This window comes from Triticum aestivum, chromosome 2A (genome assembly GCF_018294505.1).
Source record: "Triticum aestivum cultivar Chinese Spring chromosome 2A, IWGSC CS RefSeq v2.1, whole genome shotgun sequence".
Lineage (NCBI taxonomy): Eukaryota > Viridiplantae > Streptophyta > Magnoliopsida > Poales > Poaceae > Triticum > Triticum aestivum.
This window is the reverse complement of record NC_057797.1, coordinates 75923317-75995405: the sequence shown is the minus strand read 5'-3', so window position 1 is coordinate 75995405 and position 72089 is coordinate 75923317. Positions and strand designations below refer to the sequence as shown.

Sequence of the window (72089 nt, the reverse complement as noted above, 5' to 3'; positions counted from 1 at the left end):
AACCGAGCTACCTCTTCACCGATAGCCTTACGCATTTCTTCATTGAAGCGGCGGAGAAACTGCTGGACCGGTTTAAACTTAGGATCAATGTTAAGTGTGTGCTCAGCAAGTTCCCTCGGTACACCTGGCATGTCAGAAGGTTTCCATGCAAAGATGTCCCGGTTCTCATGGATGAACTCGATGAGCGCGCTTTCCTATTTGGGATCCAGCTTAGCGCTGATGCTGAACTGCTTGGATGAATCACCAGGAACGAAATCAACCATCTTCGTATCTGTGGCCGATTTAAACTTCAACACCGGACCGTGTTCCGTAGTTGGCTTTTTCAAAGAAGTCATATCTGCTGGATCAACTTGGTCCTTATAAAACTTCAATTCCTCCGTGGCACAAACCGACTCAGCATAAGCCGCATCACCTTCCTCACATTTCAAACCGATCTTCCTGCTTCCGTGCACTGTGATGGTCCCCTTATGACCTGGCATTTTAAGCTGTAGATAAACATAACATGGCCTCGCCATGAACTTAGGATAAGCCGGTCGTCCGAACAAAGCGTGATACGGACTTTTGATTTTCACCACCTCAAAAGTCAATGTTTCTGACCTTGAATCATAGTCATCTCCAAAAGCCACCTCTAAGGCTATCTTGCCTACTGGATGCAGACTTGCCAGGCACCACACCGTGAAAAACAGTGTTTGACAGTTTAAGACTCTTATCTGTCAACCCCATACGACGGAAGGTATCATAGTATAGAATGTTGATACTGCTTCCCCCATCCATGAGTACCTTCGTGAACTTATATCCCCCAACTTGAGGTGCCACCACTAGGACCAAGTGACCCGGATTGTCAACCCAGGGTGGGTGATCCTCTCTACTCCATAAAATGGGTTGCTCAGACCAGCGCAAATATTGAGGCACTGCCGGTTCAACAGAGTTTACTGCCCTCTTGTGAAGCTTCTGATCACGCTTACACAAGCTAGTGGTGAAGACATGATATTGCCCACTATTTAGCTGATTAGGATTGCTCTGATAACCCGACTGCTGCTGCTGCTGGTTCCCCTGATGCTTGTACCCTAGTTGCCTTGGTGCCCTTGATTGATGTGTCCGGTTTGATTGCCTTGAAATCCTGAACCGGAACTGCCACCTCCGTAACCCGACCCATGGAAACCACCTCCTAAACGGCCGGGCAGGCCATTATCATACTGGAACATATTGGAGTTCTTGAAATCTCGCACGATATAACAGTCCTTCCAAAGATGCGATGGTGGCTCCTCCTTTGATCCATGCTTTGGACAGGCCATTATCAATGCTTTGCACAGGGTTGATTTAACAGGCGCTCCAAATTGGGGCCTGAACCTCCGCCCCTCTAGGGTTGCTTGCCCTTACGGTGCTGGCCATTCTCCTGAGCATTGGTGTTAGCAACAAAGTCCAAGTTGTTGTTGGCCTTGCGCTTATGACTGTTCCCGTGGCCTGCCGGGTTATGCTGCTGACCCTTGGCGTTGCCGTTCTTTTTCCCTTTCCCCGGTTTGTCGTCCTCTAAGTCAGGGTCTTTGGTATTATCTGAATCGGCGTACTTAACCAAAGCGGCCATAAGCGTTGACATATCATTGCAGTGACGTTTGAGCCTTCCTAACTTCTGTTTGAGCGGCAGAAAATGGCAATTGCCCTCCAACGTTAGCACTGCGGTATCTGCATTGATACGATCCGATGAATGCAAAATCGCTGAGACCCGCTTGACCCAATGGGTCGTGGACTCCACCTCCTCTTGGACACAGGCGGCCAGATCCACAATTGACATGGGCTGCTTACAAGTATCTTTGAAGTTCTGGATAAACCGGTGCTTCAATTCAGCCCATGATCCAACAGAGTTAGTTGGTAAGCTTTTCAACCAAGTACGAGTTGTTCCTTCCAACATCATGGTGAAGTACTTAGCACATACCGCTTCATCCACATCGAGCATGTAACGCCCTCGATGCGGCTATATCTCCCACGTGTCGAAGCCCGACTTAGAGGCATAACCGCATTGAAAGCAATGTCGCAAGTGAGGTAATCTTCACACAACCCATGTAATACATAAGGGAAAGGGATACATAGTTGGCTTACAATAGCCACTTCACACAATACATGAATAAAGCATTACATCATCCAGATGTTGGGAAACATAGTAATTTCAAAATTTTCCTACGCACATGCAAGATCATGGTGATGCATAGCAACGAGAGAGGAGAGTGTTGTCTACGTACCCTCGTAGACCGAAAGCGGAAGCGATAGCACAACGCGGTTGATGTAGTCGTACGTCTTCATGATCCGACCGATCCAAGTACCGAACGCACGACACCTCCGAGTTCAACACACTTTCAACTCGATGACGTCCCTCGAACTCCGATTCAGCTGAGTGTTGAGGGAGAGTTTTGTCAGCACGACGGCGTGGTGACGATGATGATGTTATACCGACGCAGGGCTTCGCCTAAGCATCGCTACGGTATGATCGAGGTGGATTATGGTGGAGGGGGCACCGCACACGGCTAAGAGATCAAGATATCAATTGTTGTGTCTTTGGGGTGCCCCCTGCCCCCGTATATAAAGGAGTGGAGGAGGGGAGGGGGAGGTCCGGCCTTCTCTATGACGCGCCCTAGGGGAGTCCTACTCCCACCGGGAGTAGGATTCCTCCTTTCCTAGTAGAACTAGGAGCCCTTCCAAGTAGTAGGAGTAGGAGGGAAGGAAAGGGAAGGGAAAAGGAGAAGAAGGAAGGGGGCGCCCCCCCTCCCTAGTCCAATTCGGACCAGCCCATGGGGAGGGGTGCGGCCACCCTTTGAGGCCTTTCTCTCCTTTCCCGTATGGCCCATTAAGGCCCAATACGAATTCCCATAACTCCCCGGTACTCCCGAAAATACCCGAATCACTCGGAACCTTTCCGATGTCCGAATATAGTCGTCCAATATATCGATCTTTACGTCTCGACCATTTCGAGACTCCTCGTCATGTCCCCGATCTCATCCGGGACTTCGAACTCCTTCGGTACATCAAAACATATAAACTCATAATATAACTGTCGTCGTAGCGTTAAGCGTGCGGACCCTAAGGGTTCGAGAATAATGTAGACATGACCGAGACACGTCTCCGGTCAATAACCAATAGCGGAACCTGGATGCTCATATTGGCTCCCACATATTCTACGAAGATCTTTATCGGTCAGACCGCATAACAACGTACGTTGTTCCCTTTGTCATCGGTATGTTACTTGCCCGAGATTTGATCGTCGGTATCTCAATACCTAGTTCAATCTCGTTACCGGCAAGTCTCTTTACTTGTTCCGTAATACATCATCCCGCAACTAACTCATTAGTTGCAATGCCTGCAAGGCTTAAGTGATGTGCATTACCGAGAGGGCCCAGAGATACCTCTCCGACAGTCGGAGTGACAAATCCTAATCTCGAAATACGCCAACCCAACAAGTACCTTCGGAGACACCTGTAGAGCACCTTTATAATCACCCAGTTACGTTGTGACGTTCGGTAGCACACAAAGTGTTCCTCCGATAAACGGGAGTTGCATAATCTCATAGTCATAGGAACATGTATAAGTTATGAAGAAAGCAATAGCAACAAACTAAACGATCAAGTGCTATGCTCACGGAATGGGTCAAGTCAATCACATCATTCTCCTAATGATGTGATCCCATTAATCAAATGACAACTCATGTTTATGGTTAGGAAACATAACCATCTTCGATCAACGAGCTAGTCAAGTAGAGGCATACTAGTGACACTCTATTTGTCTATGTATTCACACATGTATTATATTTCCGGTTAATACAATTCTAGCATGAATAATAAACATTTATCATGATATAAGGAAATAAATAATAACTTTATTATTGCCTCTAGGGCATATTTCCTTCAGTCTCCCACTTGCACTAGAGTCAATAATCTAGTTCACATCGCCATGTGATTTAATACCAATAGTTCACATCAGCATGTGATTAACACCCATAGTTCACATCGACATGTGACCAACACCCAAAGGGTTTACTAGAGTCAATAATCTAGTTCACATCGCTATGTGATTAACACCCAAAGAGTACTAAGGTGTGATCATGTTTTGCTTGTGAGAGAAGTTTAGTCAACGGGTCTGCCACATTCAGATCCGTAAGTATTTTGCAAATTTCTATGTCAACAATGCTCTGCATGGAGCTACTCTAGCTAATTGCTCCCACTTCCAATATGTATCTAGATTGAGATTTAGAGTCATCTGGATCAGTGTCAAAATTTGCATCGACGTAACCCTTTACGACGAACCTTTTTGTCACCTCCATAATCGAGAAACATATCCTTATTCCACTAAGGATAATTTTGACCGTTGTCCAGTGATCTACTCCTAGATCACTATTGTACCCCTTGCCAAAAACAGTGTAGGGTATATAATAGATCTGGTACACAGCATGGCATACTTTATAGAACTTATGGCTGAGGCATAGGGAATGAATCTCATTCTCTCTCTATCTTTTTCCGTGATCGGGCTTTGAGTCTTACTCAATTTCACACCTTGTAACACAGGCAAGAACTCTTTCTTTGATTGTTCCATTTTGAACTACTTCAAAAACTTGTCAAGGTATGTACTCATTGAAAACTTATCAAGCGTCTTGATCTATCTCTATAGATCTTGATGCTCAATATATAAGCAGCTTCACCGAGGTCTTTCTTTGAAAAACTCCTTTCAAACACTCCTTTATGCTTTGCAGAATAATTCTACATTATTTCTGATCAACAATATGTCATACACATATACTTATGAGAAATGTTGTAGTGCTCCCACTCACTTTCTTATAAATACAGGCTTCACCGCAAGTCTGTATAAAACTATATGCTTTGATTAACTTATCAAAGCGTATATTCCAACTCCGAGATGCTTGCACCAGTCCATAGATGGATCGCTGGAGCTTGCATATTTTGTTAGTACCTTTAGGATTGACAAAACCTTCTGGTTGCATCATATACAACTATTCTTTAATAAATCCATTAAGGAATGTAGTTTTGTTTATCCATTTGCAAGTCTATATAAAACTATATGCTTTGATTAACTTATCAAAGCGTATATTCCAACTCCGAGATGCTTGCACCAGTCCATAGATGGATCGCTGGAGCTTGCATATTTTGTTAGTACCTTTAGGATTGACAAAACCTTCTGGTTGCATCATATACAACTCTTCTTTAATAAATCCATTAAGGAATGCAGTTTTGTTTATCTATTTGCCAGATTTCATAAAATGCGGCAATTGCTAACATGATTCGGACAGACTTAAGCATAGATACGAGTGAGAAACTCTCATCGTAGTCAACACCTTGAACTTGTCGAAAACCTTTTGTGACAATTCTATCTTTGTAGATAGTAACACTACTATCAACGTCCGTCTTCCTCTTGAAGATCCATTTAATCTCAATGACTCGCTGATTATTGGGCAAGTCAATCAAAGTCCATACTTTGTTCTCATACATGGATCTCATCTCAGATTTCATGGCCTCAAACCATTTCGCGGAATCTGGGCTCATCATCGCTTCCTCATAGTTCGCAAGTTCGTCATGGTCTAGTAACATGACTTCCAGAACAGGATTACCGTACCACTCTGGTTTACATATGAGGTTCGGTAGTAACTTGATCTGAAGTTACATGATCATCATCATTAGCTTCCTCACTAATTGGTGTAGTAGTCACAGGAACAGATTTCTGTGATGAACTACTTTCTAATAAGGGAGCAGGTACAGTTACATCATCAAGTTCTACTTTCCTCCCACCCACTTCTTTCGAGAGAAACTCCTTCTCTAGGAAGGATCCATTCTCAGCAATGAATATCTTGCCTTCGGATCTGTGATAGAAGGTGTACCCAACATTTTCTTTTGGGTAACCTATGAAGATTTTACTTCTCCGATTTGGGTTCGAGCTTATCAAGTTGAAACTTTTTCACATAAGCATCGCAGTCCCAAACTTTAAGAAACGACAGCTTAGCTTTCTCGCCAAACCACAGTTCATACGGCGTCATCTCAACGGATTTAGATGGTGCCCTATTTAACGTGAATGTAGCTGTCTCTAATGCATAACCCCAAAACGATAGTGGTAATCGGTAAGAGACATCATAGGTCGCACCATATCTAATAAAGCACGGTTACGATGTTCGGACACACCATTACACTGTGGTGTTCCAGGTGGCGTGAGTAGTGAAACTATTTCACATTGTTTTAACTGAAGGCCAAACTCGTAACTCAAATATTTTACTTCTGCAATCATATCGTAGAAATTTTTATTTTTGTTACGATGATTCTCCACTTCACTCTGAAATTCTTTGAACTTTTCAAATATTTCAGACTTGTGTTTCATCAAGTAGATATACTCATATCTGCTCAAATCATCTGTGAAGATCAGAAAATAATGATACCTGCCGCGAGCCTCAATATTCATCGGACCACATACACCAGTATGTATGATTTCCAACAAATCTATTGCTCGCTCCATTGTTCCGGAGAACGGAGTCTTAGTCATCTTGCCCATGAGGCATGGTTCGCAAGCATCAACTGATTCATAATCAAGTGATTCCAAAAGCCCATCAGCATGGATTTTCTTCATGCGCTTTACACCAATATGACCTAAATGGCAGTGCCACAAATAAGTTGCACTATCATTATTAACTTTGCATCTTTTGGCTTCAATATTGTGAAAATGTGTATTACCACGATCGAGATCCAACAAACCATTTTCATTGGGTGTATGACCATAGAAGGTTTTATTCATGTAAACAGAACAACAATTATTCTCTAACTTACATGAGTAACCGTATTGCAATAAACATGATCAAATCATATTCATGCTCAACGCAAACACCAAATAACACTTATTTAGGTTCAACACTAATCCCGAAAGTATAGGGAGTGTGTGATGATGATCATATCAATCTTGGAACCACTTCCAACACACATCGTCACTTCACCCTTAACTAGTCTCTGTTCATTTTGCAACTCCTGTTTCAAGTTACTACTCTTAGCAACTGAACCAGTATCAAATACCGAGGGGTTGCTACGAACACTAGTAAAATACACATCAATAATCTGTATATCAAATATACCTTTGTTCACTTTGCCATCCTTCTTATCCACCAAATACTTGGGGTAGTTCTGCTTCTAGTGACCAGTCCCTTTGTAGTAGAAGCACTTAGTCTCAGGCTTAGGACTAGACTTGGGCTTTTTCACTTGAGCAGCAACTTGTTTGCCGTTCTTCTTGAAGTTCCCTTTCTTTCCCTTTGCCCTTTTTCTTGAAACTAGTGGTCTTGTTAATCATCAACACTTGATGCTCTTTCTTGATTTCTACCTTCATCGATTTCATCATCATGAAAAGCTCGGGAATCGTTTTCATCATCCCTTGCATACTATAGTTCATCACGAAGTTATACTAACTTGGTGATGGTGACTAGAGAATTCTGTCAATCACTATTTTATCTGGAAGATTAACTCCCACTTGATTCAATCGATTGTAGTACGCAGACAATCTGAATACATGCTCACTGCTTGAGCTATTGTCATCCATCTTTTAGCTATAGAACTTGTTGGAGACTTCATATCTCTCAACTCGGGTATTTGCTTGAAATATTAACTTCAACTCCTGGAACATCCATATGATCCATGACGTTCAAAACGTCTTTGAAGTCCCGATTCTAAGTTGTTAAGCATGTTGCACTAAACTATCAAGTAGTCATCATATTGAGCTAGCCAAACGTTCATGACGTCTGCATCTGCTCCTGCAATAGGTCTGTCACCTAGCGGTGCATTAAGGACATAATTCTTCTGTGCCGCAATGAGGATAAATCTCAGATCATGGATCCAATCCGCATCATTGCTACTAACATCTTTCAACTTGGTTTTCTCTAGGAACATATCAAAATAAAACAGGGGAGCTAAACGCGAGCTATTGATCTACAACATAGATATGCTAATACTACCAGGACTAAGTTCATCATAAATTTAAGTTCAATTAATCATATTACTTAAGAACTCCCACTTAGAAAGACATCCCTCTAATCTTCTAAGTGATCACGTGATCCAAATCAACTAAACCATAACCGATCATCACGCGAAATGGAGTAGTTTTCAATGGTGAACATCACCATGTTGATCATATCTACTATATGATTCACGCTCGACCTTTCAGTCTCAGTGTTCCGAGGCCATATCTGCATATGCTAGGCTCGTCAAATTTAACCTGAGTATTCTGTGTGTGCAAAACTGGCTTGCACCCGTTGTAGATGGACGTAGAGCTTATCACACCTGATCATCACGTGGTGTCTGGGCACGACGAACTTTGGCAACGGTGCATACTCAGGGAGAAGACTTTTATCTTGAAATTTAGTGAGAGATCATCTTATAATGGCACCGTCAATCAAAGCAAGATAAGATGCATAAAAGATAAACATCACATGCAATCAATATAAGTGATATGATATGGCCATCATTATCTTGTGCTTGTGATCTCCATCTCTAAAGCACCGTCATGATCACCATTGTCACCGGCGCGACACCTTGATCACCATCGTAGCATCGTTGTCGTCTCGCCAATCTTATGCTTCGACGACTTTCGCTACCGCTTAGTGATAAAGTAAAGCATTACAACGCGATTGCATTGCATACAATAAAGCGACAACCATATGGCTCCTGCCAGTTGCCGATAACTCGGTTACAAAACATGATCATCTCATACAATAAAATTTAGCATCATGTCTTGACCATATCACATCACAACATGCCCTGCAAAAACAAGTTAGACGTCCTCTACTTTGTTGTTGCAAGTTTTACGTGGCTGCTATGGGCTTAAGTAAGAACCGTTCTTACCTACGCATCAAAACCACAATGATAGTTTGTCAAGTTGGTGCTGTTTTAACCTTCGCAAGGACCGGGCGTAGCCACACTCAGTTCAACTAAAGTTGGAGAAACTGACACCCACCAGCCACCTGTGTGCAAAGCACGTCGGTAGAACCAGTCTCGTGTAAGCGTACGCGTAATGTCGGTCCGGACCGCTTCATCCAACAATACCGCCGAACCAAAGTATGACATGCTGGTAAGTAGTATAACTTATATCGCCCACAACTCACTTGTGTTCTAATCGTGCATATAACATCAACGCATAAAACCTTGCTTGGATGCCACTGTTGGGAAACGTAGTAATTTCAAAATTTTCCTACGCACACGCAAGATCATGGTGATGCATAGCAACAAGAGAGGAGAGTGTTGTCTACGTACCCTCGTAGACCGAAAGCGGAAGCGTTAGCACAACGCGGTTGATGTAGTCGTACGGCTTCACGATCCGACCGATCCAAGTACCGAACGCACGGCACCTCCGAGTTCAGCACACGTTCAACTCGATGACGTCCCTCGAACTCCGATCCAGTCGAGTGTTGAGGGAGAGTTTTGTCAGCACGACAGCGTGGTGACGATGATGATGTTCTACCGACGCAGGGCTTCGCCTAAGCACCGCTACGATATGATCGAGGTGGATTATGGTGGAGGGGGCACCGCACACGGCTAAGAGATCAAGAGATCAATTGTTGTGTCTTTGGGGTGCCCCCTGCCCCCGTATATAAAGGAGTGGACGAGGGGGAGGGCCGACCCTCTCTATGGCGCACCCTAGGGGAGTCCTACTCCCACCGGGAGTAGGATTCCCCCTTTCCTAGTAGAACTAGGAGCCCTTCCAAGTAGTAGGAGTAGGAGGGAAGGAAAGGGAAGGGAAAAGGAGAAGGAAGGAAGGGGGCGCCCCCTCGCTAGTCCAATTCGGACCAGCCCATGGGGAGGGGTGCGGCCACCCTTTGAGGCCTTTCTCTCCTTTCCCGTATGGCCCATTAAGGCCCAATACGAATTCCCGTAACTCCCCGGTACTCCCGAAAATACCTGAATCACTCGGACCCTTTCCGATGTCCGAATATAGTCGTCCAATATATCGATCTTTACATCTCGACCATTTCGAGACTCCTCGTCATGTCCCCGATCTCATCCAGGACTCCGAACTGCTTTGGTACATCAAAACATATAAACTCATAATATAACTGTCATTGTAGCGTTAAGCGTGCGGACCCTATGGGTTCGAGAACAATGTAGACATGACCGAGACACGTCTCCGGTCAATAACCAATAGCGGAACCTGGATGCTCATATTGGCTCCCACATATTCTACGAAGATCTTTATCGGTCAGACCGCATAACAAGGTACATTGTTCCCTTTGTCATCGGTATGTTACTTGCCCGAGATTTGATCGTCGGTATCTCAATACCTAGTTCAATCTAGTTACCAGCAAGTCTCTTTACTTGTTCCGTAATACACCATCCCGCAACTAACTCATTAGTTGCAATGCTTGCAAGGCTTAAGTGATGTGCATTACCGAGAGGGCCCAGAGATACCTCTCCGACAGTCGGAGTGACAAATCCTAATCTCAAAATACGCCAACCCAACAAGTACCTTCGGAGACACCTGTAGAGCACCTTTATAATCACCCAGTTACGTTGTGACGTTTGGTAGCACACAAAGTGTTCCTCCGGTAAACGGGAGTTGCATAATCTCATAGTCATAGGAACATGTATAAGTTATGAAGAAAGCAATAGCAACAAACTAAACGATCAAGTGCTATGCTCACGGAATGGGTCAAGTCAATCACATCATTCTCCTAATGATGTGATCACGTTAATCAAATGACAACTCATGTCTATGGTTAGGAAACATAACCATCTTTGATCAACGAGCTAGTCAAGTAGAGGCATACTAGTGACACTCTGTTTGTCTATGTATTCACACATGTATTATGTTTCCGGTTAATACAATTCTAGCATGAATAATAAACATTTATCATGATATAAGGAAATAAATAATAACTTTATTATTGCCTCTAGGGCATATTTCCTTCACCAGATACACACAAGGTCTGACTACGGAACCAAAATAAAAGAAGACTACCCCAAATGCTACACAGATCCCCGATCGACCCCAACTAGGCTCCACTACTGATCAACTGGAAACGGAACAACATAACGAACACGAATCTCATCGAGCTCCTCCTTGAGCTCAGTTGCTTCACCTGCATGGTTTCATCGGCACCTGCAAACTGGTCTTGGAAGTATCTGTGAGTCACGGGGACTCAGCAATCTCACACACTCGCGATCAAGACTATTTAAGCTTATAGGTAGGGAAAAGGTATGAGGTGGAGCTGCAGCAAGCACTGGCATATATGGTGGCTAACATACGCAAATGAGAGCGAGAAGAGAAGGCAAAGCACGTTCGAGAAACTATGATCAAGAAGTGATCCTAGAACAACCTACGTCAAGCATAACTCCAACACCGTTTTCACTTCCCGGACTCCGCCGGAAAGAGACCATCACGGTTACACACGCGGTTGATGCATTTTAATTAAGTTAAGTGTCAAGGTTTTCTACAACCGGACATTAACATATTCCCATCTGCCCATAACCGCGGGCACGGCTTTCAAAAGTTCAATCCCTGCAGGGATGTCCCAACTTAGTCCATCACAAGCTCTCACGGTCAATGAAGGATATTCCTTCTCCCAAGACAATCCGATCAGACTCGGCATCCCGGTTACAAGACATCCTCGACAATGGTAAAACAAGTCCAGCAACACAGCCCGAATGTGCCGACAAATCCCGATAGGAGCAGCACATATCTCGTTCTCAGGGCACACTCAGATGAGACATACTACGAGTAAAACCAATCCTTAAGTTGCCCCGAGGTGGCCCCGCAGTCTACTCAATCGGACCAACACTCAGAGGAGCACTGGCCCAGGGGGTTTAAATAAAGATGACCCTTGAGTCTGCAGAACCCAAGGGAAAGAAAAGGCTAGGTGACGAATGGTAAAACTAATGTTGGGCATTGCTGGAGGAGTTTTATTCAAGGCGAACTGTCAAGGGGTTTCCATTATAACCCAACCGTGTAAGGAACACAAAATCCGGGAACATAACACCGATATGACGGAAACTAGGGCGGCAAGTGTGGAACAAAACACCAGGCATAAGGCCGAGCCTTCCACCCTTTACCAAGTATGTAGATGCATTAATTAAATAAGAGATATTATGATATCCCAACAAATATCCATGTTCCAACAAGGAACAAACTTCAATCTTCACCTGCAACTAACAATGCTATAAGAGGGGCTGAGCAAAGCGGTAACATAGCCAAACAACGGTTTGCTAGGACAAGGTGGGTTAGAGGCTTGGCTCAACTATATAGGAGGCATGGTAAGCAAGTGGTAGGTATCGCGACATAGGCATAGCAAAAGAGCGAGCAACTAGCAAGCAAAGATAGAAGTGATTTCGAGGGTATGGTCATCTTGCATGAGATCCCGCAAGGAAGAAGAACGAGTCCATGAAGAAGACAAAGCGGACGTAGTTGAACGGATCCTCACAAACACGACGTTACCGGAACTAACCCAAAGGAGCAACACCGGAAAGAAGCAAACAACAAAGTAAACAACCACCACATAAACATAGCATGATGCACAACCAAGTATGACTCATGTCGGGTTTAAATATGCATGGCATGGCAAAAGGCACAAACAAAACTACAAGTTAAGTGGAGCTCAATATGCAACGAGTTGCATATTGACGGAACACCACATCAATTATTTAGTTCTCTCTCGTTTAGGTACCCAACAATATTAAATGTTGTTAAACAAGGCAAGAGGTGAGGCATAACAAAACTACACCATCTAAACAATTTAAATGGGACCGGATATAACAAATAACGAATCCGGTAAATCCCCATATGCCTTAGTAATTTATTGCAACAACAATGTAAACATTTTTAATTGTTTTTATCATGATGCGGATGTCGTGGACAAGTTTATGCAATTTTTATTAAAAGTTGACAAGAGCATTATGAAGCATATGTCACCGTGGTGGAAAGAAAGGGGTTCCACGGCAACGAATCCGAAAATGATGCCACGGCAACATATCGGTTCCGGTAGCTCATGGAGATACCGGTGCAAAAGGAAAAGTGACATGAGCGTGTCATGCAAGATGGTGGGGTGATCTCGGTAACCGGGTTTCCATGGGTTAGCGGCAAACGAGGAGGACCGAGCAAGCAGCGATTCGACCATGGTGCAAACATGGGTATCTCATACAATACATCACATGCATAGGGTTCACGGGCATCGCTCCGGTGGTTATACCTTCCCAAAAGTTCAATTACGATGTGGTTCGAGTTCGGTAAAGGAAGTAGGCATTCTCGCGACGGTAGTGGTACACGATCGTCGTGGAAGTAGTTGTTCACAGGTCGTTGGGGGAAGTTGTCCTTCTCGTGGCAACGGTAGTTGTTCACCCGACGGTCTTTGGCAACGGTCGCGACGTACAGGGTTCGTAGATGTTCGGGTCGAGGGTAGCGGTACTTAATATCTTGTGGAACTTGACGGTCCGTCATGGTACTTGGCGGTCTTGATCGGAGCAGCAACACATAGCCGAACTTGGGGTCTCGGTCCTGGCGATCAAAAGGGTACTTGCGGTCTTGACGAACCCGTAGTGGTACTGGGCGAGATCATGGCCATGGTAGTCTTCGGACTTGGAGTTTTGTGTAGTCGAACTTGAGGGGTCCTGGACCGGCTGGACTTGGCGCATCCGACAGCAAAAGATACACAAATCGGGGTCGGTGGTGACTATGAGGAATCCAACGACGAGGCACTCGGCATCGAGGTCCTGTAGTGCATCAGCGGCAGGAGGCAGGCCCTAACAGAGATGGAACATGGCGGACGCATGCGGAGGGGAACACGACGAAGTGGACGGCAGCGGCTTGCTCGCCGGCAACGGCTGGAGACGGAGGTCGCCGGCGCAGGGACTTGACCGGAGTCAACGACGCGCTCGTCGCTGGCCCACGCGACGGGTCAGCGAGGCAAGGATGTTAGCAATGCAAACGTCCGGGCGGTACTGCGGTGGCGCCGCACTGCAGCAGAAGAAGAAGACGGAGGCGCGACAGAGGCGATGTCACGCGGGTCCGGCGAGCTCCGACCCGTGGCGGCGCACGCGCAGAGATAGGTCGCGGTGCGCGCGAGGTGGCCAGGTGGCGGCGACGGGCGACGCCGGGAAGAGCAGCTGCAGCAGGGCGTGGAAGGAGGAGTAGCAGAGGAAGGGGGCCGCGCGGAGGGGCGACGTGCTCACTGGCGTGAGGTGCGCATAGGCGAGGAAGAGTCAGGGAGGAGACGTGCGCGTCGGGGTCCTGTGGGTGGCGGCGCGAGGGAGATGGGGATCGAGGAGATGTGGATCGAGGGATGCAGGCAAGGGTTTAGGTGGGCCTTGGGAGAGGGAGGGTGCTTGGGGGGCCCAGGGTTAGAAGGGGGGCGCCTGGGCCTTGGGCCACTGGACGCTGGGCCTCGGAAGTGGATGGGCCGGATGGAAAGGAGAGGCCCAGCGAGTAGCTGAGTAAGTAAGGGGTCTTTCCTTTCTTTTAATTTTTCAGTTTATATAAATAAACAATCAACAAAGGGGAAAATCCAGGGTTTTTTGGTTAAGGATATGAGATATATAAAAATATATCTGGAACCCTGGATTTATGTAGGGTTTGAATAATTTGCTCTGGCATTTTTAGAAGGTAGAAAAATAATTAGAGTTTGGATTATTCTCAAACTCCAATCTTTTTTGAGCCTGACCAAAACAAATTCGAATGGGATGAAATCTGGCAGAGAGGGTGTAGGAAAGAGGCAAGATTTATAGGGAAAATATGAACATTAATGGAGGAGGAATAAAGTCACTTGCCAAAGACATGAAAGAAGAAGGAAGTGAGAGGTGATGATGCATGGGTATGGCTTGAGTGAGAGATGACAAGGAAGTATATGAAGTTGAGTCGGATAAAAGAAGAGTTGAAGAGTAGTGCAATTGTGTTATGGGTTATTCCAAGCTAATGGAATATTTTATAATAGCTCCCTAAATATTAGGAGGATATGTTATAAAGAGAACTCACCATGTGAATTCCCTCGATTTAAATGGACCGAAGATCCATGCAATTTATATAGTTGAGTTGGAAAGATTAAAGACATGATGTCATGATGACATGATGCAATGCACATGATGCAAAAAAAAGAATGCAACGAACCAAACAAACCACCCGACGAAACTCGAAAAACATGGAAGGCATCTGGAGGTCCGGTCTTGGGGCATTACAACACTCCACCACTACGAGCGGATCTCGTCCCGAGATCTAGGATGGCACCTGAGGGGAAACATAAGAGGAAGAGAAGAGGTAAAACTAAGTTGCTTCTTTGACAAAGGAGTGAGACCAAAGAACCTTGAAAGGTTACACAAATTGAAAGAAAGAAAAACGATGAAGATGTTCAAAGTTGAAAACACTCCGTTGGAAAAGAGGAACAAGGAACATTACGGAAACCTTGTAGGTTGAAAGACATAAAAAAAGGTTGCAATGGACAATAAGTACATGCAAGCACTCCGGTTGAAACAAGATGTACAAGGAACGATAAAGATCAATTACGACAACACTCCGGTTGAAAAGAGATGCAAGACTTTATAAGGAGAAAAGAAGTTGAGCAGAGGACACAACACTCTGGTTAAATTGATAAGCATGAAAAGAAAACAATCCTCGCAATTCAAGATGATGATTGAAAAGTGCAACATCACAAAGCCCCTGGGAGAAAGAATAGAAGCTAGATCGTTGGAAATGAAAGAATTGAGAAGAAAATGTTAACTTGTACCACAATTGAGCTTGGAAAACACCCTTCCAAGAAAATTATAACGGAGTTGTTGGAAAACCAACAACGAAACGAATAAGCTTGTAGTGGGCTTATGGAAAACATCCCAAAATTATGAGGTGAAATTCTGCCACTAACTGAAACAATAGATTGGATAGATATGAACAAGGAGATGAGAAACTTATTTCACCGGGAGGATAAATGAAGAACTTAGGTCATTTATAAGCACCATAAATAGCAATAATCCTTAGGGAAGGCTTTAGGTGAAACATGACACAAGATACCTCCAATGACGAGATTGATGGATTTAAAATAACTCATTATTGATAACTTGTGAGACATGAAACACGAAGGAAAATCATCAAGAATGACATAACACCATCTCAAAAGATAAGATAGAACGAATTGTACTCCGGAATGCAAGATGAAGAATACTTGAGCTCCTTAGAAAAGAATCTCGATGAAAAACTTCGAGAAGGAATTAAATCCTTTATGACCCATCATGTAGAGTCTCCATGAAGAACTCCGGTAAGAAAAGATAAAGCATCTCGAACCGAGAATGTGATATGATGAACCACTCCGGAAAGCATGAATTGAATTTACTCGATGAAACAAGAATAAGAATTATGTTATGCATATCCTTCACCAATTAACTTGATGAGAAGCAATGGATTGAATACAACTTATGCTCGTAGAAAGGATTAAGATAGAAATAGCGCAAACTTGAGAAAGTCTCCAATGATCCACCTGTAGGATTGAAACAACGAATGAATTGATATGATAACGAATGAAGAGAACTCTTGACCGAACCACCGTAAGAATTGAAAATGAACAAATAAAATATAAGGAAAACACTGGGAAGAATTAGCAAATGAAACGAAGATGCTTGAGAGAATTTAGATACAAGTGAACGAAGAGATCACGAGCTCATAAGAGAATACTTGAATGATGCACCGGCAAGATTTGGAGAATGATAGCTGAAAGCTGGAATGAATAATTCTGAGATGATGGGCTTCGGGGAATCAAACTGAAAAGAATCCTAAATTTCTTCGTATAGGTGAAAATTATTCTCACAATCCAAAAACAACTATGAGAGGATTGCATCGAACTAGAACCATGAATCTCTGAGAGAACGGATAAGATCAGAGAGGAACTCTTCCTCGGTCTTACAATCTGAGAATGATGACGAGAAACAACACCATTAATTATTGAGGCACTCCGGAATGAAGAATTTGAAAGATCTTGGAGAAATACATATGACCGATGATAAATCCTTCTTACATCAAATTTGAAAGAATTTAGAATAGCTCTAGGAAAATTATAAGAGTCAGATAAGATCCTGGAAAAAGACATGTGGGTTAGGGCTCACTCAAAAGAAACACCGTTGAACGATTTAAAAGAGAGAGTGTGCCAGTTGAAATAAATGGCTTGAATGAGGTAACTTCCTCGCAAAAAGCTTGAACGAATTGAGAATGGAAACTTGAATCTTCTGAGATATTCTCGGCACTCCGGAACAATTGAATAGCGAGTAAGTGAATTATTATGAGGTGCACCGGTATGGGAAAGCATTTGAAATGAGGAAAAAGGATATGATCAACACAAAATCTTGAGTTCAGTCCACCGGAGAAGACAAGAGCAAATAATGATGAACTTGAGGCTCCGTTAGGATCATCATGAGAATCACCGGGTAAGAATATTGACGGAAAAGAATGGAGAGACTTCACAAGGATAAAAGGATACTTGATTAAGAAATTTGAGTCCTCGATGAAAAAGGGTGGGAGGGTGGGAAAAACACCGTTGAGAATTCTTGAGTTGATCTTGCGAATGTTGAAATTATCGGATCCACTTGAAGAGAAGCACATCGGTTGACAAGAACTTGAAAAGACAAACTCTATGACAGAGAAGGATTAGTATTCACATAGAAATATGAGAACACCGCTTATGCAAGGTATGGAATCAACATTTGACTTCGAAGCAACTCAAATACCACAACTCAAAACAAAACAAAGGATTGGCTTGCAAAATAAGCCGGAACAAACATATGATAGAGATTTCGTCCGAAGTTTTCGTGGTGGGGCCTACACGGGCTCGATCGTATAGCACCATCATGTACAAGGCAGTGCACATGACATACGAAGCATCCCCAAGTCGGCATAGCCAAGGACTTTGTAAGACACAACGAGACCACTGTAAAACCAACCATGGATAGGCGGACCACTAGACATCGAACCCCAATTTCATATCATACATCTGTCGGAAAGATATCCTAAGAGCTACTTGAATTCCCACTTATAAACTCCCGAAACTTTCCGGTTATGCAATCAGGTGTTGGGGATACAGGGGAAGCATAATATCTCACCCAATTCTAGCAAATCCTACATCCAGTTGTATCCATCTTTCAACACAAAACCAAGAAACCTTCGGAAATCATTTACCTCAACCTTCGAAAGGCATCCATTATACAAGTTATGGCAATACTCCCGAACTCCCGCCCCAGTACTGGGTGGCATCGAGGTTATCTCACCAACAATTGCATAAAAGAGATTTTCAATGTCAGCGAATAAAAATCAGGTATTCCAGAATTGCAACGATAAAATTGTGACGACAACACCTCGGAGCTCAACTCCTCGGGACACTGCCACAACCCCTAAATGTCAGGAGGAACCAAGAACAATGTTCTCGTCACAAAACCATCGGAACGATTCCAAGATACCCGCGTGATCCTAAATTTTTTTAGTGAAATTTGATAAGAGAAGAGTCAAAACTCCACGTCAGGATGTCTCACCAGAGCGACGAAGGGACTGAGGAGTAAAAAGAATCCTACTCTCCGATATATATAAACCTAAAAGACTCAAAAACATTTTTCTAGACTCAACAACGCCAGCGATTCGATCAAGCAGGGGGCTCCTAAGTCGGGAAGGCTCTGATTACCAACTTGTAACGCCCTCGATGCGGCTATATCTCCCACGTGTCGAAGCACGACTTAGAGGCATAACCGCATTGAAAGCAATGTCGCAAGTGAGGTAATCTTCACACAACCCATGTAATACATAAGGGAAAGAGATACATAGTTGGCTTACAATCACCACTTCACACAATACATGAATAAAGCATTACATCATCCAGATACACACAAGGTCCGACTACGGAATCAAAATAAAAGAAGACTACCCCAAATGCTACACAGATCCCCGATCGACCCCAACTGGGCTCCACTACTGATCAACTGGAAACGGAACAACATAACGAACGCGAATCTCATCGAGCTCCTCCTTGAGCTCAGTTGCTTCACCTGCACGGTTTCATGGGCATCTGCAAACTGGTTTTGGAAGTATCTGGTGAGTCACGGGGACTCAACAATCTCACACACTCGCGATCAATACTATTTAAGCTTATAGGTAGGGAAAAGGTATGAGGTGGAGCTGCAGCAAGCACTAGCATATATGGTGGCTAACATACGCAAATGAGAGCGAGAAGAGAAGGCAAAGCACGTTTGAGAAACTATGATCAAGAATTGATCCTAGAACAACCTATGTCAAGTATAACTCCAACACCGTGTTCACTTCCCGGACTCCGCCGGAAAGAGACCATCACGGTTACACATGCGGTTGATGCATTTTAATTAAGTTAAGTGTCAAGGTTTTCTACAACCGGACATTAACAAATTCCCATCTGCCCATAACCATGCCTCCTATAAAGTTCAATCCCTGCAGGGGTGTCCCAACTTAGCCCATCACAAGCTCTCACGGTCAACAAAGGATATTCCTTCTCCCAAGACAATCCGATCAGACTCGGCATCCCGGTTACAAGACATCCTCGACAATGGTAAAACAAGTCCAGCAACACCGCCCGAATGTGCCGACAAGTCCCGATAGGAGCTGCAGATATCTCGTTCTCAGGGCACACTCAGATGAGACATCATAAGAGTAAAACCAACCCTCAAGTTGACCCGAGGTGGCCCCGCAGTCTACTCGGTCGGACCAACACTTAGAGGAGCACTGGCCCAGGGGGTTTAAATAAAGATGACCCTTGAGTCTGCAGAACCCAAGGGAAAGAAAAGGCTAGGTGGCGAATGGTAAAACCAATGTTGGGCATTGCTGAAGGAGTTTTATTCAAGGCGAACTGTCAAGGGGTTCTCATTATAACCCAACCGTGTAAGGAACGCAAAATTCGGGAACATAACACCGATATGACGGAAACTAGGGCGGCAAGAGTGGAACAAAACACCAGGCATAAGGCCAAGCCTTCCACCCTTTACCAAGTATATAGATGCATTAATTAAATAAGAGATATTGTGATATCCCAACAAATATCCATGTTCCAACAAGGAACAAACTTCAATCTTCACCTACAACTAACAACGCTATAAGAGGGGCTGAGCAAAGCGGTAACATAGCCAAACAACGGTTTGCTAGGACAAGGTGGGTTAGAGGCTTGGCTCAACAATATAGGAGGCATGGTAAGCAAGTGGTAGGTATCGCGGCATAGGCATAGCAAAAGAGCGAGCAACTAGCAAGCAAAGATAGAAGTGATTTCGAGGGTATGGTCATCTTGCCTGAGATCCCGCAAGGAAGAAGAACGAGTCCATGAAGAAGACAAAGCGGACGTAGTTGAACGGATCCTCACAAACACGACGTTATCGGAACTAACCCGAAGGAGCAACACCGGAAAGAAGCAAACAACAAAGTAAACAACCACCACATAAACATAGCATGATGCACAACCAAGTATGACGCATGTCAGGTTTAAATATGCATGGCATGGCAAAGGGCACAAACAAAACTACAAGTTAAGTGGAGCTCAATATGCAACGAGTTGCATATTGACGGAACACCACATCAATTATTTAGTTCTCTCTCGTTTAGGTACTCAACAATATTAAATGTTGTTAAACAAGGCAAGAGGTGAGGCATAACAAAACTACACCATCTAAACAATTTAAATGGGACCGGATATAACAAATAACGAATCCGGTAAATCCCCATATGCCTTAGTAATTTATTGCAACAACAATGTAAACATTTTTAATTGTTTTTATCATGATGCGGATGTCGTGGACAAGTTTATGCAATTTTTATTAAAAGTTGACAAGAGCATTATGAAGCATTTGTCACCGTGGTGGAAAGAAAGGGGTTCCACGGCAACGAATCCGAAAATGATGCCACGGCAACATATCGGTTCCGGTAGCTCATGGAGATATCGGTGCAAAAGGAAAAGTGACATGAGCGTGTCATGCAAGATGGTGGGGTGATCCCGGTAACCGGGTTTCCACGGGTTAGCGGCAAACGAGGAGGACCGAGCAAGCAGCGATTCGATCATGGTGCAAACATGGGTATCTCATACAATACATCACATGCATAGGGTTCATGGGCATCGCTCCGGTGGTTATACCTTCCCAGAAGTGCAATTACGAAGTGGTTCAAGTTCGGTAAAGGAAGTAGGCGTTCTGGCGATGGTAGTGGTACACGGTCGTCGTGGAAGTAGTTGTTCACGGGTCGTTGTGGGAAGTTGTCTTTCTCGTGGCGACGGTAGTTGTTCACCCGACGGTCTTTGGCAACTGTCGCGACGTACAGGGTTCGTAGATGTTCGGGTCGAGGGTAGCGGTACTTAGTATCTTGTGGAACTTGACGGACCGTCATGGTACTTGGCGGTCTCGATCGGAGCAGCAACATGTAGCCGAACTTGGGGTCTCGGTCCTGGCGATCAAAAGGGTACTTGCGGTCTTGACGAACCCGTAGTGGTACTGGGTGAGATCATGGCCATGGTAGTCTTTGGACTTGGAGTTTTGTGTAGTCGAACTTGAGGTGGTCCAGGACCGGCTGGACTTGGCGCATTCGACAGCAAAAGATACACAAATCGGGGTCGGTGGTGACTATGAGGAATCGAATGACGAGGCACTCGGCATCGAGGTCCCGCAGCGCATCAGCGGCAGGAGGCAGGCCGTAACAGAGATGGAACATGGCGGACGCATGCGGAGGGGAACACGGCGAAGTGGACGGCAGCGGCTTGCTCGCCGGCAACGGCTGGAGACGGAGGTCGCCGGCGCAGGGACTCGACCGGAGTCAACGACGCGGTCGTCGCTGGCCCACGCGATGGGTCAGCGAGGCAGGGACGCTGGCGATGCAAAGGTCAGGGCGGTACTGCGGTGGCGCCGCACTGCAGCAGAAGAAGAAGAGGGAGGTGCGACAGAGGTGATGGCACGCGGGTCCGGCGAGCTCCGACCCGTGGCGGCGCACGCGCAGAGGTAGGCCACGGCACGCGCGAGGTGGCCAGGTGGCGGCGACGGGCGACGCCGGGAAGAGCAGCTGCAGCAGGGCATGGAAGGAGGAGTAGCAGAGGAAGGGGGCCACGCGGAGGGGCGACGTGCTCGCCGGCGTGAGGTGCGCATAGGCGAGGAAGAGTCAGGGAGGAGACGTGCGCGTCGGGGTCCTGTGGGCCTTGGGAGAGGGAGGGTGCTTGGGAGGCCCAGGGTTAGAAGGGGGGCGCCTGGGCCTTGGGCCACCGGACGCTGGGCCTCGGAAGTGGATGGGCCGGATGGAAAGGAGAGGCCCAGGGGTCTTTTCTTTCTTTTAATTTTTTAGTTTATATAAATAAACAATCAACAAAGGGGAAAATCCAGGGTTTTTTGGTTAGGGATATGAGATATATAAATATATATCTGGAACCCTAGATTTATGTAGGGTTTGAATAATTTGCTCTGGCATTTTTAGAAGGTAGAAAAATAATTAGAGTTTGAATTATTCTCAAACTCCAATCTTTTTTGCACCTGACCAAAACAACTTCGAATGGGATGAAATCTGACAGAGAAGGTGTAGGAAAGAGGCAAGATTTGTAGGGAAAAGATGAACATTAATGGAGGAGGACTAAAGTCACTTGCCAAAGACATGAAAGAAGAAGGAAGTGAGAGGTGATGATGCATGGGTATTGCTTGAGTGAGAGATGACAAGGAAGTATATGAAGTTGAGTCGGATAAAAGAAGAGTTGAAGAGTAGTGCAATTGTGTTATGGGTGATTCCAAGCTAATGGAATATTTTATAATAGCTCCCTAAATATTAGGAGGATATGTTATAAAGAGAACTCACCATGTGAAATCCCTCGATTTAAATGGACCGAAGATCCATGCAATTTATATAGTTGAGTTGGAAAGATTAAAGACATGATGGCATGATGACATGATGCAAAAAAAGAATGCAGCGAACCAAACAAATCACCCGATGAAACTCGGAAACATGGAAGGCATTTGGAGCTCCGGTCTTGGGGCGTTACAGAGCATCTCCATTGCCATCTCGTAGCTTTCAACCCATTCTTCTGGTTGTAGATCGGCGGTATAATTGGGTACCTTACGAGGTCCCTTGAAGTCTTTGGGTAATCTCACATTACGCAAAGGGGGGGTAAGGCACGACACCCCCAAAGAACTGAATACTACCCCTGGTTCGACTGAAGCGGTGGGACGAACTAGAGTAGGTTGCCGGACCCCGTGCAGGGCCGCTAACTCGGCCTCCCGATGTGCACGACCATGATCAACTACATCCTGCGCATTGGCACCGCCCCCTGCCGGGTTGTGTCCTCGCTGCAAGTTACAGCAACGCGCACTGCTTGACATGGCTGGTTCATCCTCTACATGCCTGCTGTAGCTCCGACTTGGACGTGGGGTGGAATGAATCCTCTCACGACTGTGCGAATATGCCTGCTGCTGATTTAGGGCTGTTTGAAGGAGATCTCTGGCCCGTCGTGCTTCAACCGCAACTAGTGACTCGCTGTCGGTTGGGAGAGCTGCTAATCGTGAAGCGGCGGCCACAATGTTGTCCAACGGGTTGGAATAATGCCCGGGAGGTGTTGCAACATATTGCGCCACAATGTTATTCTGACGAGGCGGATCCATCGTGCGCGGCTGAACCGGCACTCCTGTTCCTGGTGCTTCCGTCCGGTTTAATATTGGCTGGTTACTAGTTCCTGCTCCTGGCATGTTGAAGAGATTTCGTGGCTCATAACCCGACGGGAGATGCGATCGGTACCTTCTTCTCATGACTTCTTCGGAAGCGTTCTGATCAAGCCTAATCCGGTAGGCCTGAGCTTCCAACTCAGCCCGTTCTGTAGCCATCCTAGCGTTCTCTGCCGCTAGATCCACCTTAGCCTGACCTATCTGATCCTTTACCTTTGCAATCTCCATGTTGTGATGATCCCGGGCTGCTGCATCCACCTCGGCGGCCATCAATGTTGCCAAAGCGTCGAACAAGTCAGACAAGACTTGAGCCGGAGGCAACGCAGAGATTCCTGCCCCTGCCGGCGTGGCCGTTGTTGAACCAGAGAGTATTGCTGTGGCAGCTGATGAATGAGGCGCCGACTGTGTTCCGGCCATGAAGATAGCGGCCCGGTTTGGCAGATCAGGAAAGTCTGGAATACTGTTGCTCTCGGATCCTGCACTAATCCGGCCATCCTGCAACTGATAGAGCGATTCGGTCTCTCCAGAAGACTCGTCGTCGAAACAGACAATGGTTTCTCCATCGGACACCGGTCCGTCCTTGTATTCTGCTCCATGGATGACGCCTACGAAAACATGCTTCACCACGGGCTGAACCGGCGAAGGGCTTGCACGCTGAGCCGTCTCGATGATGTCGGTGCAGATGTCCGGCTCAGGGGCCGGTTTGCCAATCTTGCCGATGAAGACGTGAATCCCACCAAAGGGGACCCGGTACCCGTATTCGATTGAATCGGCCTCGGGACCCCATCCTGCGTTGTCGATGTAGAGCTTGCCGTGATGACTCTTCGTCATCCGGCCCACAGCGTATCCGTTGAGTCCATCAAAGCTGCCCTTCAAGAACTTGAAACCATCGTGCGATAGCCCCACGGTGGGCGCCAATTGTCATGGGTTTGTCACGGTAGATGTCCTTGTGAAAGGACTTAGTTGTGGAGCCATCGCAACGAGTTAGCTTAAAGGGGTTAAACCGGACACGGGGACACGGGGAGTTTATACTAGTTCGGCCCCTTCGATGAAGGTAAAAGCCTACGTCTAGTTGTGATTGGTATTGCTAGGGTTTCGAAGGCCAGGGAGCGAGTCCGCTTTGTCTGGCTCTCGAGTTTGTTGTCTGTCGTCCCTAAACCGTTGTCGGGTCGTCCCTTTATATACATAGGTTGACGCCCGCCGGTTTACAGAGTCCCGAAGCCGGATCATAAACGTGTCTGGTTCGGTCTCTATCCTTCCTATCTTACAATGCAAGTTACATAACAAGGTCGGTTTACATATCTACATGCCTTAACTCGCCTCTGGGCCTTGGGCCTTCATAAAGCGCCATCATTCTTATGTCTTCATGGGCTTCTAATCTTCATAAGGCTAATCCGGCTACCCCTGGCCGGTTTACGTCCAGTAGTAATATCCCCAACAATCTTCAAGGTGAAAATCCATGATCTGGCCTTCGGCAGTTGGATCTGGCGACCATGGCGCTTGAGCGTCGTTCCCTTCCTGAAGGCATTGCTATTGGAAAACATTTCTCATTTACTTGTGATTTCAAGGCATGGTTTTTGCGGATATGGTCGTTGTTGGAGTTTGTTAATCATTGTTTTCAACATTACGGAGGTTTTTTACTCCACCAATGCATAACTTCGGTCTTGTATGACTTTACTATTTGCTGGTGTGATTCTTCGTGTGTGCGTAGCTAAATTTTTTTTAAGGGGGGGGTGGCTTCCAATCTATTCATCGTGTGTCATGAGCCGAAGTAGGCCACAATCAACACCTCCCCGTCACTGCAGCAGGGAATTTTTTATTGTGATAGACAGTCAAGAAGTCGTCGTGCTAAGGCGCCACAAGGCCAACACACCAGAAGAACAACTGTCGCCGATGAGTAGAAGCATAGATGGGGAGGATCCAAACCATAGTCACAGAAACGAAAGATTGGATCCACAAAGATTCATCGATGAGGAACATTGACCGAATCGTACAAGATTTTTTGGAGACACATCTCCACATGCCCTTCGACGACATTAGACACACTGCCGAAAATGAGGTCTATGCATGAGGACTTTATTCCATCCGCAATGAGCCGCCGCCCTGCCTTACCGAGAAGGACACAAACCCCAATCGACCTAAAAACACCTAAAATTGGGTAGGAAGCCTCCCACCAGCAAGGGTCGATACCCACCACGTCTCCATGGCCCTAAGGTCACAAAAGACGAGGTGGACCAACGGCGACATTGACGGGAGGTAGAGATACCCTAATCACCTGGGTAGTTGTGAGAGGAGGTGAAGTGGTACATGTGGTCCAGAGTACTCCCTCCGTCCGGAAATACTTGTCCTAGAAATGGAGTCTCTCAATTATTGCCATTGATGGTTGTGTTCGTTGGTGTTAGTTATGTGCAAATCCTAACTACACATAGGTCTAAAAAGAACTACACAAAGGTTAGGTGTATGCATCCAATCGCTGTTGAAAAATATGAATACCAAAATTAGGAAGGCACCATCCTAATTTGCATATTTTTATTTTCTTTTTGAGAATATATCCAATCTACATTTTTTAGCGTATATCTTTTTTCCCCAGAATTTTTTGAGTGTATATCCTTTTGTTTTAGAAACTTTTCAGCGTATATCCAATGCATCTAGTCCGTCTACGTCCTAACTAACTGGGCCAAAGGCCCATTGACACCTAATCCGTTTACGCCCTAAATAACGGGGCCAAAGGCCCATTGGAACAAGACATGATTTACGCCCTAACTATCGCCTCTATCCCGAAAAATTTGAGTTTTCGTTTCAAAAGCGGCAAGAACTCAACACCATTTCGTCGGATCTCTCCTAAGTTTGATCCCCTTCCCCATAAGCGCATCCCTCCATGGATTTCCCTGCATAATCTTTACGTCGGGCGACCCTGAACCTATGCGCAGGCCATCTGCTCGACGAAATGCGCGGGGCAACCACCCAGCGTCGGGGGCCGTGCCGCCGCACCGACCAGGTGTCAGGCTCCGGCGGCGGCGGGGTCAACCGCCTCGGCGCCCTCCCGGACGCGCTCCTACACCACGTCATGTCGTTCCTGAAGCCATGGGAGGTGGTTCCCACCTGCGTGCTCGCGCGCTGGTGACGCCACCTATGGGAGTCCGCGCCCTGCGTCGACCTCCGCGTGCGCTACATGAGCCACGACGCCGACCCGCCGCAGGAGTTCCGTGACTTTGTGCACCGCCTCTTCCTCCTCCACGACGTGTCAGCGCCCGTGGACATGCTCCGCCTACAGCCCAGCGACGAGGACGCTGGCTTCAACGAGGACGATGCAGGGCGTGGGTTATTCACCTTGCCGGGCATCACAAGAGAGTCGCGTCGTTGGACGGCGTGCCCTTCGTTTTGTGCCACCTCAAGATCTTGAAGTTGTCGTACGCCAGGCTCGATGACAGTGTCCTCCGACAGCTTTCTGCTAGTTGCAAATCCTTGGAACAGCTGGATCTCAAGGATTGCTTGGTCACAGGCCCTGGGATTGTGTCCGTCTCTTTGAGGACCTTAATCATGCTTAAGTGCAAGTTCAATTCGGGATTCTCAGTTGCCCCTCCTAGCCTCTTCTCCATTGCAGCTCCCAACCTCCTACTTCTGCGCCTCATCACACCGTATGCCCAAGTTCTGTCATTTACCAACTTTGGGTCACTAGTCACATCCACTATCTTACTTGATGACCATTTCTTGAGCAATGAATTTGAACACATCAGCGATAAGGATGACTGCGATGAAACTACTGATGACGATGGCAATGATGATAAGAGGGAGAACTATACGATTCATGATGCCTCATCTTTGAGTGATGATGATGATTTTGGATACATCGGTGATTTTGACGAGTTTGGATATGGATATGGTTTTCCCGAAGAAAGATATGGGCACAGTCGCTACAAGGATAATTATAATTATGATAGCAATATTGATAGTGATGACAATGCCTATGAATACAGTGAGATCGCAAATGATGCAAAGTATGGCTACAAAGGTAAGGGAAGCTTTCCAGTGAAGATGGTAACTATGGAAAAATCAGTGGTGGAAATTATAGTTACATTCTAGGTGGCCATCATATGCTCGAGAGCCTTTCCACAGCTACGAGTTTGGAGTTGTTAATTGATGCTGGAGAGGTATAACAATCACCATCTTTTATTGATTTCTCTTTTTCCTCTCTTATTTTCTATTTATATTTCTTTGGCATGGTCATAGTTATAATGGGACATTTTTTCCTGCATGTTTCACAATGAAATGCCGGGTTCCCTCCAATAGAACACGTGTCGAATGAGCACATTTCTGACCTTCTGCTCTGGTGCAGTACTAGTTTATTTAATCATCAATTGTAGCTTCAAGGGAGTATTATTCATCAATTATGTTCTCATTGCAACTTTGCAGTTTTTCTCTTTGTTGCAACAGTGTATCTTTTCAACAGATTAGCTATATATATATTCAGTTTTTATAAGAGTGTCTAAGGCCGATGTTCCTCCAGTTACTAGAAAATAAAGATGAATGATATGAAACCAATACGTGCTACTCTTCTAGCAATACATCACTATATGATAGATGTTGTTTTCCCTTCTGTTTCGAGATGGGTATCTTTTTTCTGTTGAATAAACCATCCATATGCAGTTTTTACTGTGAGAAGTTGATTTGAGTTACTACCGTTCTTTGCTGAATACTCTTTTGTCTGCATTATGAAGGTGGTTCTGACTAGGGAATTGAGAAGGTGTCCAACTTTTAGCAACCTGAAGACCCTGTCCCTTGGTGAATGGTGTATGGCCGCTGATTTTGATGCATTAATTTTCTTGCTACAGCATTCACCTAATATAAAGACGCTTTTCTCCAACTCAAATTGGTATGTGTGATTACATATTTGGTGTATGCTACTTGATCCTAGACTTCATTGTTATTAGTTTTTTAGTATCTGATCGCACACTTAATGACAATTTGGTTAATGTGCTAAAGAACTTCAGCACAAGGAAGGCATTGGAAACATGTATCAAACTATAGGGAAGATCATTTACTTGCAAAGAACTCAGAATGGTGAAGATCAAATGTTCAAAGGACGATTGGAGAGTCCACACCTTGGCACATATGTTCAGGGCAAATGGTATATCACTAGAGAATATTTATGTGCGTCGGAGCGGGGATGCTTGTGAGTCATACCTATACCATTTCGTATTTACTTGCAATATCAGCATTTCCTTACTGGTTTATATGTTCATATGCTATTTACTGAGATGTAAAGAGCACATTGCCGTGTTCCTGAAAAGCTAAATAAGTATAAATGGGCATATAATCTGCTTAGTGTATACATCGATATTCTGTTACATGAGAAGTGTATTCTGTAAAATTAAAAGATGTTCTTTTGTACATGGTCCTAATCTACAGTCATCTACTTTTTGATATTTCTACCAGATCTCCGTGGCCAGAAGTTTATGAGGGACCTCGCCAAACAAGAACTGGATGAATGTGGGGACGACTGGATGTAAACGTCCAGAAGTTTACGAGGGGTCTTCTAGATATTAAATCCTGTCGGTGATCGACCATCCATTATGTAGTTAGCAAGGTGCAGTAAGAACCCTTGATCTCCATGTAGTACTGATTATGCTTTCAAAGCTTCACCGGATCTTTTGACGTCCTTTTTAGTAGCATGGGCTACAAATCGCTGGGATGTTCTTCCTATACTATAAACTAATTCATTTGTGTGGTCTGTAGTAAACTTTGCTTTTTTACCAGAACAGAAAATAAATTATGGATGCGTCGTGCCTGAATTGTGGTGCAGCTGAGATACGCTTTGTTATTTCACTCCGACAGTATGACTGTAGGGTTCATTTGTCAGGGTTATTTTATCTTCGGAAGTTTAGTATAGTTGTATATTGAAATTAATGCAAAATTGAAAATTTGAAATGTGTTTCACATGCAGTGAAAAAGAAATACACTTCATATACAACAGGTCGAATACTGAAGTAAACTTCATGCTCTGAATCATGTGTGCCTACAACTATGAGCGGTGACGTATTTTCTCTCAGAACTAGACAATTGCCCGTGCGTTACAACGGGAGTATAAACATTCTAGTAGATTAGCCCCAGACTGCACGACTATTATTGTACTATATTATTGTTTTTGAGAATCCATGTATATTATTATATTGATACGCTAAAATCTTACCAAATGTTTGTATGCAATCGCCATGATTTCTCTGCCATTTTATTGTTAAGCACTTATTTGGTAAGAATTTAATGACTTGCCAACAAAATATGTGTTTATTTTGGTAAGTTAATAAACATGAGACAATTAAATGGATGGGAGAACAATCAAATATGGGAGGAAAAAATCAAAGAGGATAAGAAAAGAGTGCGATGTATATATGGAAGGTTGGACGAAAAAGAGGTGAAATGGGAACCTTACGTTCTTTTTAAGTAGTAGAGATTTAAGTAGTAGAGATAAGCACTTATTTGGTAAGAATTTAATGACTTGCCAACAAAATATGTGATTATTTTGGTAAGTTAATAAACATGAGACAATTAAATGGATGGTAGAACAATCAAATATGGGAGGAAAAAATCAAAGAGGATAAGGAAATAGTGCGACATATATATGGAAGGTTGGACGAAAAAGAGGTGAAATGGGAACCTTATGTTCTTTTTAAGTAGTAGAGATAACAGATATTAACACCTGAAAAACTACACCGTGTTTTTGTTGTTGAAAAAGGACACTATTAATAAGACGGTGAATTTCACTTTTTACCCACTGTTTGTGTATTTGTGATAGTATTTGCCCCATTTAAATTTTCGGCCACATTGTACCCCAAAATTGCTGTGATGTGTCGTGTTTAACCCAATTTAACACTTTGCCCGGATTTTAACCAGTTGGGTCCTCTTATCAAGATGATGTGTGTGATGACCAGTATTCCAACTAGGAGTCTAGGAAGCGTAAACAAGATGGCCCTATCCTCTACCCACCTAATCGGACTCGCGTCCCCGTCCACCTAATTGGAAAAACCTTGCCCCATGGCAAATCTTGATTTGGTTGTCGCCTGACGGCTCCTCTTTGCCGCCCTTTATTCTCTTCGCCCCACCACTTGTGGTCTCACAGAGTGGGCCTGGCTTGACCAAACCACAAAATATGGTGCAGAGCTAGGGTGGTTTTTTATGGGTTGTGCTGGCGAGATATAAGAGCAACTCTACCAGCGCCGTCATACCGTGCATTTGGAAACTGGCGTGAGCGCGGCGCCCATTTCTGCCTAGGCTGCCACCGACATTCATTCAAAATACTCGAGGGAGGTGGGTAGGCGGGCACGGACGACGACCGATTCTATCTTACGGTGCACGTCATCCTCGATCCACTTGAAGTAGTCCCACATCCTCCCCCAGAACCCTCTCTTGGTGTGGACCTCTTAGGTCTTGCCGGGGAGGACGTGACCGCATCGACATGGTCGATGAGATTGAGTGTGGTGGCAGGGATGGAGAGGGCAGGGTGGCGGCCGGTGAAGGGGGGCGGTGAGGTGAGTGTGTTGGCGACGGGGATGGGGGAGAGAGGTTAAATGTGGTGCTGATGGCGAAGGTAATGGGTCCATATACCAGCGAATGGGCGTGTTCCGGATGGAAATTGGGCCTGATTTGCAACGTGCGGGAGGGGAACGTGATGAAGAGCGTTAGTTGGCACTCTGCTCGGTGGATACGTGGTTGCAACATTGTCAGGGAGGAAGCGGCAATTGCACGGGCAACAACGACATTGATAGGGCTGCATGCAGGAGGAAGAGTCTGAGCCAAAACTTTCTTCCCGCTCGAGCAGATGGTGGATGATGCATGCTCCAAACCGATGCCCCCACATTATTTGAAGGGTTGAATATGAAGCACCCTTCACAAATTATGCATGCCGAATGTCGGATGACTAGTATGCTAAAATGGCATTCTCAGTCAAAAGTCGCCATATTGGTCGGGCGACTACTATAGAATCTGGCTTTTAGTTGCAAAAATAGAAAACCGGAAGCTGGACCACTGGATTGAGGATGGATGGCACAGATTCAATGGGATAGATGTGTACACAGAAATGCACGCTTCTGCGCAAAAAGGACCCTCTTTTCTAATGAATTTGCTACCGTAATAGCCCTAGCATTGATTGGGAAAGAGGTAGCGACACGGAAAAGGCAAGTGTTGACCTAAGATGTGAAATGACGAAAATGCCCTCGGCGGGGCCTAGAAACAATGGGCGGTGGCACGCTGGAGGGCACACTACTCACTGCGGCAGTGTTTTCGGTTTGATCCGACGGCCGAGGTCTTCCAGGAGCGAGATCGAATGGTCGAAAACGCATCAAGAAATTGATCCGACGGCCGAGAGTGCCTAAGCTCTAAGAGAGTGCGGGGGCGCCCACGGTTCTTATTTCAGGATTTGCTCCTGTGATAGTCCCATCTGACCATCTCCCCTGTTGCTTCGCGGCGGCGCTCCAGATCCGGTGCCAAGCGCATCCCTTTCCTTCCCTTCCCCGGCTACTCCGACTCAAGGCCACCACCAGACATCGCGCCCCACATCTCCGAGCGGCAACCGGTCGCCGTCGCGACGGTGAGCTCCACGGTGGGGAAGGGCACCGCCGGCATAGGTGCCTTCGAGGCACCACGTGACGTTCACCGTGCCCTCCTCCGGCACATCTACGACGTGGATGAGCCCACGCCGTCCGCACCCAAGCTGCAAGGTGGCCACCTCTTCCCTGCTTTCCTTTTGCCACCGCTATGTACAATCATTTTATTACTATTTTGGGTAGTGGATTTGGAGAATTTGTGACATTCCACTCGGCAGTTTGTTTGTGCCAGTTTCCTTAACAAACGGCAATGCGCTCCATATCCTTTGATGAAGGTTTTAAAAATCTTCAACTTTATACTACAAGTCAGGCTCATGTACTAGTGCATGCTTGTACAGGAACCGATCAAGTGCTTCTGCCAGCTCTTGTGTACGTGAGTGTCTCTTGGCGGAATTCAGTTTAGGCCATCTCAAGCAGTCTCTCTTGGTATGTTATGTTCCGTTCCATCATTCAAAATCCTGACTGACAAAGCTGAGCCGCGGTGTCGCTAAACCTGCATGCAGATCTTCCGCTCGACGAAATGCACCGGAGCACCACCCAGCGCCCGGGCCAGCGCCGCGGCGCCCGCCGGGCTGTCGCCAAGCCCGACCGCCTCAGCGCCCTCCCGGACGAGCTCCTGCATTACATCATGTCATTCTTGAAGGCGTGGGAGGTGGTCCGCACCTGCGTGCTCGCGCGGCGGTGGCGCCATCTCTGGGCGTCCGTGCCCTGCGTCGATCTCCGCGTGCGCCCCTCCACTGGCCGCTACGGCGACCCGCCTGAGAAGTTCCGCGACTTCGTGCACCGGCTCTTCCTCCTCCGGGACGAATCGGCGCCCGTGGTCATGCTCCGCCTGCGGTCGAGCGACGAAGAAGCGGGCTTCACCGATGACGACGCCAGCGCGTGGATGACGGCCGCCATCAAGCGCAACGCGCGGGTTATCCATCTCACCGGGCGTTGCTCAGAGATCGCGTCATTGGACCGCGTGTCGTTCATCTCTTGCCACCTCAAGGTCTTGAAGCTGTCGTATGCCATGCTCGACTACAGGATCCTCGGGCAGCTTTCTTCTAGTTGCACGTCTTTGGAAGTACTAGGTCTGAAGGATTGCTTGGTGGCGGGCCCTAGGATTGTGTCCGCCTCTTTGAAGACTTTAATCATGCTCGAATGCGAGATTAGTTGCGCCTTCTCCATTGCTGCTCCGAACCTCCTACTTCTGCACCTCATCACACCTTACGTCCGAGTCCCATCATTCAAGAATTTGGGATCACTTGTCACAGCTACTATCATACTTGATGACTCTTTCTTGGGTGATGACAATGAATGCATCAGTGATGAAGATTATTGTGATGGAACTACTGATGACGACGGGGATGATAGCGACAATAATGATTGGACAGAGAGCTCGAAGATTCATGATGAGTCTTCCTTGAGTGATGGTGTTGGATATGATGATTTTATAAGGTTTGGATATGGACATGGTTTTGCTGAAGGAATTTACAGGCATGATCGTTACAAGGATAATTATTATTATGGTGATGAGAATACCTATGCATACAGTGAGATTGCAAATGATGCAAAGTATGGCTACAAAGGTAAAGACCTGATTTCCAGTAAAGACAGTATCTATGATGGATATACAGAATGCAATGATGGGAAGATTTTAGGTGGCCGTCATATTCTTCAAAGTCTTTCAAGTGCTAGAACTTTGGAGTTGTTGACTGATGCTGGAGAGGTATAGCTGTCACCACCTTTTACTATTTTCTCTATCTTCGAGTATGAAAATTTTCTTGATATAGCCATAATTGTTTTTTCCTTAACAACTTTTCCTGATGTTTGCAAAAGAAATTTATGTCGCTCCCAACAGAATACACATGTACAATGAGCACATTTCTTACATAAGTAGCAACACCTGGTTAGAAAGGCACAGTTGACTTGGAGAAGAGTTCAGATCAAGAAATTTGTACTAGCTCATTTCATCATCAAATGTAGTAGGTCAAATCAATGAGATATGGAAGTATGGAGCTTCAAGAGAACATTATATATTATTTAGATTATTGTTTGTTATTTTTTACATTCTTGAAGTAGTGTATCTTTTTAAATGATTACTGTTCAAATCGTTGTGTAATTAACTATTTTGAGTCTGCATACCAGAAAAGAATGAGGAATCTTATTTTACCAATAGGTACTAATCATGGTAACACATCACTATATGTCTTAATTTCTTTCTCGTGGTTGGTATGTTTGTTTTCTTCTCTGCATATTTAATAAACCTCTTGTATTCAATATATAAAATATAATATTGATTCAAATTACTATGTTTAATTACTGAACACTCATTTTATGTGCAATGTGTAGGTGGTTCTGAGTAGGGAACTGAATACATGTCCAACTTTTGGCAACCTGAAGACCCTGTCCCTTGGCAAATGGTGTATGGCTGCAGACTTTGATGCATTAATTTTCTTGCTGCAGCACTCACCTAATATACAGAAACTCTTTCTCCAACTTAAAATTGTATGTGTAATTACATAGTTGGGGCTTATGCTTACTTGATTATCTTTTAGTTTTGAGTATTTTAGCGCATGCTTAACAACAACTTTTTTATCTGCAAAAGAACTTCAATGCCAGAAAGGCATCAGAAACAGGTATCAAACTACAGAGAAGATCATTTACTTGCAAAGATCTTCGAATGGTGAAGATCACATGCTCAAAGGATGATGGGAGAGTCCATAAGCTGGCAAATTTGTTTATGGCAAATGGTATGCCAGTCGAGAAAATTTATGTCCACCACAGCGGGAGTGCTTGTGAGTCATACCTTCTCTTCAGATAGCATTTTGTATTTATTTTCATTATCTGTAGTTTTACTTGCTTGTATGTTCATGTGCTACTTGCTGACGGATGTCCACTGCATACTGTCTTGGTCCGCTTTCCCTGAAAAGCCACATGCTTTTATGTGCATATATAATCTGTTTAATATCTTGTCAGCATTCTGTTAAATTGGAAGTATGTTTTGCTAACTTAAGTATGTTCCTTCTGTACATGATCCTAGACTACACACTTATACACTTATACACTCCCTGATATTTCTACCAGATCTCCGCAGCCAGAAGCAGACGAAGGAGTTCTGGGGGGTGTAACATCCAACATCCTCATGAGCAATTGATCGTGCTCTCAAAGCTGCGCTGGGTTTCTTAATTTCCTCTTTTTTGGTAACATGGATGACGTTGGTGATTATTGAATCGTTGGAATGTTGTTGCCAGTGGGATGAGCTGAGAAGTTCAACTAGTAGTAGGTCTAGCCTCTAGTACAAGTTTGCTTTGTTCCTGGAACGGATATGAATGCTCGTCATTTGAATGCTTCAGACTTGAGAGTGGTGCATTTGAGTCTGTCATGCGTTGTGCTATGCTCCAGTAAGCATTAAGCATTGATCCTGTGGTGAGTTATAGGCAGCTTTACTACCGTACAAATTCTGATGTCGTGTAAAAGGAAATGAACCTTCATTCCGATTTCGGCGATGAAGGTTTACATTGATGTCTAACTATTCATATTTCGGTGCTCTGCAATCATATACAATAGGTAGAATATTGAAGTAAGCTTCATGCTCTGCAATCATGTGTGCCCACAAGGCCACAACTATGAGCAGAGAGGTATTTTCTCTCTGAATAACAAATACTGACGCACCTGAAAAAACACACCACAATTTTTTGGTTGAAAAGGGATATAGTTAATAAGAGAGTTAATTTAACTTTTTACCCATTGTTTGTCTATTTGTGATAGTATTTGCCCCATTTAAATTTTCCGCCACATTGTACCTCAAAATTGTTTTGTTGTATCTAGTTTAACCTGTTGGGTCCACTTGTCATGATAACGTGTGTGATGGCGGGTGAGGGCTTTTGGAGGCCGAGCTCCACGGAGCTCGTTTTCAAAATACAAATTTCTACAAGGTGAAATTTTTTGAAATTGTTTGTATATACACTTTCACACATGTGTATTGCGTCTGTGCAAAAATTCAAAACCAAATACTTTCACACGTGGCGTACAGAAAAAAGACAAAAACGTATTTCTAAAATGGGCCAATATTTTTTGTTGTTGGGCCGGATATTTGTTTTTTTTGTACAGCCTACAAATCACAACAAATTCAAATAATTTTCTTACACGTTCATGCGGAAATCTATTAAGTTACCGTAGATTTTTTTTTTGATTTTTTCTGAAACTTTGAAATATAAATTTTGATTTTTTTAAAATACCGAGCTCCCTGGAGCTCGGCCTCCGTTGGCATTTTCCGGTTTGATGGCCAGTATTCCAACTCGGAAGCGTAAACCAGATGGGAGTATCCTCCCTACCCACCAAATCGGACTAATCGGCAAAACCTGGCCTATGCAAATCTAGTTCTAGTTGTCGCTTGCCGCCCTTTGTTCATCTTTGCCCCATCGCTTGTGGTCGCATAGAGTGGGTTTGGCTTGACCAAATCACCAAACAAGTGAGCTGGAGTGGTTTTATGGCTTGTGCTGGTAGATGGGGATGTAAGAGCAACTCTAGCAGAGTCGCCATATTGTGCATCACGCGGCATTCATTTCTGCTGGGCTGTTGTTGACACCGAGTCAAAATACTCAAGGGCGGCGGGTAGGTGGGCACGACTGGCGACTGATTCAGCTTCACGGTGTGTGTCATCCTCGATCCATTCAAAGTAGCCCCACACTCTCTCTCAGAACTCTCTCGGCACGGGCCTCTCAGTTCTTACTGGGAAGAGCACGACCGCACCAACATGGTCGATGAGGTTGAGTGTGGCGGCGGGGACTAATGAGGGTTGAGAGGGGGCGAGGTGTCGGCCGGTGAAGGGGGGCAGATAAGGTGAGTGTGTCAGCGATGAGGAGGGGGGGTGGTTGAATATAGTGTTTCTCTGTAACGCTAATCCCATTGACTTTGAGTGTACGCCATCCCACTCCGCAACTCACTCCGAAGCATCCGCCACCAGAAAACTGAGAAAGCGGCAACAAACTCCGCCCATTTCACCGAGTTTCTCTCCGTAAGTTCCCTTTCCTCCCCCCGATCTCGTCTCCGTATGCATCTCCCCCGCAGAGATTTCAAAATCCTGACTGACAGGGCTGCGCCGGGGCGACCCGAAACCCTACGTGCATGCCTTCTGCTCGACGAAATGCGCCGGAGCACCACCCAGCGCCTGGGGCCGCGGCCCGGCCGCCGTCAAGCCCGACCGCCTCAGCGCCCTCCCGGACACGCTCCTGCACAACATCATGTCGTCCCTCAAGGCGTGGGAGGCGGTCCGCACCTGCGTGCTCGCGCGCCGGTGGCGCCACCTCTGGGCTTCCTCGCCCTGCGTCGACCTCCGCGTGCGCCACTCCTCCGACCGCGACGCCGACCCGCCGGGGGAGTTCCGCCACTTCGTGCAGCGCCTCTTCCTCCTCCGCGACGCGTCGGCGCCCGTGGGCACGCTCCACCTGCGGTCCGGCGACGAGGACGCCGGCTACGACGAGGACGACGCCAGCGCGTGGATCAGGGCCGCCATCAACCGCAACGCGCGGGTCATCCATCTCGCTGGGCATCGCTCGGAGATTGCATCGTTGGAACGCGTGCAGTTCGTCTCGTGCCACCTCAAGGTGCTGAAGCTGTCGTATGCCAGGCTCGACGGCCAGATCCTCAAGCAGCTCTCTTCCAGCTGGACGTCTTTGGAGGAGCTGGATCTCAAGGATTGCCTGGTGACTGCTGCCGGGATTGTGTCTGCCTCTTTGAAGACTTTGATCATGCTCAAGTGCAAGATCAACTGCGCCTTCTCCATTGCTGCTCCGAACCTCCTACTTCTGCGCCTCACCACGCCTTACGTCCGAGTCCCATCGTTCAACAACTTGGGGTCACTTGTCACCGGCACTATCATACTTGATGACTCTTTCTTGGGTGATGACTTTGAACACATCAGTGATGAAGATGACTGTGATGGAACTACTGATGATGATGGGGATGATAGCGATGATAATGATTGGACAGATACCTCTAAGATTCATGATGATGACTCTTCCTTGGGTGATGATTTTGAATATGATCATTTTATAAGATTTGGATATGGAGATACTTTTGCTGAAGAAAGTTACACGCAGGGTCGTTACAAGGATAATTTTGATTATGGTAGTGATATCGATAGCGATGACAATACCTATGAATACGGTGAGATTGCAAATGATGCAAAGCATGGCTACAAAGGTAAAGGCCAGATTTCCAGTAATGATGGTAACTATGGTGGAAACAGAGAATGCAATGGTAGGAAGATTTTAGGTGGACGCCATATTCTCGAGTCTCTTTCAAGTGCTAGGACTTTCGAGTTGTTGACTGATGCGGGATAGGTATATATAGCTGTCACCACCTTTTACTGGTCTCTCTATCTTTGAGTAAGAAAACTTCCTTGATATAGCCATCATTGTTTTTTTAACAGCCTTTTCTGATGTTTGCCAAAGAAATTTATGTTGCTCCCAATAGAACACACATATGTCCAATGAGCACATTTCTTCTTACATAAGTAGCAACACCTTCTTAGAAAGGCGCAGTTGACTGGGAGAAGAGTTCAGATCAAGAAATTTGTACTAGCTCATTTCATCATCAAATAGTACTTTGTAGGTGAAATCAATAAGATATGGAAGTATGCAGCTTCAACAACAACAAACAACAACAACAACAAAGCCTTTAGTCCCAAACAAGTTGGGGTAGGCTAGAGGTGAAACCCATAAGATCTCGCAACCAACTCATGGCTCTGGCACATGGATAGCAAGCTTCCACGCACCCCTGTCCATAGCTAGCTCTTTGTCGATACTTCAATCCTTCAGGTCTCTCTTAACGGACTCCTCCCATGTCAAAATCGGTCGACCCCGCCCTCTCTTGACATTCTCCGCACGCTTTAGCCGTCCGCTATGCACTTGGGTTTCATCTCCATAAGAGTGGCTGAGTTTTTACGTTGGCTCGCCAAGCCTATCACAACCCTCCTCCTTTACCCGGGCTTGGGACCGGCTATGTTGAGACAACATAGGCGGAGTTAGTATGCAACTTCAAGAGAGCCTTATTTATTATTTCAGATTATTTTTTATATTCTTGTAGTATTGTATCTTTTTAAATGATTACAGTTTAAATCGTCGTGTAATTAACTATTTTGAGTCTGCATACCAGTATAACGGCAATGTCCCATCACATTATAGAAAAAATGATGGATCATATTTTTACCAATAGGCGCTAATCATGGTAACACCTTACTATATGTCTTAATTTCTTTTTCATGGTGAGTATGTTTATTTTCTTCTCTGCATATTAAATAAACCTCTTGTATTCAGTATATAAAATATAAAATTGATTCAAATTACTATGTTTATTTGCTGAACACTCATTTTATGTGTGTAGGTGGTTCTGAGTAGGGAACTGGAAATGTGTCCAAGTTTTGGCAACCTGAAGACCCTGTCCCTTGGCGAATGGTGTATGGCTACAGACTTTGATACACTAATTTTCTTGCTGCAGCACTCACCTAATATACAGAAGCTCTTTCTCCAACTTAAAATTATATGTGTAATTACATATTTGGGGCTTATGCTTACTTGATTATTTTTTAGTTTTGAGTACCTGAACACATGTTTAACAACAACTTTCTTGATCTGCAAAAGAACTTCAATACTACTCCCTCCGTTCCAAAATAGATGACTCAACTTTGTACTAAATTTAGTACAAAGTTGAGTCATCTATTTTGGAACGGAGGGAGTAGAAAGGTATCAGAAACAGGTATCAAACTACAGAGAAGATCATTTACTTGCAAAGACCTAGGAATGGTAAAGATCAACTGCTCAAAGGATGATGGGAGAGTCCACAAGTTGGCAAATTTGTTCAGGGCAAATGGTAATACCCCTCGAGAAGATATACGTCCGCCGGAGTGGGAGTGCTTGTGAGTCATACCTTCTCTTCAGATAACATTTCGTATTTATTTGTGTTATCAGTATTATTACTTGCTTGTGTGTTTCTGTGCTATTGGCTGACGGATGTAAGCTGCATATTGTCTTGTTCCACCTTCCCTAAAAAGCTACATGTTTTTATGTGCATATAATCTTCTTGATGTCTTGTCACCATTCTGTTAAATTGAAAGTATATTTGTTAACTTAAATATGTTTCTTCTGTGCATGATCCTAAACTACACACTTATCATCTCCCTGATAATTCTACCAGATCTCCGTAGCCAGAAGTAGATGAAAGAATTCGCCAGGCGTGAACTGGAGTTTTGGGGGATGTAACATCCAGCAGCCTCATTTGCTTTCAGATAAGAAATCCTGTACCATGGTCTCCACGAAGCACTGATCGTGCTCTCAAAGCTGCGCCGTATTTCTTGATGCCCTCTTTTTTTTCAGTAACATGCATGGCTGATGTTTATGGCCATCAATCATTGGAATGTTCTTCCCCGTATGATGAGTCGAGACTTTAATTTTTTTTTTAAACCAGTAGTAGGTCTAGGCTCAACCGCTCAAGTACATTTTTGCTTTGTTCCTGTAACGGATATGAATGATCCTCGTTTGAGTGTTTTAGACTAGTGCGTCTCACGAGTTTGCCATGCAACCATGTCGTTTCTACGATGACAAATGTTGATCCTTATATAGGCGGCTTTAGTGCCGTGCAAATCCAGATATTATATACTAGTAGTAGAAGGAGCTGACCATTGTTTGACATAAAGACCATTGTCAAACTAGGTGCATATTGCCAACTCGTTCTTAGACGTACAGTAACAGGCAAGATGCGGCAGCATCAACTGAATGCAGTGCTGGTAATACCGGCAAGTAAAATCCACAAACACTTAGGGCTCACATTTGGTTGTTGAGTAGGAAAAAAACCGGGAAAATAAACCCTTAGGGAAGATTCTCCTGTGCACATGAGATCTCTTCCACCACGTGGGAGAAGTTCCCACTGCCCTGGGTGCCAAAATGGCAACAAGGGGAGCTCCTTCCCACACTAATGCCTTTTGTATTCCAAGGCAAATTAAAATAAGGCATACTCCCTCCGTTCGCGAATAAGTGTACTTTTAGCTTTTGTCCAAGGTCAAAGTTTTAAAACTTTGACCAACTTTATAGGGAAAATTACTAGCATTTATGACACTAAATTAATTTCACTAGATTCATTTTAAAATGTACTTTCATAATATACCAATTTAATGTGATATATGTAATTTCTCTTTGTATATAGTTGGTCAATTTCAAAACTTTGACTTAAGACAAAACCTAGAAGTACACTTATTCACGGACGGAGGGAGTATGTCTACGGGGAGCTCTTAGCTAGTTCATTGTGACTTATTATCATAATTATTTTGCTACTCTATCTATTATGTTGTCATCAATGCCAAAAGGGAGAGGTCAAAAGGGCATTTGTGCCCTTAATTGTTTTTTGTGCTAATGACAACATAACTTGCTGTTCTAACCACATGCTTGAGTCTATAAATAGTGCTGCCACATCATGGGAGAATGCATCGATGGTTAGATATGCTCCTCAATTTGAAAAAGGTAAAAGAAGAATTTTGCTAGTGTCTTTACTTCTTAATATTTTAGTCCATAATAGGGCAACCACACTATCAAGAGGGGGTTCAGCATGAAGGTATTCTGTGAATCGACTACACGTACACCAAATATATGTACCTAAGTCATACAAAAATGTGCGAGGAGAGGTCCTCTAAATCTACTAGGGTACACATTTTTTTGAAAACCCTAGAATCTTAGGGGTAGCCAGGAACTTCTGAGGCAAGGTTCAGGAAGCTTTCGGGGCGTTGAGAGAGATTGCACAAACTGCGCAATGTCTCTAGAAACCTCAGAACCTGCCAGGAACTTCTGAGGCAAGGTTCAGGCAGCTTTCGGGGCGTTGAGAGAGATTGCACAAACTGTGCAATGTCTCTAGAAACCTCAGAACCTGCCTGAAACTTCTAGTGGTCAGAACTTCCAGAACTACCTGGAACTTCCAGGGCTAAAAGAATATGTGAAAATCGGTTGGATTTCCGGTGACCTTATAAATAGTCTTTTTCTTCTCCAAGAAGGTGATGATTCCATTTCTCTCACTTCCATTTTTAGAACTTGATTTCTAGGAGATCACCCCCTAGCCACCCAAAGCTCTTGATCTTTTGAGGAGTGAAGGAGTAGTGCTCCACCTACACATTCACCAAAGCAAAGGTGATTCCTCCTTGTTTTCATGGTGAATCTTGTTACTCTCGGAGGTTGAAGACTCCTAGGTGATAGGAATGCTCTGGTGAGGAACCAAATTGTGATTTACCCTGAAAAGTTTGTGAAGGTTTGGAGCCGCCTAAAGGTCTACGGTCTACCACTAGTGGTTGGGCATCACATTTGTTGTGATATCTCAAGGAGAATAGGGGTGAGCCTTCATGGTAACACCCAACCCTCCAACGGTGACTAGTTTCCCTCCAAGGAAGTGAACATTAAGATACATCCTCATCTCCAGAGTTTGGTTATTCCTAACCCTAGCTCCTTACTTGTGGTTACTTTTTCCTTGTCCTTGCGGTCGAGATATTGTATTACGTTGTTTAATTTGTATAATTATTGCTATCATCTTTGCTAGAAACTTGACTCACCTTTGCAATTGTTAGGCGTACATTGATATTCCCCATTTTCCTAAACTTGCTAATTAACAAGTAAATTTTGAATTTTTTTCTATTCACCCCCTCTCTAGGTCCATGTCGATCTTTTCAGATGACATTCCTCAGATTTTCTCAGACTTGATCTTTGTCGTGGGTTTGTCACGGCAGATGTCCTTGTGAAAGGACTTAGTCGTGGAGCCATCGCAATGGGTTAGCTTAAAGGGGTTAAACCGGACACGGGGACACGAGGAGTTTATACTAGTTCGGCCCCTTCGATGAAGGTAAAAGCCTACGTCTAGTTGTGATTGGTATTGCTAGGGTTTCGACGGCCAGGGAGCGAATCCGCTTTGTCTGGCTCTCGAGTTTGTTGTCTGTCATCCCTAATCTGCTGCAGGGTCGTCCCTTTATATACATAGGTTGATGCCCGCCGGTTTACAGAGTCCCGAAGCCGGATCATAAACGTGTCCGGTTTGGTCTCTATCCTTCCTATCTTACAATGCAAGTTACATAACAAGGTCGGTTTACATCTACAGGCCTTAACTCGCCTCTGGGCCTTGGGCCTTCATAAAGCGCCATCATTCTTATGTCTTCATGGGCTTCTAATCTTCATAAGGCTAATCCGGCTACCCCTGGCCGGTTTACGTCCAGTAGTAATATCCCCAACATTAGGCCCCAGATTGGTTTGAACTTGTTCATGTCAATCTTCAATACTTAGAAAAATTCCTCCCTTGCATCTTCAACTTGATCTTTTAAACCGCCGTGACGTCATACTTCAGGATCATGATAAACCGCCCTGACGTCATCTATCCGTTGAAGCTGAAGATTACCTTCATTAATGCATATCCAGTCATCGAAGCGACACCATTATTAACTATCCGTTTTTGACCTCCTCGATTCCTGCACTTGTCGCCTTATCGCTCACCTTATAAATAGGGCCACGGGTCCTTATCATTTTTTCCCTCGTCTCGTTCGCTTCTTCTTCCTCCTCGCGACACCTCCGCACCTGAGCGCCGCCGCCATCGTCAAGCCTCGCCTCTGCCTCACCATTGGCCGCTGCATCAACCTGTTCGTACCAGAGTTCCGCAGCACACCTCTGCTGCTTCCGTGGCCACAGTAAGTCCTTTCCTCCTTCCTTAGATTCATTAGGGTTTCCCTGTTCTTCGTAGTTCTCTGAAGTTCATCGGTGCTTCGGTGCTGTTCTTCCCTGTTCCTCCTTAATCTATGGATGGACACTTCACGCCTGACGTATCCCTTGCCGTGGCTAATCTTCTGTTACCACCACAAACCCTTATGCGCAAAAACTTATCTAGTCCTTCATAAACTATTTCGGGTCCTACCCTTTTTAGGTCAAAATATTTTTGCCTTTCTGTCTTCGGTAGATCCAAAATTCCCATGTGATCCTGTGAAACTTGTTTTTCCTTACTTAGCCCTTTTCGCCTTAGATCTGTATCCTATGTACTACGTAGGCGGTTTACCTTTGCAAAAACAATCTATCTCATACCATTAGTCCCCTAGTAAACCGGCAAACCTTCTTTATGTTGATTGCAATAGTCCGGTTTAACAACACATGTATGCCCTTGATATGACTTTGCCATTCACTGTTGTATTTGTCTCCGGTTTATGCAATTTCACATACATGTATATCTTTTATTCCACTACATCTTGTATACCACCGTGAATGATCTGTAAACCGTCATTTCTTTTCCAGCTTTTTGTTTCACAATGGCCAAACAGTTTGCCGCTTGCAATTGGGCTCGTTCCCGGGTCACCGAGGAACAGTTGAACGGGATGGTCAGCATTGGCACCTTGCCTAAGAAAATTGAAATTCGATGGCGAGTTCCAGGAACAGAAAATCCTCCAACCCCAAGGCAGGGCGAGGTTGTGGTCTTTGTCGACCACATAGGCCATGGTTTCAAACCGCCAGGGTCAAAGTTCTACCGAGATGTGCTTGCCAGTTTCCAACTCCATCCTCAAGATATCGGACCCAACTCGGTGTCCAATCTATGCAACTTCCAGGTCTTCTGTGAAGTGTATTTACAAGAAGAACCGCCTGCTGAACTGTTCCGGGACCTCTTTCATCTAAACCGGCGCACATAATTTGTAAATGGTCCCAACACTGAACTTGGCGGTGTTTCTATTCAAAAGCAGAAGGAAGTTGAATTCCCTCATGCCAAACTGCACAGCCATCCTAAGGAATGGAACCAGACTTGGTTTTACTGCAGAGATACTTCTCCTGAAGATGAAAATTCCCTTCCAGGCTATCGTGATCACCGGCTTTCCAACACCCATCCAATGCTGCAATGCTTAAGTTCTGCAGAACGGGCCAAGTATGCCCCTCAACTCGCTAAACTCCGGGCTTTTATGTCCATTGGTTTAACAGGTGTTGATTTCGTGCGCTGTTGGATATCTTGGAGCATCCTGCCGCTAAGCCGGCGCCCCGGTTTAATGTGTGAGTACACCGGTGATGTTGAAGACCCTCAACGCCATATCAACATTCAGGTGACCGACGAAGAAGTCACTGAAAGCGTAAAGAAATTTTTGAATGAATCGGAATCAGTCTGTAGTCAAACCGGCTTAAACCCCTTCTATACCAAGAACAAACCGCCTGTTGTAAGCACTATACTTCCTTTTCATCTTTGATGTCTTTAACTTGTTCAACTTGTAATCCTTCTTCTGTTTATGTATGAATAGGGTGATGATCCCTTCTGGAAACGGAAATCCGTAGATAAAGCAGTAAAGCCAACCAGGGATAAAGCGGTCAAACCATCTCGTCCCAAAACCAAAGCCGTCAAGCGGATCTCAAAGCGGAAAATGGCTGACCGGATCAACATGGAACTTGAGGACGATGCTGATGATCCGGAAGTTGAGGTAGAACTTGACTCACTTGGCTCACTTTTCATGCACCTCATTAACAATGATCTTTATCAGGAGGACGTAGAAGGCAGCCAAGCTGATGATGTAGAGGTAATTACCCTTTCCTCCGGTTCAGACTCTATGCCAACACAAAAAAACCCGTCAAGCAGTCCGGAAAGTAAGCTTTTCTCATCCTCTTGCTTACTTGGACCCAACATTTATTTTGAAGACACAGCAGCATGAAGCTCGCCGGACAACCCGGCACAGTGGCCAACGGGTCACTTCGGCCGATTTACCTGATACTCCGGCTCGGAAGCGCCAGTTTGAGGTCTCTTCCACTTCTGGCCATTCTTATCCCAAGGCAGGTTATTTCAGACAACCTATTAATCTGTCCGATTCAAATTATTAGGTGACACCTCCCTCATCCTCTGGCGAGTCGACAGCAACCCAACTCCCTCCTCTAAAAACTGTGGCTGGGTAAGTTTTCAAACTCCTTCTTCCAATGCGTTACAAATCTTGAATAAGATGCTAACCCTCTTTTAATTTATTTGCAGAGCCAAAGCCAGACCCAGCAAGAAAGCTCGGGTCAACAATCCATCAAAAAACCAGGCAGTTTTTGAAGAAGAGCAGAGAGGTGAGCCGGACCAAACTCGTGAACCGGAGGGTCCTCATCCTGAAGCCGCCTCTGATGAACCGCCCCTTCAAGATCGGAATACTGATGAACCACCAGAAGCTGACCCTGCCGTGACTGACGCTGAACCGGCAGCTCCAAACCGGGCTAGTCCAACGAGAGATACTGAAACTCCGTCATCACCCGCAAAACCACTGAAGGCCAAGGAGATGATGTTATCATTACTGGTATGGGCCACAGCTCTCCGGGCCATCCCGTAGTCTTGGCCCAACATAGTGCCAAAGAAGAGCGTGCTGCTAGGGAAAAGGGCAAATGGAGTACTGACTTATCAAGTTATGCCCATCTCAACGCTGCAGAGCTTCACTCCGGTTTCTTAAACCGTCTGCACTCAAACCGTGACTATGAAGCCGGTTTAGTGAATTTGATGAAGGAACGCTAAGAGGTATTTTTATCTCCCTTTATTTCTTGATTCCAAAGTTGATATGCCAGCCCAAGTAGCCCCCAAGGGCCGTTTTATGATGTTAATCGTGAACCGGGTCTTTGTAATACTTTAAGTCTCTCCCATTGACCCTCAAAATGTTAGGTCCTTCGTGAAAACCAAGGCCGATACTTTACCAATGTAATGATATAGCCCCCAAAGGCCGGTTTAGCTTTGCAAGGTAATCCGAGTTTTAATCAATGCGTCTGTTTTGAACAGATGTACATTAGCCCCCAAGTGTCAAGGATAATGCTTGCATTGTTCTGGAGACTTTAGAAAAGATGTAGTGAATCAGAGCAAATAGGCATTAGCCCCCAAGTACGAAGTGCATAACTTGTTATACGCTTTGTACTTTAGAAAATATATATCCTGTTGTTTGACATTTCTTCATTGTTGTAGGACGAACTAAGCAATAGAGATGCCCGTACCGCTGATTTGCAAGAGAATGCGAAGTCCCAACAAGCAGAAGCTGCGAAAGCTAAAGAGGAGCTGACCAAAGCCCTGACAGCAATGGAAAAGCTGAAAGAGTCTTTTAATAAAGATCGTGCTGACTGGGAAACCGAGAAAGCCGGTTTAACCAAAAAAGCTGAAGACGCTGAAGCAGCCCTGAAACCAGTTGTAGATGAACTAGCTGGTTTGAAACGGCAAATCAATGCCATGACTTCCGCTGTCTTTGGTAAGTATCTCCTTGTGCAGTTTATCCAATTCACTGAATCTTATCATTGATCAGAACATTGATTTGAAACCGTCACAGGCACTCGTATTGCTCATCTGGGCACAGATATGCGGATGAAGCTTAAAGCGGCATATACTTTGATTGAACAGTTGTACTCTGGGTCCCAGCGGGCTATTTGTACTGCAGCTTACAATAAACCGGCACCATCATTGATAAAGGAGACTCTTGAGAAGCTGGCCATGTTACCAGCCCGGATTACCGAACTGAAGAAGGCAGTTGCAAGAGCAGGCGCATTAACCGAACTAATCAGAGCCAAGGCATGGATCCCTGATCTTGAAGCCGAGGACATTATTAAAGGATATCTAGGTGTAAAGGAGGATGGTTCAAACTTCAACAATGATGACCTCCGAAGGCTGACCAAAGAAATGCGGCCAATAGCCAGCAAACTGGCAGAGGACACAGACTTGTCTCATTTCCAACCGGCTTATGACGCTGAAGGGAAGAGACAGCCTACCGAAATCCATGAAGCCGAAGAACTTGTGCTTCCAATCTGTAAGCATACCTTTGCTCCTAATATTAACCCCTCCAGCCTTATCCATGAAGAAGTCATGTTTCAAGTTTTAGCTGGAATCGATTGGTCAACGGTTGATTTCCAACGTCTGGGAGGGATGAAGAAGAAGTGGTCGCACCAACTGACCCGCAACCGTCAAACCATCCAGACGAAGCATCTTAAACCGGCAGCCGGTTTACCAGTTATTGCGTGCCAATGTTTAAAAACAACTATTCAATTGGAGCCGTTTGAAAGCTTCATGTAATAGGATAGCAAAAACTCCTTTAGTTGTCATGCCATCGAGCATGTTTTGTGACGCTTTGATGATGTGAAAACTTGCTCTACCTTTTGGGATCGATTTATGCTTAACCCAGAAGGAGTTGTGTTCCTGGATACAAGAACTTGAAAAGTGTCCTAGCGGTTTACCACTGGACGGGTTATGATGCTCAACAAATATACAATACTTAGATGAATGAGCAAAGTTTTTGTATAAAAAGTAATATGTGCAACATACCTCATTGATTGACCAACTGCTTGTATGGTAAGGGTGCTAACACCAACCTGGAGTGTTGATAACTTCGTCCTTATTTTGCCGGATTATGATAATAAACCGTACCAGGATATAAGAATCACCGGGTTTTCTTTATAGCACTGGTGATTTAGTCAAACCAGACCGGGGGTAAAGAACGCCGGTTTGTAACTGATCATGTACTGACAACTTGTAGTTGAGAGCCAAGCCGGGTCAAGGACGCCGGTTTATCATAAGACATTATGAACCTCAATAAAGTCAAAAAACTTAGCAAATAAGATTCAAAAAATAAATATGCAAGGCTTTTTACGAGCTGCCAGGCTCCAAATCAAGGCTTTTCATGGGCTGCCAGGCCTCTGAGTTAAACCATTTAACAAAGCCTTTTAAGATGGGCCTCCAATTAACCAATCGTCGTTTTAACTTTGACAAGTTCAGGGTCTATATAAGATTGACTTGTCAAACGTTCGGCGGGTCATACCAGGATTCCCTGGATAGGAGTGGCTTACTTGATGAAGGCAGGTTAACCCAGGGTTTTAGGTGAATACACCAGGCTTCCAAGCCGTGGCTTGATAGCCAATTACAAGGGTCCTTTCAAACTCTTTGTTGCTTTGCACAAAGAGCCCCCAAGTAACTTTGTGAGATGTGCTTAGTGGGTGCCCATGTTTGAGTTTGTGCTTTGTGCAACACTCTCTTTGGCCCCACGTAATTTCCTTTGTGGCTAAACGCCTATCAAGAGGTGTAGCTATGGTGTGATAACAACCAAGCCCCCTAATGATATCCCTTTGTGGTTTCAAACCAATCAAGAGGTGTAGCTATGGTTCAGATATGACCAAGCCCCCTAGTGATTTTATTTATATCCGTGTGGCTGCAGAGATCGGTTTAACAGAAGAAAACTCCGCTTTGTCAGTAGAAACTCTTGTAAGCACACACATGATGTAAAAAGAACAGAGACCCTGTTTTAATGGAGGCCCTGGTTTATTATATAATATATATACATCGTCATAAATATGTACATATGAAGAGCCTATGGCTCAAGTATAGTAAGGCCGAAGAAGAGCTATGTTCCACGGCCGCTTGGTCTCCTCCTTCGATTTACGTGAGTCTTTGTGCTCTCGAACATCAACGAGGTAGTATGACCCGTTGTGCAGATTCTTGTTGACCACAAAAGGTCCTTCCCAAGGTGGGGATAATTTGTGCATATCAGTTTGATCCTGGATGAGCCGGAGCACCAAATCGCCCTCTTGAAAGGTTCTGGTCTTAACCCGGCGGCTATGATAACGTCGGAGATCCTGTTGATAAATCGCCGAACGTGCTGCTGCAAGATCACACTCCTCATCTAACAGGTCCAGAGAATCCTGACGTGTTGTCTCATTATCCGCTTCAACATAAGCTGCCACCCGGGGCGAGTCATGACGGATGTCACTAGGGAGAACCGCCTCCGCTCCATAAACCATGAAGAAAGGTGTGTAACCTGTCGATCTGTTAGGTGTGGTGTTGATGCTCCATAACACAGAAGGTAATTCCTCCCCCCAACAACCCGGTGTCCGCTTCAAAGGAACCATAAGCCGGGGTTTAATACCTCTCAAAATTTCTTGATTTGCCCTCTCCGCTTGACCATTAGATTGGGGGTGAGCCACTGATGCTATATCAAGCCGGATGTGCTCATGTTGGCAAAATTCCTCCATCTCTCCCTTTGACACATTAATACCATTATCAGTTATAATACTGTGTGGAAAGCCAAACCGGCATATCACATTTTTGATGAATTGAATCGCCGTGGCCGCATCACACTTACTGACTGGCTCTGCTTCCACCCATTTGGTGAATTTATCAACTGTCACTAATAAGTGGGTCTTTTTGTCCTTGGAGCGCTTAAAGTGTCCAACCATATCAAGCCCCCAAGTCACAATCGGCCATGTGATTGGAATCATCCTCAACTCCTGAGCCGTAATGTGAGCACGGCGTGCGAATTTTTGGCAACCGTCACATCTCTTGACTAAATCCTCCGCATCAGCATGAGCTGTTAGCCAGTAAAAACCGTGGCGAAAAGCTTCATCCACCAAGGACTTTGAACCGGCATGGTGACCACAATCCCCTTCATGGATTTCTCGCAAAATCTCACAACCCTCCTGAGGAGAAACACAACACTGAATTGCCCCTGAAACGCTGTAACGATGCAATTCTCCGTTGAGTATAGTCATTGATTTGGAACGCTGGATTATCTGCCGGGCCGAGGTTTCATCCTCTGGTAACTCGCCCCGGTTCATGTAAGCCAGGTATGGGATTGTACAATCTGGTATAATATGCAAAGCGGCCACTGATTGATCCTCCGGGTCAGGAATAGCCAACTCATCTGTTGGTACTTTGACCGACGGATTATGCAGCACATCAAGAAAGACATTTGGTGGGACCGGTTTACGCTGAGAACCAAGGCGGCTTAAAGCGTCCGCCGCTTCATTCTTTCGCCGGTCTATATGGTCCACCTGATAACCCTTGAAGTGACCAGCCACTGTGTCCACCTCTCGTCGATATGCAGCCATGAGTGGGTCTTTAGAATCCCAAGTGCCAGACACCTGTTGAGCCACCAGATCTGAATCCCCAAAGCACTTGACCCGGCTTAAGTTCATTTCCTTAGCCATCCGTAGACCATGGAGCAAAGCCTCATACTCAGCTGCATTGTTAGTACAAGGGAACATTAAACGGAGGATATAACAAAACTTGTCACCTCTTGGTGAAGTTAGTATGACTCCATCCCCCGAGCCCTCCAACTGTTTGGATCCATCAAAGTGAATAGTTCAGTACGTATTATCTGGCTTCTCCTCTGGTGCCTGCAACTCCGTCCAATCATTGATGAAGTCCACGAGTTCTTGGGATTTGATCGCTGTGCGAGGTGTGTACTTGAGCCCGTGAGGTCCAAGCTCAATAGCCCATTTGGCAATTCGACCCTTTGCTTCTTTGTTTTGAATGATATCTCCCAGAGGGGCTGAACTGACCACTGTGATAGGATGACCCTGAAAATAGTGTTTAAGCTTCCGGCTTGCCATAAACACTCCATACACTAGCTTCTGCCAATGTGGATACCTCTGCTTTGACTCAATGAGCACCTCACTGATATAATAAACCGGCCGTTGAACCGGATATTCCTTGCCAGCTTCCTTGCGCTCCACTACAATGGCCACGCTAACAACTTGGGCATTAGCAGCCACATATAGCAATAACGGCTCCTTATCGATCGGTGCTACCAGCACAGACGGTTCAGCTAACTGCCTCTTCAGATCCTCAAACGCTTTATCAGCTGCCTCGCTCCAGACAAAATTATCTGTTTTCTTGAGCATCTGATATAAAGGGATAGCCTTCTCAACAAGATGACTGATAAACCGGCTCAAAGCCGCAATTCGGCCAGCCAGACGTTGAACGTCATTGATACACGCCGGTTTAGCCAAAGATGTAATTGCTGAAATTTTTTCCGGATTAGCCTCAATGCCTCTATTTGACACTAGAAAACCCAAGAGTTTGACTGCCGGTACACCAAAGACACACTTTTCCGGATTGAGCATCATCTTGTAAACCCGGAGGTTGTCAAAGGTTTCTCTCAAATCGTCTATTAATGTGTCCTCCTTCCTGGACTTTATCACAATATCATCCACATATGCATGAACATTGCGCCCAATCTGCTTATGAAGACAATTCTGAACACAGCGTTGATAAGTCGCCTGCGCACTCTTGAGCCGAAAGGGCATGGAGACATAGCAGAAGGCTCCAAAGGGAGTGATGAAAGTTGTCTTCTCTTGGTCCTTAACTGCCATTTTGATCTGATGATAACCAGAGTAAGCATCCTGAAAACACAAACGGTCACAACCCGCCGTACCATCAATGATCTGATCAATACAAGGGAGGGCAAAGGGCTCTGCAGGACAAGTTTTGTTCAAGTCTGTGTAATCTATGTAATCTACACACATACGTCAAGTGTCGTTTTTCTTAAGAACCAGCACGGGATTAGCCAACCACTCTGGGTGAAAGACTTCCACGATAAACCCTGCGGCCAACAACCGAGCTACCTCTTCACCGATAGCCTTACGCATTTCTTCATTGAAGCGGCGGAGAAACTGCTGGACCGGTTTAAACTTAGGATCAATTTTAAGTGTGTGCTCAGCAAGTTCCCTCGGTACACCTGGCATGTCAGAAGGTTTCCATGCAAAGATGTCCTGGTTCTCATGGATGAACTCGATGAGCGTGCTTTCCTATTTGGGATCCAGCTTAGCGCTGATGCTGAACTGCTTGGATGAATCACCAGGAACGAAATCAACCATCTTCGTATCTGTGGCCGATTTAAACTTCAACACCGGACCGTGTTCCGTAGTTGGCTTTTTCAAAGAAGTCATATCTGCTGGATCAACTTGGTCCTTATAAAACTTCAATTCCTCCGTGGCACAAACCGACTCAGCATAAGCCGCATCACCTTCCTCACATTTCAAACCGATCTTCCTGCTTCCGTGCACTGTGATGGTCCCCTTATGACCTGGCATTTTAAGCTGTAGATAAACATAACATGGCCTCGCCATGAACTTAGGATAAGCCGGTCGTCCGAACAAAGCGTGATACGGACTTTTGATTTTCACCACCTCAAAAGTCAATGTTTCTGACCTTGAATCATAGTCATCTCCAAAAGCCACCTCTAAGGCTATCTTGCCTACTGGATGCAGACTTGCCACGCACCACACCGTGAAAAACAGTGTTTGACAGTTTAAGACTCTTATCTGTCAACCCCATACGACGGAAGGTATCATAGTATAGAATGTTGATACTGCTTCCCCCATCCATGAGTACCTTCGTGAACTTATATCCCCCAACTTGAGGTGCCACCACTAGGGCCAAGTGACCCGGATTGTCAACCCAGGGTGGGTGATCCTCTCTACTCCATAAAATGGGTTGCTCAGACCAGCGCAAATATTGAGGCACTGCCGGTTCAACAGAGTTTACTGCCCTCTTGTGAAGCTTCTGATCACGCTTACACAAGCTAGTGGTGAAGACATGATATTGCCCACTATTTAGCTGCTTAGGATTGCTCTGATAACCCGACTGCTGCTGCTGCTGGTTCCCCTGATGCTTGTACCCTAGTTGCCTTGGTGCCCTTGATTGATGTGTCCGGTTTGATTGCCTTGAAATCCTGAACCGGAACTGCCACCTCCGTAACCCGACCCATGGAAACCACCTCCTAAACGGCCGGGCAGGCCATTATCATACTGGAACATATTGGAGTTCTTGAAATCTCGCATGATATAACAGTCCTTCCAAAGATGCAATGCTGGCTCCTCCTTTGATCCATGCTTTAGACAGGCCATTATCAATGCTTTGCACAGGGTTGATTTAACAGGCGCTCCAAATTGGGGCCTGAACCTCCGCCCCTCTAGGGTTGCTTGCCCTTACGGTGCTGGCCATTCTCCTGAGCATTGGTGTTAGCGACAAAGTCCAAGTTGTTGTTGGCCTTGCGCTTACGACTGTTCCCGTGGCCTGCCGGGTTATGCTGCTGACCCTTGGTGTTGCCGTTCTTTTTCCCTTTCCCCGGTTTGTCGTCCTCTAAGTCAGGGTCTTTGGTATTATCTGAATCGGCGTACTTAACCAAAGCGGCCATAAGCGTTGACATATCATTGCAGTGACGTTTGAGCCTTCCTAACTTCTGTTTGAGCGGCAGAAAATGGCAATTGCCCTCCAACGTTAGCACTGTGGTATCTGCATTGATACGATCCGATGAATGCAAAATCGCTGAGACCCGCTTGACCCAATGGGTCGTGGACTCCACCTCCTCTTGGACACAGGCGGCCAGATCCACAATTGACATGGGCTGCTTACAAGTATCTTTGAAGTTCTGGATAAACCGGTGCTTCAATTCAGCCCATGATCCAACAGAGTTAGTTGGTAAGCTTTTCAACCAAGTACGAGTTGTTCCTTCCAACATCATGGTGAAGTACTTAGCACATACCGCTTCATCCACATCGAGCATGTAACGCCCTCGATGCGGCTATATCTCCCACGTGTCGAAGCCCGACTTAGAGGCATAACCGCATTGAAAGCAATGTCGCAAGTGAGGTAATCTTCACACAACCCATGTAATACATAAGGGAAAGGGATACATAGTTGGCTTACAATAGCCACTTCACACAATACATGAATAAAGCATTACATCATCCAGATGTTGGGAAACATAGTAATTTCAAAATTTTCCTACGCACATGCAAGATCATGGTGATGCATAGCAACGAGAGAGGAGAGTGTTGTCTACGTACCCTCGTAGACCGAAAGCGGAAGCGATAGCACAACGCGGTTGATGTAGTCGTACGTCTTCATGATCCGACCGATCCAAGTACCGAACGCACGACACCTCCGAGTTCAACACACGTTCAACTCGATGACGTCCCTCGAACTCCGATTCAGCCGAGTGTTGAGGGAGAGTTTTGTCAGCACGACGGCGTGGTGACGATGATGATGTTATACCGACGCAGGGCTTCGCCTAAGCATCGCTACGGTATGATCGAGGTGGATTATGGTGGAGGGGGCACCGCACACGGCTAAGAGATCAAGAGATCAATTGTTGTGTCTTTGGGGTGCCCCCTGCCCCCGTATATAAAGGAGTGGAGGAGGGGAGGGGGAGGTCCGGCCTTCTCTATGACGCGCCCTAGGGGAGTCCTACTCCCACCGGGAGTAGGATTCCTCCTTTCCTAGTAGAACTAGGAGCCCTTCCAAGTAGTAGGAGTAGGAGGGAAGGAAAGGGAAGGGAAAAGGAGAAGAAGGAAGGGGGCGCCCCCCTCCCTAGTCCAATTCGGACCAGCCCATGGGGAGGGGTGCGGCCACCCTTTGAGGCCTTTCTCTCCTTTCCCGTATGGCCCATTAAGGCCCAATACGAATTCCCATAACTCCCCGGTACTCCCGAAAATACCCGAATCACTCGGAACCTTTCCGATGTCCGAATATAGTCGTCCAATATATCGATCTTTACGTCTCGACCATTTCGAGACTCCTCGTCATGTCCCCGATCTCATCCGGGACTCCGAACTCCTTCGGTACATCAAAACATATAAACTCAGAATATAACTGTCGTCGTAGCGTTAAGCGTGCGGACCCTAAGGGTTCGAGAATAATGTAGACATGACCGAGACACGTCTCCGGTCAATAACCAATAGCGGAACCTGGATGCTCATATTGGCTCCCACATATTCTACGAAGATCTTTATCGGTCAGACCGCATAACAACGTACGTTGTTCCCTTTGTCATCGGTATGTTACTTGCCCGAGATTTGATCGTCGGTATCTCAATACCTAGTTCAATCTCGTTACCGGCAAGTCTCTTTACTTGTTCCGTAATACATCATCCCGCAACTAACTCATTAGTTTCAATGCCTGCAAGGCTTAAGTGATGTGCATTACCGAGAGGGCCCAGAGATACCTCTCCGACAGTCGGAGTGACAAATCCTAATCTCGAAATACGCCAACCCAACAAGTACCTTCGGAGACACCTGTAGAGCACCTTTATAATCACCCAGTTACGTTGTGACGTTCGGTAGCACACAAAGTGTTCCTCCGATAAACGGGAGTTGCATAATCTCATAGTCATAGGAACATGTATAAGTTATGAAGAAAGCAATAGCAACAAACTAAACGATCAAGTGCTATGCTCACGGAATGGGTCAAGTCAATCACATCATTCTCCTAATGATGTGATCCCATTAATCAAATGACAACTCATGTTTATGGTTAGGAAACATAACCATCTTCGATCAACGAGCTAGTCAAGTAGAGGCATACTAGTGACACTCTATTTGTTTATGTATTCACACATGTATTATATTTCCGGTTAATACAATTCTAGCATGAATAATAAACATTTATCATGATATAAGGAAATAAATAATAACTTTATTATTGCCTCTAGGGCATATTTCCTTCAGTCTCCCACTTGCACTAGAGTCAATAATCTAGTTCACATCGCCATGTGATTTAATACCAATAGTTCACATCAGCATGTGATTAACACCCATAGTTCACATCGACATGTGACCAACACCCAAAGGGTTTACTAGAGTCAATAATCTAGTTCACATCGCTATGTGATTAACACCCAAAGAGTACTAAGGTGTGATCATGTTTTGCTTGTGAGAGAAGTTTAGTCAACGGGTCTGCCACATTCAGATCCGTAAGTATTTTGCAAATTTCTATGTCAACAATGCTCTGCACGGAGCTCCTCTAGCTAATTGCTCCCACTTCCAATATGTATCTAGATTGAGATTTAGAGTCATCTGGATCAGTGTCAAAATTTGCATCGATGTAACCCTTTACAACGAACCTTTTTGTCACCTCCATAATCGAGAAACATATCCTTATTCCACTAAGGATAATTTTGACCGTTGTCCAGTGATCTACTCCTAGATCACTATTGTACCCCTTGCCAAAAACAGTGTAGGGTATATAATAGATCTGGTACACAGCATGGCATACTTTATAGAACTTATGGCTGAGGCATAGGGAATGAATCTCATTCTCTCTCTATCTTTTTCCGTGATCGGGCTTTGAGTCTTACTCAATTTCACACCTTGTAACACAGGCAAGAACTCTTTCTTTGATTGTTCCATTTTGAACTACTTCAAAAACTTGTCAAGGTATGTACTCATTGAAAACTTATCAAGCGTCTTGATCTATCTCTATAGATCTTGATGCTCAATATATAAGCAGCTTCACCGAGGTCTTTCTTTGAAAAACTCCTTTCAAACACTCCTTTATGCTTTGCAGAATAATTCTACATTATTTCTGATCAACAATATGTCATACACATATACTTATGAGAAATGTTGTAGTGCTCCCACTCACTTTCTTATAAATACAGGCTTCACCGCAAGTCTGTATAAAACTATATGCTTTGATTAACTTATCAAAGCGTATATTCCAACTCCGAGATGCTTGCACCAGTCCATAGATGGATCGCTGGAGCTTGCATATTTTGTTAGTACCTTTAGGATTGACAAAACCTTCTGGTTGCATCATATACAACTATTCTTTAATAAATCCATTAAGGAATGCAGTTTTGTTTATCCATTTGCAAGTCTATATAAAACTATATGCTTTGATTAACTTATCAAAGCGTATATTCCAACTCCGAGATGCTTGCACCAGTCCATAGATGGATCGCTGGAGCTTGCATATTTTGTTAGTACCTTTAGGATTGACAAAACCTTCTGGTTGCATCATATACAACTCTTCTTTAATAAATCCATTAAGGAATGCAGTTTTGTTTATCTATTTGCCAGATTTCATAAAATGCGGCAATTGCTAACATGATTCGGACAGACTTAAGCATAGATACGAGTGAGAAACTCTCATCGTAGTCAACACCTTGAACTTGTCGAAAACCTTTTGTGACAATTCTATCTTTGTAGATAGTAACACTACTATCAACGTCCGTCTTCCTCTTGAAGATCCATTTAATCTCAATGACTCGCTGATTATTGGGCAAGTCAATCAAAGTCCATACTTTGTTCTCATACATGGATCTCATCTCAGATTTCATGGCCTCAAACCATTTCGCGGAATCTGGGCTCATCATCGCTTCCTCATAGTTCGCAAGTTCGTCATGGTCTAGTAACATGACTTCCAGAACAGGATTACCGTACCACTCTGGTTTACATATGAGGTTCGGTAGTAACTTGATCTGAAGTTACATGATCATCATCATTAGCTTCCTCACTAATTGGTGTAGTAGTCACAGGAACAGATTTCTGTGATGAACTACTTTCTAATAAGGGAGCAGGTACAGTTACATCATCAAGTTCTACTTTCCTCCCACCCACTTCTTTCGAGAGAAACTCCTTCTCTAGGAAGGATCCATTCTCAGCAATGAATATCTTGCCTTCGGATCTGTGATAGAAGGTGTACCCAACATTTTCTTTTGGGTAACCTATGAAGATTTTACTTCTCCGATTTGGGTTCGAGCTTATCAAGTTGAAACTTTTTCACATAAGCATCGCAGTCCCAAACTTTAAGAAACGACAGCTTAGCTTTCTCGCCAAACCACAGTTCATACGGCGTCGTCTCAACGGATTTAGATGGTGCCCTATTTAACGTGAATGTAGCTGTCTCTAATGCATAACCCCAAAACGATAGTGGTAATCGGTAAGAGACATCATAGGTCGCACCATATCTAATAAAGCACGGTTACGATGTTCGGACACACCATTACACTGTGGTGTTCCAGGTGGCGTGAGTAGTGAAACTATTTCACATTGTTTTAACTGAAGGCCAAACTCGTAACTCAAATATTTTACTTCTGCAATCATATCGTAGAAATTTTTATTTTTGTTACGATGATTCTCCACTTCACTCTGAAATTCTTTGAACTTTTCAAATATTTCAGACTTGTGTTTCATCAAGTAGATATACTCATATCTGCTCAAATCATCTGTGAAGATCAGAAAATAATGATACCTGCCGCGAGCCTCAATATTCATCGGACGACATACACCAGTATGTATGATTTCCAACAAATCTATTGCTCGCTCCATTGTTCCGGAGAACGGAGTCTTAGTCATCTTGCCCATGAGGCATGGTTCGCAAGCATCAACTGATTCATAATCAAGTGATTCCAAAAGCCCATCAGCATGGATTTTCTTCATGCGCTTTACACCAATATGACCTAAATGGCAGTGCCACAAATAAGTTGCACTATCATTATTAACTTTGCATCTTTTGGCTTCAATATTGTGAAAATGTGTATTACCACGATCGAGATCCAACAAACCATTTTCATTGGGTGTATGACCATAGAAGGTTTTATTCATGTAAACAGAACAACAATTATTCTCTAACTTACATGAGTAACCGTATTGCAATAAACATGATCAAATCATATTCATGCTCAACGCAAACACCAAATAACACTTATTTAGTTTCAACACTAATCCCGAAAGTATAGGGAGTGTGTGATGATGATCATATCAATCTTGGAACCACTTCCAACACACATCGTCACTTCACCCTTAACTAGTCTCTGTTCATTTTGCAACTCCTGTTTCAAGTTACTACTCTTAGCAACTGAACCAGTATCAAATACCGAGGGGTTGCTACGAACACTAGTAAAATACACATCAATAATCTGTATATCAAATATACCTTTGTTCACTTTGCCATCCTTCTTATCCACCAAATACTTGGGGTAGTTCTGCTTCTAGTGACCAGTCCCTTTGCAGTAGAAGCACTTAGTCTCAGGCTTAGGACTAGACTTGGGCTTTTTCACTTGAGCAGCAACTTGTTTGCCGTTCTTCTTGAAGTTCCCTTTCTTTCCCTTTGCCCTTTTCTTGAAACTAGTGGTCTTGTTAATCATCAACACTTGATGCTCTTTCTTGATTTCTACCTTCATCGATTTCATCATCATGAAAAGCTCGGGAATCGTTTTCATCATCCCTTGCATACTATAGTTCATCACGAAGTTATACTAACTTGGTGATGGTGACTAGAGAATTCTGTCAATCACTATTTTATCTGGAAGATTAACTCCCACTTGATTCAATCGATTGTAGTACGCAGACAATCTGAATACATGCTCACTGCTTGAGCTATTGTCATCCATCTTTTAGCTATAGAACTTGTTGGAGACTTCATATCTCTCAACTCGGGTATTTGCTTGAAATATTAACTTCAACTCCTGGAACATCCATATGATCCATGACGTTCAAAACGTCTTTGAAGTCCCGATTCTAAGTTGTTAAGCATGTTGCACTAAACTGTCAAGTAGTCATCATATTGAGCTAGCCAAACGTTCATGACATCTGCATCTGCTCCTGCAATAGGTCTGTCACCTAGCGGTGCATTAAGGACATAATTCTTCTGTGCCGCAATGAGGATAAATCTCAGATCATGGATCCAATCCGCATCATTGCTACTAACATCTTTCAACTTGGTTTTCTCTAGGAACATATCAAAATAAAACAGGGGAGCTAAACGCGAGCTATTGATCTACAACATAGATATGCTAATACTACCAGGACTAAGTTCATGATAAATTTAAGTTCAATTAATCATATTACTTAAGAACTCCCACTTAGAAAGACATCCCTCTAATCTTCTAAGTGATCACGTGATCCAAATCAACTAAACCATAACCGATCATCACGCGAAATGGAGTAGTTTTCAATGGTGAACATCACCATGTTGATCATATCTACTATATGATTCACGCTCGACCTTTCAGTCTCAGTGTTCCGAGGCCATATCTGCATATGCTAGGCTCGTCAAGTTTAACCTGAGTATTCTGTGTGTGCAAAACTGGCTTGCACCCGTTGTAGATGGACGTAGAGCTTATCACACCTGATCATCACGTGGTGTCTGGGCACGACGAACTTTGGCAACGGTGCATACTCAGGGAGAAGACTTTTATCTTGAAATTTAGTGAGAGATCATCTTATAATGGCACCGTCAATCAAAGCAAGATAAGATGCATAAAAGATAAACATCACATGCAATCAATATAAGTGATATGATATGGCCATCATTATCTTGTGCTTGTGATCTCCATCTCTAAAGCACCGTCATGATCACCATTGTCACCGGCGCGACACCTTGATCACCATCATAGCATCGTTGTCGTCTCACCAATCTTATGCTTCGACGACTTTCGCTACCGCTTAGTGATAAAGTAAAGCATTACAACGCGATTGCATTGCATACAATAAAGCGACAACCATATGGCTCCTGCCAGTTGCCGATAACTCGGTTACAAAACATGATCATCTCATACAATAAAATTTAGCATCATGTCTTGACCATATCACATCACAGCATGCCCTGCAAAAACAAGTTAGACGTCCTCTACTTTGTTGTTGCAAGTTTTACGTGGCTGCTATGGGCTTAAGTAAGAACCGTTCTTACCTACGCATCAAAACCACAACGATAGTTTGTCAAGTTGGTGCTGTTTTAACCTTCGCAAGGACCGGGCGTAGCCACACTCAGTTCAACTAAAGTTGGAGAAACTGACACCCGCCAGCCACCTGTGTGCAAAGCACGTCGGTAGAACCAGTCTCGTGTAAGCGTACGCGTAATGTCGGTCCGGACCGCTTCATCCAACAATACCGCCGAACCAAAGTATGACATGCTGGTAAGTAGTATAACTTATATCGCCCACAACTCACTTGTGTTCTAATCGTGCATATAACATCAACGCATAAAACCTTGCTTGGATGCCACTGTTGGGAAACGTAGTAATTTCAAAATTTTCCTACGCACACGCAAGATCATGGTGATGCATAGCAACAAGAGAGGAGAGTGTTGTCTACGTACCCTCGTAGACCGAAAGCGGAAGCGTTAGCACAACGCGGTTGATGTAGTCGTACGGCTTCACGATCCGACCGATCCAAGTACCGAACGCACGGCACCTCCGAGTTCAGCACACGTTCAACTCGATGACGTCCCTCGAACTCCGATCCAGTCGAGTGTTGAGGGAGAGTTTTGTCAGCACGACAGCGTGGTGACGATGATGATGTTCTACCGACGCAGGGCTTCGCCTAAGCACCGCTACGATATGATCGAGGTGGATTATGGTGGAGGGGGCACCGCACACGGCTAAGAGATCAAGAGATCAATTGTTGTGTCTTTGGGGTGCCCCCTGCCCCCGTATATAAAGGAGTGGACGAGGGGGAGGGCCGACCCTCTCTATGGCGCACCCTAGGGGAGTCCTACTCCCACCGGGAGTAGGATTCCCCCTTTCCTAGTAGAACTAGGAGCCCTTCCAAGTAGTAGGAGTAGGAGGGAAGGAAAGGGAAGGGAAAAGGAGAAGGAAGGAAGGGGGCGCCCCCTCGCTAGTCCAATTCGGACCAGCCCATGGGGAGGGGTGCGGCCACCCTTTGAGGCCTTTCTCTCCTTTCCCGTATGGCCCATTAAGGCCCAATACGAATTCCCGTAACTCCCCGGTACTCCCGAAAATACCTGAATCACTCGGACCCTTTCCGATGTCCGAATATAGTCGTCCAATATATCGATCTTTACATCTCGACCATTTTGAGACTCCTCGTCATGTCCCCGATCTCATCCAGGACTCCGAACTGCTTTGGTACATCAAAACATATAAACTCATAATATAACTGTCATTGTAGCGTTAAGCGTGCGGACCCTATGGGTTCGAGAACAATGTAGACATGACCGAGACACGTCTCCGGTCAATAACCAATAGTGGAACCTGGATGCTCATATTGGCTCCCACATATTCTACGAAGATCTTTATCGGTCAGACCACATAACAAGGTACATTGTTCCCTTTGTCATCGGTATGTTACTTGCCCGAGATTTGATCGTCGGTATCTCAATACCTAGTTCAATCTAGTTACCAGCAAGTCTCTTTACTTGTTCCGTAATACATCATCCCGCAACTAACTCATTAGTTGCAATGCTTGCAAGGCTTAAGTGATGTGCATTACCGAGAGGGCCCAGAGATACCTCTCCGACAGTCGGAGTGACAAATCCTAATCTCAAAATACGCCAACCCAACAAGTACCTTCGGAGACACCTGTAGAGCACCTTTATAATCACCCAGTTACGTTGTGACGTTTGGTAGCACACAAAGTGTTCCTCCGGTAAACGGGAGTTGCATAATCTCATAGTCATAGGAACATGTATAAGTTATGAAGAAAGCAATAGCAACAAACTAAACGATCAAGTGCTATGCTCACGGAATGGGTCAAGTCAATCACATCATTCTCCTAATGATGTGATCCCGTTAATCAAATGACAACTCATGTCTATGGTTAGGAAACATAACCATCTTTGATCAACGAGCTAGTCAAGTAGAGGCATACTAGTGACACTCTGTTTATCTATGTATTCACACATGTATTATGTTTCCCGTTAATACAATTCTAGCATGAATAATAAACATTTATCATGATATAAGGAAATAAATAATAACTTTATTATTGCCTCTAGGGCATATTTCCTTCACCAGATACACGCAAGGTCTGACTACGGAACCAAAATAAAAGAAGACTACCCCAAATGCTACACAGATCCCCGATCGACCCCAACTAGGCTCCACTACTGATCAACTGGAAACGGAACAACATAACGAACACGAATCTCATCGAGCTCCTCCTTGAGCTCAGTTGCTTCACCTGCATGGTTTCATCGGCACCTGCAAACTGGTCTTGGAAGTATCTGTGAGTCACGGGGACTCAGCAATCTCACACACTCGCGATCAAGACTATTTAAGCTTATAGGTAGGGAAAAGGTATGAGGTGGAGCTGCAGCAAGCACTGGCATATATGGTGGCTAACATACGCAAATGAGAGCGAGAAGAGAAGGCAAAGCACGTTCGAGAAACTATGATCAAGAAGTGATCCTAGAACAACCTACGTCAAGCATAACTCCAACACCGTTTTCACTTCCCGGACTCCGCCGGAAAGAGACCATCACGGTTACACACGCGGTTGATGCATTTTAATTAAGTTAAGTGTCAAGGTTTTCTACAACCGGACATTAACATATTCCCATCTGCCCATAACCGCGGGCACGGCTTTCAAAAGTTCAATCCCTGCAGGGATGTCCCAACTTAGTCCATCACAAGCTCTCACGGTCAACGAAGGATATTCCTTCTCCCAAGACAATCCGATCAGACTCGGCATCCCGGTTACAAGACATCCTCGACAATGGTAAAACAAGTCCAGCAACACAGCCCGAATGTGCCGACAAATCCCGATAGGAGCAGCACATATCTCGTTCTCAGGGCACACTCAGATGAGACATACTACGAGTAAAACCAATCCTCAAGTTGCCCCGAGGTGGCCCCGCAGTCTACTCAATCGGACCAACACTCAGAGGAGCACTGGCCCAGGGGGTTTAAATAAAGATGACCCTTGAGTCTGCAGAACCCAAGGGAAAGAAAAGGCTAGGTGACGAATGGTAAAACTAATGTTGGGCATTGCTGGAGGAGTTTTATTCAAGGCGAACTGTCAAGGGGTTTCCATTATAACCCAACCGTGTAAGGAACACAAAATCCGGGAACATAACACCGATATGACGGAAACTAGGGCGGCAAGTGTGGAACAAAACACCAGGCATAAGGCCGAGCCTTCCACCCTTTACCAAGTATGTAGATGCATTAATTAAATAAGAGATATTGTGATATCCCAACAAATATCCATGTTCCAACAAGGAACAAACTTCAATCTTCACCTGCAACTAACAATGCTATAAGAGGGGCTGAGCAAAGCGGTAACATAGCCAAACAACGGTTTGCTAGGACAAGGTGGGTTAGAGGCTTGGCTCAACAATATAGGAGGCATGGTAAGCAAGTGGTAGGTATCGCGACATAGGCATAGCAAAAGAGCGAGCAACTAGCAAGCAAAGATAGAAGTGATTTCGAGGGTATGGTCATCTTGCCAGAGATCCCGCAAGGAAGAAGAACGAGTCCATGAAGAAGACAAAGCGGACGTAGTTGAATGGATCCTCACAAACACGACGTTACCGGAACTAACCCAAAGGAGCAACACCGGAAAGAAGCAAACAACAAAGTAAATAACCACCACATAAACATAGCATGATGCACAACCAAGTATGACTCATGTCGGGTTTAAATATGCATGGCATGGCAAAGGGCACAAACAAAGCTACAAGTTAAGTGGAGCTCAATATGCAACGAGTTGCATATTGACGGAACACCACATTAATTATTTAGTTCTCTCTCGTTTAGGTACCCAACAATATTAAATGTTGTTAAACAAGGCAAGAGGTGAGGCATAACAAAACTACACCATCTAAACAATTTAAATGGGACCGGATATAACAAATAACGAATCCGGTAAATCCCTATATGCCTTAGTAATTTATTGCAACAACAATGTAAACATTTTTAATTGTTTTTATCATGATGCGGATGTCGTGGACAAGTTTATGCAATTTTTATTAAAAGTTGACAAGAGCATTATGAAGCATGTGTCACCGTGGTGGAAAGAAAGGGGTTCCACGGCAACGAATCCGAAAATGATGCCACGGCAACATATCGGTTCCGGTAGCTAATGGAGATACCGGTGCAAAAGGAAAAGTGACATGAGCGTGTCATGCAAGATGGTGGGGTGATCTCGGTAACCGGGTTTCCATGGGTTAGCGGCAAACGAGGAGGACCGAGCAAGCAGCGATTCGACCATGGTGCAAACATGGGTATCTCATACAATACATCACATGCATAGGGTTCACGGGCATCGCTCAGGTGGTTATACCTTCCCAAAAGTTCAATTACGATGTGGTTCGAGTTCGGTAAAGGAAGTAGGCATTCTCGCGACGGTAGTGGTACACGATCGTCGTGGAAGTAGTTGTTCACAGGTCGTTGGGGGAAGTTGTCCTTCTCGTGGCAACGGTAGTTGTTCACCCGACGGTCTTTGGCAACGGTCGCGACGTACAGGGTTCGTAGATGTTCGGGTCGAGGGTAGCGGCACTTAGTATCTTGTGGAACTTGACGGTCCGTCATGGTACTTGGCGGTCTTGATCGGAGCAGCAACACATAGCCGAACTTGGGGTCTCGGTCCTGGCGATCAAAAGGGTACTTGCGGTCTTGACGAACCCGTAGTGGTACTGGGCGAGATCATGGCCATGGTAGTCTTCGGACTTGGAGTTTTGTGTAGTCGAACTTGAGGGGTCCTGGACCGGCTGGACTTGGCGCATCCGACAGCAAAAGATACACAAATCGGGGTCGGTGGTGACTATGAGGAATCCAACGACGAGGCACTCGGCATCGAGGTCCTGTAGTGCATCAGCGGCAGGAGGCAGGCCCTAACAGAGATGGAACATGGCGGACGCATGCGGAGGGGAACACGACGAAGTGGACGGCAGCGGCTTGCTCGCCGGCAACGGCTGGAGACGGAGGTCGCCGGCGCAGGGACTTGACCGGAGTCAACGACGCGCTCGTCGCTGGCCCACGCGACGGGTCAGCGAGGCAAGGATGTTAGCAATGCAAACGTCCGGGCGGTACTGCGGTGGCGCCGCACTGCAGCAGAAGAAGAAGACGGAGGCGCGACAGAGGCGATGTCACGCGGGTCCGGCGAGCTCCGACCCGTGGCGGCGCACGCGCAGAGATAGGTCGCGGTGCGCGCGAGGTGGCCAGGTGGCGGCGACGGGCGACGCCGGGAAGAGCAGCTGCAGCAGGGCGTGGAAGGAGGAGTAGCAGAGGAAGGGGGCCGCGCGGAGGGGCGACGTGCTCACTGGCGTGAGGTGCGCATAGGCGAGGAAGAGTCAGGGAGGAGACGTGCGCGTCGGGGTCCTGTGGGTGGCGGCGCGAGGGAGATGGGGATCGAGGAGATGTGGATCGAGGGATGCAGGCAAGGGTTTAGGTGGGCCTTGGGAGAGGGAGGGTGCTTGGGGGGCCCAGGGTTAGAAGGGGGGCGCCTGGGCCTTGGGCCACTGGACGCTGGGCCTCGGAAGTGGATGGGCCGGATGGAAAGGAGAGGCCCAGCGAGTAGCTGAGTAAGTAAGGGGTCTTTCCTTTCTTTTAATTTTTCAGTTTATATAAATAAACAATCAACAAAGGGGAAAATCCAGGGTTTTTTGGTTAAGGATATGAGATATATAAATATATATCTGGAACCCTGGATTTATGTAGGGTTTGAATAATTTGCTCTGGCATTTTTAGAAGGTAGAAAAATAATTAGAGTTTGGATTATTCTCAAACTCCAATCTTTTTTGAGCCTGACCAAAACAAATTCGAATGGGATGAAATCTGGCAGAGAGGGTGTAGGAAAGAGGCAAGATTTATAGGGAAAAGATGAACATTAATGGAGGAGGAATAAAGTCACTTGCCAAAGACATGAAAGAAGAAGGAAGTGAGAGGTGATGATGCATGGGTATGGCTTGAGTGAGAGATGACAAGGAAGTATATAAAGTTGAGTCGGATAAAAGAAGAGTTGAAGAGTAGTGCAATTGTGTTATGGGTTATTCCAAGCTAATGGAATATTTTATAATAGCTCCCTAAATATTAGGAGGATATGTTATAAAGAGAACTCACCATGTGAATTCCCTCGATTTAAATGGACCGAAGATCCATGCAATTTATATAGTTGAGTTGGAAAGATTAAATACATGATGGCATGATGACATGATGCAATGCACATGATGCAAAAAAAAAGAATGCAACGAACCAAACAAATCACCCGACGAAACTCGGAAAACATGGAAGGCATCTGGAGCTCCGGTCTTGGGGCATTACAACACTCCACCACTACGAGAGGATCTCGTCCCGAGATCTAGGATGGCACCTGAGGGGAAACAGAAGAGGAAAAGAAGAGGTAAAACTAAGTTGCTTCTTTGACAAAGGAGTGAGACCAAAGAACCTTGAAAGGTTACACAAATTGAAAGAAAGAAAAACGATGAAGATGTTCAAAGTTGAAAACACTCCGTTGGAAAAGAGGAACAAGGAACATTACGGAAACCTTGTAGGTTGAAAGACATAAGAAAAAGGTTGCAATGGACAATAAGTACATGCAAGCACTCCGGTTGAAACAAGATGTACAAGGAACGATAAAGATCAATTACGACAACACTCCGGTTGAAAAGAGATGCAAGACTTTATAAGGAGAAAAGAAGTTGAGCAGAGGACACAACACTCCGATTAAATTGATAAGCATGAAAAGAAAACAATCCTCGCAATTCAAGATGATGATTGAAAAGTGCAACATCACAAAGCCCCTGGGAGAAAGAATAGAAGCTAGATCGTTGGAAATGAAAGAATTGAGAAGAAAATGACAACTTCTACCACAATTGAGCTTGGAAAACACCCTTCCAAGAAAATTATAACGGAGTTGTTGGAAAACCAACAACGAAACGAATAAGCTTGTAGTGGGCTTATGGAAAACATCCCAAAATTATGAGGTGAAATTCTGCCACTAACTGAAACAATAGATTGGATAGATATGAACAAGGAGACGAGAAACTTATTTCACCGGGAGGATAAATGAAGAACTTAGGTCATTTATAAGCACCATAAATAGCAATAATCCTTAGGGAAGGCTTTAGGTGAAACATGACACAAGATACCTCCAATGACGAGATTGATGGATTTAAAATAACTCATTATTGATAACTTGTGAGACATGAAACACGAAGGAAAATCATCAAGAATGACATAACACCATCTCAAAAGATAAGATAGAACGAATTGTACTCCGGAATGCAAGATGAAGAATACTTGAGCTCCTTAGAAAAGAATCTCAATGAAAAACTTCGAGAAGGAATTAAATCCTTTATGACCCATCATGTAGAGTCTCCATGAAGAACTCCGGTAAGAAAAGATAAAGCATCTCGAACCGAGAATGTGATATGATGAACCACTCCGGAAAGCAGGAATTGAATTTACTCGATGAAACAAGATGAAACAAGAATAAGAATTATGTTATGCATATCCTTCACCAATTAACTTGATGAGAAGCAATGGATTGAATACAACTTATGCTCGTAGAAAGGATTAAGATAGAAATAGCGCAAACTTGAGAAAGTCTCCAATGATCCACCGGTAGGACTGAAACAACGAATGAATTGATATGATAACGAATGAAGAGAACTCTTGACCGAACCACAGTAAGAATTGAAAATGAACAAAGAAAATATAAGGAAAACACTGGGAAGAATTAGCAAATGAAATGAAGATGCTTGAGAGAATTTAGATACAAGTGAACGAAGAGATCACGAGCTCATAAGAGAATACTTGAATGATGCACCGGCAAGATTTGGAGAATGATAGCTGAAAGCTGGAATGAATAATTCTGAGATGATGGGCTTCGGGGAATCAAACTGAAAAGAATACTAAATTTCTCCGTATAGGTGAAAATTATTCTCACAATCCAAAAACAACTATGAGAGGATTGCATCGAACTAGAACCACGAATCTCTGAGAGAACGGATAAGATCAGAGAGGAACTCTTCCTTGGTCTTACAATCTGAGAATGATGACGAGAAACAACACCATTAATTATTGAGGCACTCCGGAATGAAGAATGGAAAGGTTGATCCAACGATGAAAAGAATTTGAAAGATCTTGGAGAAATACATATGACCGATGATAAATCCTTCTTACATCAAATTTGAAAGAATTTAGAATAGCTCCAGGAAAATTAGAAGAGTCAGGTAAGATCCTGGAAAAAGACATGTGGGTTAGGGCTCACTCAAAAGAAACACCATTGAACGATTTAAAAGAGAGAGTGTGCCAGTTGAAATAAATGGCCTGAATGAGGTAACTTCCTCGCAAAAAGCTTGAACGAATTGAGAATGGAAACTTGAATCTTCTGAGATATTCTCGGCACTCCGGAACAATTGAATAGCGAGTAAGTGAATTATTATGAGGTGCACCGGTATGGGAAAGAATTTGAAACGAGGAAAAAGGATATGATCAACACAAAAGCTTGAGTTCAGTCCACCGGAGAAGACAAGAGCAAATAATGATGAACTTGAGGCTCCGTTAGGATCATCATGAGAATCACCGGGTAAGAATATTGACGGAAAAGAATGGAGAGACTTCACAAGGATAAAAGGATACTTGATTAAGAAATTTGAGTCCTCGATGAAAAAGGGTGGGAGGGTGGGACAAACACCGTTGAGAATTCTTGAGTTGATCTTGCGAATGTTGAAATTATCGGATCCACTTGAAGAGAAGCACACCGGTTGACAGGAACTTGAAAAGACAAACTCTATGATAGAGAAGGATTGGTATTCACATAGAAATATGAGAACACCGCTTATGCAAGGTATGGAATCAACATTTGACTTCGAAGCAACTCAAATACCACAACTCAAAACAAAACAAAGGATTGGCTTGCAAAATAAGCCGGAACAAACATATGATAGAGATTTCATCCGAAGTTTTCATGGTGGGGCCTACACGGGCTCAATCGTACAGCACCATCATGTATAAGGCAGTGCACATGACATACGAAGCATCCCCGAGTCGGCATAGCCAAGGACTCTTTAAGACACAACAAGACCACTATAAAACCAACCGTGGATAGGCGGACCACTAGACGTCGAACCCCAATTTCATATCATACATCTGTCGGAAAGATATCCTAAGAGCTACTTGAATTCCCACTTATAAACTCCCAAAACTTTCCGGTTATGCAATCAGGTGTTGGGGATACAGGGGAAGCATAATATCTCACCCAATTCTAGCAAATCCTACATCCAGTTGTATCCATCTTTCAACACATAACCAAGAAACCTTCGGAAATCATTTACCTCAACCTTCGAAAGGCATCCATTATACAAGTTATGGCAATACTCCCGAACTCCCGCCCCAGTACTGGGTGGCGTCGGGGTTATCTCACCAACAATTGCATAAAAGAGATTTTCAATGTCAGCGAATAAAAATCAGGTATTCCAGAATTGCAACGATAAAATTGTGACGACAACACCTCGGAGCTCAACTCCCCGGGACACTGCCACAACCCCTAAATGTCAGGAGGAACCAAGAACAATGTTCTCGTCACAAAACCATCGGAACGATTCCAAGATACCCGCGTGATCCTAAATTTTTTAGTGAAATTTGATAAGAGAAGAGTCAAAACTCCACGTCAGGATGTCTCACCATAGCGACGAAGGGACTGAGGAGTAAAAAGAATCCTACTCTCCGATATATATAAACCTAAAAGACTCAAAAACATTTTTCTAGACTCAACAACGCCAGCGATTCGATCAAGCAGGGGGCTCCTAAGTCGGGAAGGCTCTGATTACCAACTTGTAACGCCCTCGATGCGGCTATATATCCCACGTGTCGAAGCACGACTTAGAGGCATAACCGCATTGAAAGCAATGTCGCAAGTGAGGTAATCTTCACACAACCCATGTAATACATAAGGGAAAGAGATACATAGTTGGCTTACAATCACCACTTCACACAATACATGAATAAAGCATTACATCATCCAGATACACACAAGGTCCGACTATGGAACCAAAATAAAAGAAGACTACCCCAAATGCTACACAGATCCCCGATCGACCCCAACTGGGCTCCACTACTGATCAACTGGAAACGGAACAACATAACGAACGCGAATCTCATCGAGCTCCTCCTTGAGCTCAGTTGCTTCACCTGCACGGTTTCATAGGCATCTGCAAACTGGTTTTGGAAGTATCTGTGAGTCACGGGGACTCAACAATCTCACACACTCGCGATCAATACTATTTAAGCTTATAGGTAGGGAAAAGGTATGAGGTGGAGCTGAAGCAAGCACTAGCATAAATGGTGGCTAACATACGCAAATGAGAGTGAGAAGAGAAGGCAAAGCACGTTTGAGAAACTATGATCAAGAAGTGATCCTAGAACAACCTACGTCAAGCATAACTCCAACACCGTGTTCACTTCCCGGACTCCGCCGGAAAGAGACCATCACGGTTACACATGCGGTTGATGCATTTTAATTAAGTTAAGTGTCCAGGTTTTCTACAACCGGACATTAACAAATTCCCATCTGCCCATAACCATGCCTCCTATAAAGTTCAATCCCTGCAGGGGTGTCCCAACTTAGCC

The 72089-nt window shown here is 44.8% G+C and overlaps 2 protein-coding genes and 1 pseudogene across 2 annotated transcripts; all 3 read left to right on the top strand.

Moving 5' to 3' along the window:
* Positions 1–26607: 26607 nt before the first annotated feature.
* On the top strand, positions 26608–29170 carry LOC123191529 (uncharacterized; annotated as a pseudogene).
* Positions 29171–32474: 3304 nt separating this feature from the next.
* On the top strand, positions 32475–35796 carry LOC123184801 (uncharacterized). The gene is made up of 5 exons (XM_044596859.1): positions 32475–32686; positions 32764–33971; positions 34595–34750; positions 34851–35040; positions 35330–35796. Exons 2-5 carry the CDS (start codon positions 32781–32783, stop codon positions 35371–35373), a joined length of 1581 nt encoding a protein of 526 aa, XP_044452794.1. The 5' UTR covers positions 32475–32686; positions 32764–32780; the 3' UTR covers positions 35374–35796.
* A 938-nt stretch (positions 35797–36734) lies between these two features.
* Positions 36735–39782, top strand: LOC123191528 (MEIOTIC F-BOX protein MOF-like). Its single transcript, XM_044604231.1, has 3 exons — positions 36735–36759; positions 37340–38589; positions 39632–39782. The coding sequence occupies exons 1-2, from the start codon at positions 36735–36737 to the stop codon at positions 38587–38589; spliced, it is 1275 nt and encodes a 424-aa protein (XP_044460166.1). The 3' UTR covers positions 39632–39782.
* Positions 39783–72089: the final 32307 nt, after the last annotated feature.

Excerpts from the sequence above, each read along its gene's own strand:
- LOC123184801 (XM_044596859.1), top strand. The coding sequence starts at position 32,781 with ATGCACCGGAGCACCACCCAGCGCCCGGGCCAGCGCCGCGGCGCCCGC. Across the intron at positions 34,751-34,850 it reads TCTTTCTCCAACTTAAAATT|AACTTCAATGCCAGAAAGGC; the intron begins GTATGTGTAATT and ends TATCTGCAAAAG. Across the intron at positions 35,041-35,329 it reads CCACCACAGCGGGAGTGCTT|ATCTCCGCAGCCAGAAGCAG; the intron begins GTGAGTCATACC and ends TATTTCTACCAG.
- LOC123191528 (XM_044604231.1), top strand. The coding sequence starts at position 36,735 with ATGGCTTGTGCTGGTAGATGGGGAT. Across the intron at positions 36,760-37,339 it reads TTGTGCTGGTAGATGGGGAT|GGCTGCGCCGGGGCGACCCG; the intron begins GTAAGAGCAACT and ends CCTGACTGACAG.